The following is a 63,092-nucleotide window of genomic DNA, read 5'->3' as shown; positions in this document are numbered from 1 at the left end:
AGAAGCGCGTCCTCTCTAACGACCACGCAGAAGATATCTTGTTTCAAAATACACAAAAGAATAAAGTCTACCAACTGTTGACGATTTTGATGAGAAGGCGACCGTCAGCTTACCGTGTCTTCATCGAAGCGCTTAGATCGAGCGATTGTTCTTCTCTGGTAGCACTCTTGGAATGAGACTAACGAACGTGGTAGTGCAAGGGGATTTAGGATGTTCCGTAGATCTTCGCCATCTCACGGAAACACTTGCCAACGTCCGTTACGAACCCCGTTCTTTTTCGGCGATGATCTGGCAACACAGGAAGATCAAAGGGAACTGTATGCTATTTTCCACCGGACAGATTAATTGTAACGGAAAGTGTACGTCTTTACTGGAAGGAAGACAGAGACTCCGACGTTACGCCAGAATCGTTCAGAAGCTGGGATACGCAGTGACATTGAGACACGTCAGAGTGATCACGGCGTCTGCCTCTCATCAACTAAGCGGAAGAATAGACCCTCATCTATTACCACATCATTTTAGCTACGAACCCGAACTCTTTCCCGCCGTGATGTTTCGACGTCGGGGACTTCATTACATCTGTCATTTATCCGGCAAGATGATGATAACGGGTATCAAACACCACAGAGATCTAGACGACATATATCCGGTGATTTTAGAACTGGAATGCATAAGAGGAGGAGAGTGGGGATAAAATGTTTAAAATGGACGGAACGTATGTGCGTTTACTCTTTGCAGAAAAGCGATACGAAGTATTTGCCATATTAGCGTCCCTGAGTCGTCGACAGATGGAAAAGTACCTCCACGATGAACACCTGGAGACATGGAAATGTAACATGATCAAATACTTTCTTCAGTGATAAGAGGAAAGAAGTGCCCGCTCGTTTAACGCCGAGATGAGTTATAAAACGTACTTGGAAAAAGTGTACTACGATCCTCAGTTCCCGGGATCGTTCGCCGGAGTGGATAAATTGTATCGAGCCGTGCGCAAAGACGGGAAATTCGTCTTGGGAAGAGCCAAGATCAGAAAATGGTTGGAAACGCAGGAAACGTTCGGCCTACACAAGCAGATCAACAGAAAGTTTCGGAGACGAAAAGTGATAGCTCCGTTCATCGACTACCAATGGGACGCCGATACCGCCGTGATGAAATCGTATGCCAAAGACAACGACGGATACGCTTACTTTCTAGTGATCATAGACGTCTTCTCCCGTTTGGCACGAACGTTTCCCTTAAGATCGACTCGAGGTAAAGAAATGTCGTCAGCGCTGGAGACCATATTCCGTCGAGGTAGAAAGCCTACCAAACTCAGGACCGACAAAGGCGTGGAATTCCGGAACAAGGACGTCCAACGTTTCTTGAAAGCCGAGAAGGTTGACTATTTTTACACCCAGAACGAACAGAAAAGTTCCTACGCCGAACGATGCATCAAGACGCTGAAGGCTAGACTCTTCCGATACCTAACCCGTCATCAAACGCATCGTTGGATCGACGTGCTGGACGACACCACACAGAGCTACAATGCCGCCTACCACCGTTCCATCAAGATGGCTCCCCGTGCGGTGACTAAAAAGGACGAAGCCCGACTGTGGAAACTCCAGTACCCGACGCAACAGTACGTGAAACCAGCGACACGAGGCTACGCGTTCCGAAAAGGAGATACCGTCCGCATCTCGCACGTTAGACAGCCGTTTGATCGAGAGTACGACGAACGATGGACGATGGAGTTTTTCGTGGTGGACGACAGGGGCACGAAAGATGGCATATCGTATTACACGTTGAAGGACACGCTCGGTGACGTCGTGGAAGATACCTTTTACCAATCGGAGCTGAACAGGGTGAGAGTCACCGAGGAGACGGTGTACCGTATCGAAAAAGTCATTCGCCGACGACGTCAAGACGCGTTGGTAAAGTGGATGGGATGGCCGGCGAAATTCAACAGTTGGATCTCCCTGACGTCTTTGAAAGACTATAAGAGACCGGAACCACAACCTTCCGCGTAATCATGGACCAGTCTATCGTATATGAACGCCTTCACTACCTACAACAACTAGGACAGGCGAACAAACCCGCGAGAAAGCTATTGGTGCGATTCATGACGAGACCACAGATGCAGGCCGTGTCCGAAGTCGTCCGTCTCATCGTCCAAGGATTCATCCACGTCCTTCAGCAAGACGCTTCCCACTTTAGAGAGCGTTCTCTCCTCCTCCGTCAACTGATCGATGGTAGAATATCTCTACAAAGAAAAAAGAACGCCCTGATGACTTTCCACGAGACGATCCCGCGTCTGATGAGATCCCAGTACCTCAATCGAGCCATCGTCTTCTCTCTTCGTTCTGGAGAACAGTGACATTCATAAGAGGGGACTAGCGGGGCACCGAGATGACGACACGATGGAGGATGTCTACCTGCACCTGTACAGCGGCGATTCGCTCAAGGACCATTCCGATAACCACGCTGGGGACTTCGTGGTGGATCTTCCCAAGAGATACCTGCTGGAGGGTACGTGGGAATGCGCACTGACGGAACTCGCCCTACCGTCTCAACCGGAATGCCAAACCAATCGACTCTACGTCTGTGCCGACGTGGTAGAGGAATCCTACGTGCGGAATAGTTTCTTGCCGCTCTTGCGATCCACCGAACCGATCGAGGAAGGAACTTTAGAGTATACCAAACCTTATTACGTCAGATTACGTCAAACAGACTTGAATCGGGTGCGAATCTTTATAAGAGACGACCAGTTACGGGCATGTCGATTTAAAACCGACTGCTTGTACTGCACGCTTCACATACGCAGACGAAGATGGGTTCGATAGAAGTGTACGACCACAAGTCACAACGCTGGATACCGTACGTTCCCGATCACAAAAAGTGGGAGCAACATTTCTCGGACCTATCGGCAGGAAGGGTCCGACCCGACCACAAGGGACGATACATCGTGGGCAGCGGCGCTCGTTGGCGCCCAGAGACGACGCCCAAGGTTCAACTGGTGACGCCGCTTGCGCAAACCCTCGAGATGGTCAAATCGGAACTGGCCTCTCCGAAAGTTATAAGAGGGCGAAAGCGCAGGCGAACGTTCAACCAACTGGATGAATCATGAACCACTTGGAAGAAAATCACGAAGACGAGCTGTCCTTGTTTTCCCCTCCACCGGCCAACACGGGGATACAGAGAAGAGAATGGATAGAATTTAGACCGACGAATCAAATCAGTGCGGACGCTCCCTTGGACTTCTCGATTCCGGCGCAATCGGCCGCCTACATGGATCTGAAGCGAAGTTCACTGAAAGTCAAACTGCGTCTCCTGAAGGCCGACGGTACCTCGGTCGCCAAAGACACCAACGTGGCATTAGTCAACCTGTCGCTTCAAGCCCTCTTTTCTGAGGTGGAATGCAGTCTTCAACAGACGCCCGTCGCGCAAATGGGATCCAATTATCCGTTCAAGGCCTACATCGACACCTTACTGGAGACCGGAGCCAGCGATAAAGTACTATTAGATTCGCAGCTCTTTATGAGAGACACGGCCGGACATCTCGACGACGCCAACGTCCAAGGAGGAGCGAACCAGGGATTGTACCGTCGCTCTTTATACACCCGAGAAGGCAGGATCCTGGAGATGGAAGGACCTTTACATTTGGACGTGTTTCGTCAACATCGCCTGTTGTTGAACGGCATCCCGTTGACCCTGAAGCTGTGGCCCAGTAAGAACGCCTTTCGCCTGATGTCCAGCGACGACGACGCGGCTTACCGAGTGCAGATCCTGGATGCCGCCTTCAAAGTGTGTCTACAGACACCAAACGCCGGAGTGTTGATGGCCCACAGCAAATTGTTGGGAGACGCCACGGCCATGTATCCGTTCGTAACCAGTCACTTCAAGACGGCTTCCGTATCCAAGGGAGAGTACGGATTCATCGAGAACAATTTGTTCCAGGGAGACGTTCCCAGCCAATTAATCGTGGCCCTCGTCAGCAGCGAAGCCTTCAGTGGAAGTTATAAGAGATCGCCGTTCAATTTCCAGGGGTTCGACTGCAACTTTTTGGGATTGTACGTCGACGGACAATCGTACCCCAGTCAACCGCTACAACCCAATTTCGCCGGTAGAAACTACGTGGACGCCTACAGGACACTCGCTACCTTCAGGGACGACGTAGACGTCTCCCTCTTGGATTACGCCGGTGGGTTTGCCCTCTTCGTCCTCAACGTCGACGATCGAGTCGATTTCAACGCCAAGCGGAGAGGAGACTGTCGACTGGTAATCAAATTCGGGACGCCCCTGCCGGAGAGCGTGACCGTCCTGATGTACGGCAAGTTTCCCAAAGTGATGCACGTGGATCAATCTCGACGCGTCTTGCTACAATGAACAACCGAGAGGTGGAAAGAGCGCTGAGAGACCAACACGTCCGAGCCATCTGTGCCGACGAATTAGTGCGACCACAGAGACCACAGACGTACGTCGTCAACACCGATCCGTGTTCCAGACCTGGGACTCACTGGACCGTGTTTCGTTTTCCTCTTCAAGGACCTCCCGAATTTTTCGACTCGCTGGGAAACCGTCCGGGTGACTACCATCGTCGATTCGAAGAAGTCCTGGGACCGACCTATCTGTATACGCCGGATGCCGTCCAACCGGAAGACAGCAATACCTGTGGAGCCTACTGCATTCATTTCGTCCGGGAGAGACACGGCTCGCGATCTTTTCAAGAGATCCTCAACGACTTTAGCACCGTAGATCTGCGAGACAACGATCGCAAAGTGAAGAAGTTTATAAGAGGAAGAATTGGTACAACCCGTCGAGGATGGAGCGCGAGAGCAGCACGCATAGTGAACGATGGCAAGTGATGGGCAGCCAACTACCCAAATCGGAAATCGTCTACTTTTGTCAGATGATAGTCGTCTACGTCATCATCATCACCTCGATCGCCAACCTGTCGATGCAAAACGGTAAAAGCGAATTGTGGATCACGCTGCTAAGTAGCGCCATCGGATACGCTCTACCCAGTCCCACGCTCAAATCGTCAAAGTCATAAGAGAGGACGGATGCAGAAAGACGATTAACCATGTCGTTTCCGTTTTTACCTTGCACGAGCATGTGCATCACGGGGATGACCAACAGCGGGAAGACGCGATTCGTGTACAGACTATTGACACATTTAAAAGAGATGTACGCCGAAGAGCCACCGGAAGCCATCTTGTATTGTTTCGGCATCCACCAGCCGCTATTCGAAGAGATGGAAAAGACGATTCCCAACATCGTTTTTCACGAGGGCTTACCTACGATGGACACGGTCCGGGAATTCACCGGCGATAGACGTCACCGCCTGATCGTGTTGGACGATCTGATGCATCAAGTAGTGCGCAACGTCGACATGGAACTGCTATTCACACAGGGATGCCACCACCGACGATTGAGCGTCTTGTTTCTGACCCAAAACCTATATGTACAAGGATCCAGGTCGCGAACCATCGCCCTCAACACCACGTACTTGGTTCTGATGAAAAACGTCAGAGACGTCTCCCAGATCGTGACCTTGGGGCGACAACTCTATCCAGGACGTTGGAAGATACTGATGAAAAGCTTTTCCGACGCCACTTCGCGAGACTACGGCTACTTAATCGTCGATTTGGCACCAAATTCCGACGATACCTATCGATTGAGGACCCACGTGTTCCCGGGAGAAGATACGGTGATCTACATTCCACAGAAATTATAAGAGGAACGACCACACCACACTCATCAGGCATGAGTCGACTGCTGGACACCCATCACCATTTTCTACACCTGTTGCGGACCGCCAAGAAAGATCAACGAAAGGCGTTGTTAAAGACCATCGACAAATCTCAACTAAAAGTCTTGAGCGAGATTGCTCACAACGTCATCAAAGGAACGATCGTCCTGACACCCTCGGAGAAAGTCAAATTAAAGAGATTCAAAAAGATCATCAGCATCTTGGGTAGAAAAACGTCGTCGAGAAAAGACAGACTTCGTGTTCTGCAAAAGGGAACAGCGGCCATCGTTCATCTTCTGGATATCATAGAGTCATGGAGAAAATGATACTGGTACCTTACGACCGCTACCACACACTCTTAGCCGATCGTGAAAAATCGCAGACGGGTCAAGGATTCAAGAAAAAGAAGAAGACGCCTAAACTAGGACCTCCCGGAATTCCGGTCAAAGACCAAGTGACTAAAGACAATAAACAATGGATTTCGCTTTAAATATGTCTTTGTAAAATGTGGATGAATAAAAATGTAGATTAGACTATCGAGTTTATTATTTATTGTAGACTGGAAAGTCAAAAACTATTTTTCGTTATGACAAGGAGGGGGGGTGGGGGTTGATAACGACGAAAAGTAGTTTTCGACATTCCATCAGGCCAGATGAACGACAATATGAAACATACACAATATACATTTTATTATACACAAATTATTATTTACAAGTCAATTATGTGTTTTTATTCACAAATTTCGAGTGATAGGAAATGTATGGTTACTCGTATTTAAAAAAAAAACAAACATGGTCACACATTCTTTTTACACACGACAAAATGAGTACAGTTGGAAAAATTGTCTATCAAATTTAAAAGTTCACAGAAAAATAGTCCCAGTCTAGTGTAATTTCCATTAAGTTTTAGAACGTTTTCATTTTACCCCACTGGTCATTTCCGATTGTTTACATTTAACAAGAATGTGTTTTTACTCGCTCAAAAAATGAACTGAACTGTTCTTTCGAGTCTTCTTTTTTACTATAGAAAATGTATGGGAACTTGCATGAAAAATTAAAAAAAAACACAAAACATGACTACCCAATGTCATGCCTCTTCGATTTTCACAGGACAAAATGAGTTCAATTGGATCTATCAAATTTAAAAGGTCCCAGAATGTGTGTCACACACACACAATATACGATCTCATTCGCTGTCAAAGTTAGTTTCCAATAGATAAATCAGATATCGATCCTCGTCGTCCATGACCGTCTCCTACTCGTTTATTTCCATCAACCAAAACATCCGTTAAAATTGTATTATATGATTCGAACATTGGCCTAGACAGATTGTGCAAAGATTTAATTATTAATGGATTATTTTACACCGGATCGTGTAACATGTTTTTACTGTAACCTTACAATGGGAAAAAAGACGACTATATACAAACGGAACATTTAAAATGGGAACCCAATTGTCTATTCGCTATCACATCAAATTCCAGATTTCGACATCTGTCAGTGTTGTTAAGCTTATCAAACGACACGCCATCACGTGATCAAATATCCTTTATAAACAGCGTTGGCATCCAACGTTCACAGAGTCTTTCTAAACCATCGAGATGGAATCAACACAAACCATTACTGAGGGTAAAGAGATTCGAATGACGATTGATATATACTTGTTCCTATATGCTAGAAAAGTGGTAGAAGAAGTCAGACTTTTAACCAGAAAACATTGTTTTGGATGTAGAAACAATCATCCCAGTCAGAGAAATCATTCCTGTCTCATGATGTCCGAGTTAGAACAACTGAATATCTACTTCGACGATGCTTTGGAAAATGTTGATTGCGAAGAAATCTTAGAATTGTGGAAAAAGGACACTAAACTTACAGACATATCATTGGAATTGAAAAATACATTTATAAAACTTTTACAAAACTGTGAATGGCGAGAAAATAATTTACCAGACAAAGATGGATTCTATGAAATGACAAAGAAAATAATCCAACTTGATGACCGCTTTACAAATTAACATTGCTAATTATTTATGGATTAATATATATAGATGTTGTTTCTGGGTATTTTGTTCAATTTGTAACTGATGTAAATAAATATTTAGTGTCTAATTTGTTTTCATTCATTTCCTATTATTTATTGTAGACTAGAAAGTCAAGAACTATTTTTCGTTATGACAAGGAGGGGGGGATAAGGACGAAAAATAGTTTTCGACATTCCATCAGGCCAGATGAACGACAATATGAAACATACACAATATACATTTTATTATACACAATATACATTTATTGTTGACAAAAATATTTACATGGTGTTTTTCAATTCTGATCGTTTACGAGTTATGTGGTTTTAATCGAACTTCAGTACCCATTCTCGTCATAGTGGAAATGTATAGTTACTTGTATAAAAAAAAAAAACAACAAAAAAAAAACAACAAAAAAACATGGCTACCCAATGTCATACGTCTTCGATTATCACACGATAAAATGAATACAATTGGAAAATTGAATGTATCAAATTTTAAAGTTCACAGAATGTGTATACATGTCATTCACCATCACTATCAAAGTTAGTTTCCAGTAGTTGTATTAAATATCGATCGTCGTCGTCCAGAACCGTCTCGGGTTCGTCTATTTCCATGGGGGTTTCGCTTTCGTCGATTTCCATAGGCACGGGGCACAGTTCTAGATCGAGAGGAACACTACTCACGCCGTCGCTTAAAAGTTTCCTCTTACAGTAAAAATATGAGAAGCCATTTCTCGTCTGTTCATAGGTGGCTATGCCGTTGTTTCTGGCTCGGAATCCTTTAAGCGATCCGTTCCCCACGCGTTGTGTATTGAGGACGTGGCGAAAGGTGGTCATGGGTGCCTTGACCCGTCTCTTGGTGACGCCTTTGGAACTGAATTTGACATCCCGGACGAGACGCGGACGATGGACGAGGCGCTTCGGTGCAAGTTTCTTGGCACGTCTGAGAAGTCGGAAGGCTGCCATCTTTGTGTTCGAAGTGTAGACGAGTTTGGACTTTTGTACGATATAGGTCTTGGAACATAGTCCGATCATGACGTCACCCTCGTATTCGACTTTAAATAGTCCGGGCGTCCTCTTATCGTACTTGGCATGTTTGGTGCAACACGTGCGCGGGAGCCAATCGGGTTCAAAATCGTCCCGACAACAGCCGATGAGAGCTCGTTGATAAGTATCTAGCAGGTGTGGTTTGATGACGCTAACCAAATCGGGTCCGGAGAGGGCCATGTATGCGGAATCGGTGTCCATTTCGCAATACTGGAAATCGGAGCGGTCTACAAACCGGTCCAGAAAATCGAAATAAAATTGTAACATTCTTAGTTTACCGTACTGTAGGATGAAATAGCCGATCTGTATGGGAAGGTTGATGTCCAATTTCTCTTTCGACTTTTCCACTTCGAAGTATTCGTCTTCGTCTAACAGAGTGGTCATCTTTTTAAATTGTGGCTTGTTGGCCTCGATCATGACCCTGCCCTCGCCTTCGACGTACGTCACCGATTGAAATTTTTCCTGGTCCATGATGGTTCCGCCGTAAGCACTATTGCCGTGGAGTTTGGAGGTTTCGGCGATGATGGTCTTGTCGGGATCGGCGTCTCCCAGTCGTCGGTTGTCGCTGACGACGTTAACGAAATCCCTGAAACATCGCTGCGGTTTAAATTCCACGACTTGGTATATCTTGGTGACGAGCATACCGTGTTCCAGGTACCATTTCAGGAGCGGAGTGGCGATTAGCATCTGGCGTCCTCGCATACCTCCCACCAGTAGTCGACGAGGTTTTTCTGACAATTCGAAACGGCGAACGTGCTCTTGCATGTGTTCGCCGATGACTTCGAAAGGGACGTCGGTGGTACAGAACAAAGGTGACATTTCCTCAAAGTATTGGTACGGCGTCATGGTCGGATGTTGAAAGTGTGAGGGCCATTCGTCTGGGACCCGGATGTCGCATTCTACCATACCAAAGAGTCGACCGCTAGCTACCCCCTCTAGAATCTCGATTTCTGTGACGGATCGTTGCGGGGTCGCCGGTTTCCGGGAGTGGCAGAAGGATTTCAATTGTCCATTTCTTCTGATCTCGTGACGAAAATGACATTCCCATTTCTCGACGACTTTATAGCCTTGCGCCCGGATGAACTCTGTGGTCTTGGCGGTCTTGTCGAATTTGGCTTGCCGGGTCTCCTGCCATTTCTGGTCTTTGACGTTTTTCGTCATCCAGCATTGATGTCCGTGCCAGTAACATCCGTTGAATTGGTAGACTGTATTTGTAGTAGGATCGTAGCCGTCGACGGGATACGAGCCGATCTTCTTTTCTTTGCCGGTGTTTAGTTTGTGTCGGATGTCGAGACCCTGGGAGTGATTCAGGTAGTCCATCCAGTCATACATCATGGTATACCTATCCCGCTTTTGAGGTTTGAAGCCGTCCTCTAATCGCCGGCGAACGAACGGACCCGTCGGCATGTCTTGGTCGATGCAATAGAGGTAGAGGGCATTGGCGTCGAAACCGAGGATCTTCTGGCAGGGCTTGTTGAAATTGTTCCGGATGAACGTTTGCCCGACTTCGTGATGGCGATTGAAGATGATGGACGGTCCACCGATCAGATTCTGTTTAATGCTGAAGTAGAGGTCACTGTTGGCGTCGTCGAACAAAGCAAACGAAGCACCGACTTGTCGACCGGTATCGAAGAGCATCCGGCGTGCTAATCCGGGGACGGAAATGCTGGTCTTGAAGAGGTCGATGTCCCGCTCGAAATAAAATTTCTGTAAATTTGCCACGGCCTGGACGAAAGGTCCGACATCGAGATTGTTATACCACACCAGAAAATCTCGGAACGTCGACATACCCTTCTCCGTCCACACTTTTTGACAATAAGCATAGTCTTCTGGCGAGATGTTACATTCCTTTAATGAGCTGTAAAACTGTTCGTGGGCAGGTAGTGTCGGATGATGTAATTTGTCAGCGCTGTCGAACCATTCGTAGGGGAAACATCCTTTATTTTCACTTACTTCGTAAGCTTTCAGAAATTTGGCATAGCTAAATCCGGGTGCCAGATACGAGGTAATGTCTAAAAATTTGAAGGTCTCGTTGGCCAGGCAGGCATAGCTGTTATTGCGTTTCACTGTAAATTTTTCCCCCGGATTGTGCATGTGTAATGATTTGGCAATATAAGTCTTGATGAGGTTCATGTCGTATTTTGCCGAATTGAACCCTAATACGATGATCTGTTGACAGTAAGCCTCTAGCTCTTCTTTTAATTTTTGGAACACCTTTTTCTGTTTTTCATTTTCCTCCTGTAATTCCTCATCGTATAAAAAGGCGTCCAGTTTATACCCCTCTTCGTCGTCGTCTTCTAGGAGGGCACGGTACGGGTTCTCGATGTCAGCCTCCAGTTGGTCAAAAGCATCGGCAAATTTCTCTTTGGCTAGTTTATATGAGATCAATGCAATTTTTGTCATGTAGTCCACCATGTGTTGAACGAGCGACTGAGCGGTGGGGTCAACGATACAATGTGGCTCTGTAAATCCCTCGACATTGCTGCAGACGGAGACGGAGATGGGTTCGTGTCGCTGTGTCCAGGTGAGTTTGTCGGAATTGGATTCTTGTATGGACACCAGCATGGCCTCGAAATCGTAGACGACGAACCACGGATATAACCGATCTTGGACGCGGATGCCGTGTTCTTCCAGTTTATCGAAGATGGTTTTGGGATTGGAATAAAATCCGCCTTTGAAGCGGTAGACGGTCTGCCCGGTACATTTCAGTTGGTGTCGTTTCATGCTGTCTACCCGTTTAAAATGGCGATCGCACGTGCCGCACTGGTATTTCTGAGTGTACGCCGACAAGTTCGAGATGTACGATAAATGATGATCATATTGGTTGACGTGCATAGAGTCTGGATAATGACAACGGGATTTGTAGACGGTGAGTGCCACGTCGTCGTCACGTAGATGGTACACATTGACGTTGATGCTAAAACAATGTTCGAAATACGCCATCTGGTGAAGCGGGAGTCCTTGAAAATTTGTTGAATCGAGTTGCTTGTCTTCTGCATATTGAATCCAACGCTGGAATAACGCTCTAGTGTGGGTTTCCAACTGGTCTGTCCGATGTCCGTGGTGCACGGCCAGGCAACGAAAGGCGCACAGATGGTCTTTGTATACGTGTTTTCCATTTCGGGTCTTATCTAATCCCACGATTGATTTCGATTGCAGAATGTAGTCCGGTAGCTTCACGGCGTTGCCCAGGGGATAGTTTAGGTAATAGAAGACGAATCGGACGTTGGTGACTAAATACGGTTTCCATTTCGTGTCGGGTCTCTGACGTAAGATGTAGTCGGTGACGTTAAAGCGTTGAAGACGTAATTTCAGTCGGTTGAGGTCTTTACGGCGTGAAATATAGATGGGTCTTTGAAAGAGTGATTCGTTCTGAAATGGCCGGAAGTAACGGTAGTCTCCAGTTTCCGTGTGGCGTAGAATCAACCCAAATTCCAAGTTCAGTCGAAAGGCGTGGCCCTGGCGATCGTAGAGACGTTCGGCTTGCTCCATCAATTGGGGAACGGTGAAGTCGTTGGTCAGTGGAACGTTATATGTTGATGTTACGGAACTCTCGCTGTGATTCTCTAAAATGAGGGGCGCATTGGCCTCGTAAACGGTCCTCAAAGCCTTGTCTTCCTCCACTTCCCAAGGGGCTTCATCGTGGGTCCAAGGTCGAGATTGTAAACCACCGGCACCTGTCTGATAGTGATGTTGCATGCCGTGTAGGTACAACTCGCGGCGATTGGAAAATCTAGCCGTGCATCGACGACACCTAAATCCTTCCGAGGGTCCCGGCTCGGGGACTGTTGAAGGTTCTTTGGTAGTAGTAGATTTCTCCTGAAAAAAAAGATGATGATATTATTGATCCATTGATTCTTTTTCCCTCAGTTTATGTCAGTGCTCTAAGTACTTTGATTTTTACGCACATGGGAGACAAGTAGTGTTTTCCTATATTTTATTGTGGAGTTAAGACAGAGTTAGCTCTCTTTCCACAATCTGTTCAATACATTGATAATTTGATTTCACCTCTTGCTTCATTACTTGGACATGTGTTTTTAATAATGTTTAAAGAGAATATAATTAATACAATCAAATAAATATATCTTATTGAGATAAACATCTAAGTACCAGTGATTACATGTGACTATTTTTATATACCATATTATTAGCTTCAATCTTGATGAAATCAATTTCAATCTTTTAAAAAATTTAAAGATCTATTTCCACATACAAGGCATTATAAAAAAAATCCGAAATACAAAAAAAAAAAAAAAAAAAAAAAAAAAAAAAAATTATTACCACATTATTATCTTTTTTTCATATATTCTTTCATTTACTTTCCGTGAATATAAGTACGTATACTAATATATCCATATTGATGGTTACATATGAAATAACGAATCACTATGTTTCAATCATTATATAGTAATTCGGGTGTGTCAGTTTCATTTTCGATCCCCGTGTTTATCTCGAGGTTAAACAATAATCTTAATCTATATATATATCGATAATTTAAGTACAACTCTTGTCTGGATGTTTGGACAAAGAATGAAGCTTGATGTCGCCAGACATGAGTACGTCTGCTAGAAGGACATACATTGGAACATAGATATTTATACGATAAACGAAGGAAAGGTTTGTACCAAATACACCAGTTCTGTACATCAAATGAAGGTATGACTGTCGCAATTAAAGAAATTAGCTTTGAGAATAAACAAGAGTTGAAAGTCGATAGAAAGAAAGTTCCTTTGTCCTCTTCATTCGCATCCTAGCCATTGAAGAGAAATGTCGTTTAACCCTACATCAAGTACTCCGAATGAGGAATGGGTGAGTTTCAATTTTATCTTTACACCTGAATGATGAATGAATGCAATATACTACGGTTACGGTTACTCTCTATTTCAATTTTACATCATGTGATATAATCTCATATTCATTTACACAATAACTTTTCGTTTATTATTATTATTATTTAATTTATTTCAGACTAATACTGATCTGAGGAGAAGGCTGTGGACGAGAGAAACCCCATCGTCCATAGGGGAGAGTGTAAATGATGAAGCAGTGAGTAGCTATTATTTTTTTTATTTCATTTTTTTTTTAACTCCAAAAAAAAAAAAAAAACAAACAAAAAAAAAAACCTAGAGAGTTATTGTTCTACATGTTAAATAAGGTTAATAACAAAATTACCGAACACCAATCAAATCCATAATCGAGCAGAATAAGTCCAAACAAAACTGACAAAATAGGTATACAATTATTGGTCATTGATTTAGAAGAAACTGAATATTTTTCAACCAATGACTGATATCTAAAAACGTAAAAGACCCTTTGAGACGTATTTCCTCATACCCCTGTTTTAGGAGTCATATTTATAGATTTTTTATTTTTTTTTCAGACAATTCACTGGAGACATCCGGAAGTGGATGAGTTGTGGAGTGCACATCTTGCGCTCCAGGACAGGGCCAATTCCCTGATAAGGGAATTGAAAAGAGAGACAAGAAAAAACAAAAAATATGTAAGACCTGAGGTGGTATACCTCAGGCCTAAAAAAAATAAATAAATATTGTGAAAATGTGATGATTTAATTCTTTACACTGGATTTATTATCTATGGAATATACATTATATAACTGTCAAGGTTTGTTAGATTTCATAACAGATTCGTACAAAAGTAAATCACTCAGTTCATTTTAAACAGAAAAGAGAAAAGCGAAATTATTTTCAGATATCTTTAATCTGAAATAATAATGATTCACGTCTGATTTTATTTTTGTATTGCAATTTCGATTTATCCTCCACTATTCTTAAATTAAATTAATCAATGTTCAAAATATTTCGAAACGTATTCACAATTCTTGAAAAAATGGTAGAAATTATTTTCTCTTTATATCAACAAATAAATTAACTGATTCGATTATTTCGAGATACAACAGGGAAAACAAGTGTAGTACATCGAGACTAAAATGATTAATTTCAATAAAACTGATAATTTATTAATTGCGTTGCACATATTGTTCAATATCATTCTGTTTTCTGTATTTTCTGTTCGCTCGATTTTGATTTGAGAATGTTACTTTGAAATTGATATCATTTATAATTATCTATAATAATTTTTGTTAGTTTTAATTAGTGTTTACGCAAATGAAAAGATTACTTTTGTATGAATCTGTCATGATATATGTATTGTGACACGGAAAAAGAAAGATATACTTACAGATTGTAAACATTTGTCTCGGTGATTCTTTAATTCTCTTTTATTCGAATATTTCTTCTCACATTTGTTGCACATATATTTTTTGTCCGTATGGAGTAAATGATCATGTTCGTTAAAATCTCGTTGGTGTTCAAAATTACTGTCACAATATTTACAAATTATGGTACATTTTCTATTATGTTCTAGAAATTTGTCTTTTCTAGTGAACTTCTTCTCACATTTGTCACACGAAAATGAATGAGTTCCATGTACAGAATTTTGGTGCCTTTTTAGATCGGATGGTCTTAAAAATGTTTTGGAACATACATCGCACTTCAAATCCATTGTGAAAATGAAATTGATATTCACGTATTGTTCATATATACCCCCCGATGTCACATTGAAATTGGTCGAAATTGTATAATTCGTCGTTTTCGATGGGTTGCCTTATATATGTACGGCGGAAGGTATCTGACCATATAAGGAGAGATTGAGTCACACGATGAACATGTAAAATCAATGAGTCAGCCACGGATCTATATTAAGAAATGAGTCAGAAGTAGGCGAAATGAATCTGGTCATATAATGAGAGATGAATCGATATCGAATGAGTCACGCGATGACCATGACAAAACAATGAGTCTTCCACGGGTCTATATTAAGAAATGAGTCAGAAATGGGTGAATTGTATCTGGTCATATAAGGAGAGATGAATCGATATCGATTAAGTCATGCGATGACCATGAAAAAACAATGAGCACCATCCATACGTCTATATATGTAATGAGTCATAATTGCCTTTGTTGGGAATGACAACGTGTTGGTCAAAATAGGAATATGTTCTAACAAGTTCTTCGTAACGAAGAAATCTTGAAATTATTTGGTCAAATTATGTAATGGGAGGTTGGTTTGGCTATATAGCTTATTGCCAGAATATTCGTTTGTTAAAAAGGCAACAGAAAACGTTTACATTGACAGTAAACTTATCAACAAATAATTCACTAGATTTGGAGTAAACAAAACCAGCACCATTCATAAAATCAAAATAGATAATTGATCAGCTGTTTATCTGAATCTAAAATCAACACAGTCTGGCATTTCTTTGATAAGTGTGTGGAAAGTTGTTGTTCTTAATCAATTATCTTAGTATAGCTGTGATTTTCATCGTGTGTATCAAGTCATCTAGGGTCAAACAGACATGATTGAAAATTCGAGAAGAACTTTTTCTGATTATTTTGAATTAAAATATATATACACGTATTATGGTTAAAAGTGAGCACTCAGAAAAAATACTTCTTGAATTTCCATTCTTGCAAACGGGAAAATATACTTCTGGAAAATCTAAGTTCATGTGCATCGAGTCTTCATTGATAAAATCAGATGAGCATATGTTTGATAGGTCTGAGAGAAAAATGTTACAGTTTTTCGTGTGTTTCAGGTCATCTTGGGTGAAACACATGATTGAAAATTCGAAAAGTACTTTTTCTGACTTTTTAAATTAAAAATATATTATTAATAGCCGAATGAGATCAGAAGAAATACTTCTTGAATTTCCATTCATATTTTCCCTTTTTCAATGCACAAACGGTAAAAATTCTTCTTGAGAATTTGTGAAAGAAACAGGGTAAATCAAAAGTTTACATATTTAATAAAACCAATAAATATATATAACATAAATATCCAGTTCTGTCTTTGCATTTAAATTTGAAAAAAAAAAAGCATGTCATTATCACTGTCACAATCACCATTCCGTGTAGTGGTTTGGATTGCACTCCGAACATGTTAAAAATCCCAGCTGGTTTTGATGGTCTGAACTATATGGACACGGGACGATGGAACACAGTTCTGGCACAAAGTCTCCAATTACACTAGCCACGTTTTTTAATTTGGCGTATTCGGATGGTCTTAGGGTTATCCCTTTTCGTGTGGGTACCACGTCGGTTTGTTGTGATGGCAAAAAGTGCTGTCTCAGATCGACACATATTCCGGAAGCTTTTACGCTACAGTACATATTTCTCCCGAGATGTGTCAAATACTCTTTGTTTTCTTCAAGAGCTTGGTCCACCATATCAAAACTGTCGACGAGAAGCTTCCATCTGGACAGGGGAAGGCTGAGTCCTTTTTTCGTGGGTTTCAACTTTCCGTCTTTCATCTCCCATTCTCGCACGTCGATTCTTATTTCTCCTTTCCATTCGGTGGCCTGGACAAATCTATTATTGCCCAACTCTAAGTTACAACGTGCGCTCTCCATCTCTACTGACTTGTGAATGAACCTAGGATGAGGGGGGGCGGGGTCGTTTTATACTTTCGTTCCGTCCTTGCCATTGGTCGATTCGATACATGTCCGTATATGGATATCACCCTTCCGTTTTTGAATCATCCCCGATCAACATGAGTCACGTCTGACGACGAGTCATATTGTAACGTTCTTACCTTATTTGTGGATATGAGTCATTTCAACTGAGCGTAATTACGAACGATGGACTTATGAGTCATGTTGTGTCGTCCTAGTCAGCTGACCATATTTGGTCAACCGGAGGGGACGTTTCGATAAAGGGGCGGGGCTTGGCCATATTTGGCTGCGCCCTCGCGCCCTGCGTTTTTGGGGTGCCTAAAACTCCACACACCCTACTACTGTAGTCCTTTGTTAATTTATTATCATTGTCATTTTGATTAGTTTCGTTTGTTTCCTATTCTGACATAGGACTTGAATTCCTTTTCAAGTGCGTTCTACTGTTCGTATTACTGTGTGTTTTTCATTCTTTATTGGCTAGAGGTATAGAGGAGGGTTTTGATCTCACGAAACATGTTTAACCCCGTCGCATTTGTGCGCCTGTCCCAATTCAGGAGCCTCTGTCCTTTTAAGTCTTGTGTGATTTTAATTTTAGTTCATTGTTATATTTCGAAGTTTAGTATGACGTCTATAATCACTGTGTCAAACCAGTACACTTTTTTGTCTAGGGGCCAGCTGATCGAAGCGCGCCTAGCTCAACGTTCATTGCGACGCCATACATTAAGTATTCCTTCCGTGTTATTTCTTGGAACTGAAATAAATCATAAAAGGCAATATATTATCGTCATGCAATCGATAAACAAAACCCAAAAAAAAACGTTTAAAATTGCATGCATGCGACCAAAGCGCTTTTTCTGGCTCTTCCTTCATCATGAACGTCAAAAAGGCGAATAATACTATTTGGTTTACTGCGAGTTGGTCAGTTTTCACTGTTACTTCTAAATGTTTGGGCACTTGGAACACCAAATAGCTCTGAATTATTATCTCAACGCTAACCTTATATAAAAGATTTAAATCAACTTATTTAATTCCGGTTTAAATAGGTTTAACAAATTATTTTTGATAGATGCACAACCTTAAAATTTCAGAATACTGTTATCCCATGCGATGTCTAATATGTTTTATATATATCATGTCATCATAAAAAACAGGCTTCTTCTTTCCATTATTTATTTTGTAATTAAAAATGATTTGATATATGTCGTGCTATTTACTTATAACTATGAATGATTGTTATCAGAGCCGTGTTAACATCAGTGTTTACAGATACCCCTCTTTTCGCCCCTTTTCTATTTTTGATATTTTAATCAAAAATTTAAAAAATCAAACTTTCAAAAAGTGAAATAATCAAAATTGCACGTTGGGTTTAGTATTTTAAAAGTTTGACCAAATTCCTAAACTATCAAATTTATAAACGATATTTAGAATTTTAATATTTTAATAATTTGGGTAAAATTTCAAAATTTCAAAACCTATACACAATTTGAAATTTTGATATTTTAAAACTTTGATCAAAATTCCAAAAATCTAAAGTTTCAAAACTTTTTAAAACTTTAAATTGATAAGTGTTACACGGACCATACAGACCCTCAAATATTCTAATAAAAACTATCCGTCAATTCTTACAGAATTGCTTCCGGTATTGGTCTATGATTACCCACGCCCTTAATCCGGAAATCAACAAGTGTTCTGTTTTGTGACGAATTTCTTTTCAAGTTTTGGGTAAATCGTGTTGCAAATGGTGTTGAAAGTTATTTTTGTAGCGATTTGAATGAATTTCTCTCTTAGAATCTGAGTTTTTCTCCATCTCATTAGGTTGTCAAGTTTGTCATTCGTTTATTCTGTATACATACATGTACACATGGAAAATGTTGATGTTTATCATGTTTATACGTACATGTATATATACAGGAAGTCCACCCTATTTGCAGGGTCACCGCATTTAAAAATTTGTCTATTTTTAAAAATGTGTTATTAAAAAATGTATGCACTGGTTAGAATTTAAAAGAATAAATAGTATCAGAGTTAGAATAGGGAAAAATTAGCAATCAGCTGTTTTTATTGGAATGGCACGGTCTGAACAGCTGAACCTGATTATTATTATGGTTTAAACTCACACTATTCTCAGATGCTCAGGTTTAAAGGTATATAAAAATGGAACATAAACTCTGTAGACCTTTTAGCCGACATTTATGTATGTATATCTAGGTATAAAAAATGAATAATAGCCGGCGATAAGATAAATCTTGTGGGGCCAATAGATAATATACATGATATAATTGGAAATTGAATATGATTTATAGCACAAATTATTGTAAATTTTGTTTTAATGGTGTTAAAAGCATTTTGATTAAATGAAGTCCTATCTTAAAATATTAGTTTTATCACAACCTTCTAACATGTCTAAGGGTGCCAAGTTTGTCCTTCGTTTATTCTGTATGTACACATCGACATGTAGTCCGAGATAACTCTGACGTCCAACGGCTGTTTTGCCAGACAAGCTGGGGCCGTGGGTCACCAGAGCTTGTCCCATATCAAAAAGTGGATATTTGCCCACCCAAAATAGATGCGCTGCTTCGTCGCTTCTGAGGCCGACTGACGGCCTTGGAATTATATAAATCGGGCATCAATCTATTCATTTTTCATTTATCTCTTCATTTATGTAAGTTTCACCTACCTGCGAACCTTTATTTTTCCATATTTTAACAGTTTTCACAGTGACCCATCAATTTGGCATTTTGACTTTCACTTTCAAATGGACGTCAAGTTACGAGAGAGTTCGTGGTCTCGAGACTCAAAATATGAAAATATTTATATTTTTTCACCTCCTTTATAGGAGATCAATGTTTTTAACATTTAGTTCCGACCACGTTACAATCGGAAGCTCTCGGACATTTAGATAACTTGCATCGTAAATGAAGGAGGTGTTACATTATGGTCATTTGCATAAATCATCACTGTTTTCTCATGGTCACGTGATTATCTTTGAAAGTGAAAGTCAAAATGTCGAAATCGATGGGTCACTGTGAACACTGTTAAAATATGGAAAAATAAAGGTTCGCAGGTAGGTGAAACTTACATAAATGAAGAGATAAATGAAAAATGAATAGATTGATGCACGATTTATATAATTCCAAGGCCGTCAGTCGGCCTCAGAAGCGACGAAGCAGCGCATCTATTTTGGGTGGGCAAATATCCACTTTTTGATATGGGACGAGCTCTGACGTCCCACGGCTCTAGCTTGTCTGGCAAAACAGCCGTTGGACGTCAGAGTAATCTCGGACTAACATGACTAATCGACATGAAGATGAGCTTAACCTGTTATCATGGTTAGTATAAAGAGGGTGCAGGACATTTTTTGGGACATGGGGAATGGGTGTTTTTAAGCTAGGGATTTCAAAGATCAGGGAATTCTTAATTCGAATTTGACATTGGGATTTCAAATAATAAAACAGAAAAACAAATGATACATCTATAGTATACAAACAAGGACTCTAATGAACTTTTAACCAACATTTTATGCTTAAATGTAAAATGATGTTATTTCAGAAATCTTTGCCAAAATTGTTTCATTATTGCAGATTTTTTATCTGGGAAGCCTTTCACAAAATAAATCCCTTATTCAAATTGTAAAATCATTATTTTAATGCATCATTATCTTTTTTCACCATTAATAATTTTCTTGTTTTTCCATAGTTTGCTTTCACTGTTCACAATGAACATGATGAATATAAATTTTATACAGGTGTACTGAATATTGAAAAATATTTGTACCGTATTTATTCTATCATGTCTATTTAAAGCCCCCCTTCTAATTACCCCCCCTACCGAAAATCGTGCGTTCAGAACTTTTGACTTCTAATAAATGCCCCCATTTTGTAGTTAAAAAAAAATAATTGAAACTTAACTATTACAGAATTTACAATATTGCAAAGACATCGACCCGGTCACTCAGAAACATGAAACGAAAAATCAATAATGCCCATGTTTTAATCCACTCCGATATTCCAACACAGTGTGTACAAGTTCCAAAAATAGATCTTTCAGTTACACAGTACGCTGTTGAAATTATGTTCCATTGATGTGCACGCTTGTTCATTCGAAAATTTTAACAAATTATTTGATGAGGTCACATTACCGATAAACGCTATTTATAGATTATGGAGACAATAAGAAACACGTGTATGTTACTATAGTCCATTTCAACAAAATTCAGGTAAACATGGTAAAGGTCAATGAAGTAAGGTACAAAATTCGTTTCTCTAATTGACGCCCCCCTTTCGGAAATTGTCTTCGCCCCCGGGGCGTTAATTAGAATAAATGCATGTACGGTATGTGTTTTTAGTACATGTACATAGGTATTTAACAAGTGATTGTCTGTTATTACAGGAATATTGTCATGATTGCATACATTTTTTCATTACAGATTGAGAAATTAAAAGACATGAAAAGACATAAATTGAGGTCTCAGAATGGCATCTTATAACAGTACTGATGCAGATATAGGTTTGTGATATTTATTATTAAAAAAATGAACATAAACTTGGTAATACACATCATCCAGAACATGCAGAACATGCTTAGAATATTTATTCATGGACATAAATCCGCTTGCTGATGGAGGTACACATGGTCCATATTTTAATTTATATAGGCTTCTCATCATTGGTTTCATTAGAATTAGTTGTGAAAAAATCGGCTAAAAACCTCAGGTTCAACATGAAGTCTTTCTAAAAGGGCCTTAAGGGCTCCCTAAATACAATTAGTCTATGACCTGATGTTTTGTTGTCTCTCATCTTTGTGAAATTCCAGACAGTACAAACTTATTGGAATGCATATGTTTAGTATACAGTAAATCCATGCAAAATACTCTGTAATCATGGTAATCTGAGATACTGACATTTCGATGGTATTTTAAGACTGGATTTTAGCACATATTTATTTAAAGAACTATGAATAAAGTTAGATATATATACATGTAGGATAAAGCATTAAGCTTAATTTTAGATTCAAAAGTATCAAGAATAAGGCCTAAATTAAAATATTGTTTGTTTGCCCTTTTCCGACCCTATGTTTTGAAACAGGGTAGGTAGGTAGGTAAAATATTTTATTTTTTTCCCAAAAAAATAACTTGGCTCGGTATATTATTTGTCATGGGTAGGCAGGTAGGTAAAATATTTTATTTTATAGATACAAAATCTGCATAATGTCATTTTTTTGTCCGTTTTGTTTTTGCAAATAAGTTTTCCGCTGGGACTATTAGTTTTGAAAAAAAATATATAAGAGATAACTTTGTACTGGTAAGATAATGTCCGGGCAGACATATATTACTAGTAGAAAAAGTCCCTAGAGTGTTACAAATTTCGTGTGTGCCTTTGTTTCCAATAAAAATGCTATAAGACCTAAAACTCAATTGTCACGTATTTTGCATCACATTTTTAAATGATCTGTATGGAAAACTTGGCGATTTTACTGCCAGATATTCTCCACATTACAGGGTTTTGTCACTTTTGGTTCATGTCAGATATAAATAAATTATAGCGGCATCGTCAACTATAGGTGTCATACCACCAATTAAAAGTCCCTATCTGTTCAACCAAATTTTGCAATTTTCACAGCTTTCTAAATATTTTACCTTAAGTTTAACTTCATAGAAACTAGGTATATCCTGAATTGTACAGGTGTCACCTTTCTGCATGCCAATTTTCAACATACATTCAAAATCATATAAGAAAGCAGAGAGCTTCCGAAAGGAGGTACCACTAAAAATAATCCCTGGTTTTCTGGAAATCTTAAATTAGTATACTATGGAGCGCATTAATCCTCAATTTTTAATGCAAACTCATAGACAGGTAAATTTTGGCTCAAAATGGTCTTAATATATTTCTCTTTCAACAAAACTTTCATTCCTGCAAATTTGTTAGTTAGTTTAGGTGAACAATGACATCAAATGCACTTTTTTTTTGTCCGAGTAGGCCTACTTTCACATACGTTCTAAATTTGAGGGAGTAATTGGTGGTATGACACCTATAATCATTCTGATATGCGGTTCACAAAAGGCCATCCCTACATAGAATACAACGTCCGTTAGTTTGTACACACGTTAATACTTTTGTATCAAACGAACTTTTTTATAAATGAACCCTGCTCTTTAAGTTTAAAGGTACAGAGTAACGTACTTCATATCATGATTTCAGAAAGCGTTCAACATCGATTTCAAACATATGCTTTGAAACTTCAAATGCAAGTGTTTTAATGTCAAACGCTCTTAGGTGATACCAAATGGACTGGACCTTATACGTAAAGATAAAACCCGAGGATTCCGATAAAAAAGTTTTGAGCGGGAAATACAAATATAAGATTTTTGGTAGGAACGAAAAATAAAATAAAATAAAATCTTGCTGGTAAATACAAATAAAAGATTTTCAGGCGGAACGAATTGATAGGGTCGGTCGGTAAAGGGCAAACAAACAATATTTTAATTTGAGCCTAACAATAAGTGCTTTATTTTGACAAAGAAAAGTTTTTGTATAAAATTATTCAAAGTTGAAGAGTTTTTAGCCTGGAATTCTGATACAGTATCATCGTGATCATTACGCTTACTAACCGATTAAGAAAAAAAATTCCATGTGCAGTTCTTGACTTGTCAAAAAGATTGAAAGGTGTTTTTTATTTTTCATATTTTACAAAAAAGTTAAATTATGTAATGAATAAAACATATTTTAAAATGTATGCCCTGTCTTAGTTGAGGGAGCATTAAGTTTTACTCTTGTCTGTCTGTTCATCTGATTATCCCAAAAATGTTTTGTTCTCCAACTTTAGTTGGCCTCAACAAAATTTATACACAATACTATATATTACTACAACACAGTTCAAGTGTGAATATAGGAAGTTTTACTTTTACCTTTCTTGAAGTTATGCCCCTTTACTAATAGAAAATTTGCTTAATTTTTTCTTTTCAGTCAGTCTTTTACCAGCCTTGAGTTCAGTTCTTTCACCACTTTAAATGCAGGCAGGGGCATCATCTGTGCAAAATGGACACAGATCCCCATTATTTATTTGGTTAAGCTATGTTAAAGTTCAGGCAACATGTTTCCAAAAACATTGCAATTACTTTTCATGTTTTTATATGTTTTTCAGAGTCACTGAACTCGGAAGAAGGTAGTAACAGTTTCAAAAGGTATTCATTTTCATCAGATAAGCCAGAATATCGATTCTTAATCTTCGATTGTGATTCCACCAGTAGTTACATTGTGGATGGCAAAATTTCTAAGATACCAATAAATCCTTTTGTAAACCTTGAGCTGGTCCAGCGAGACATTATTTTAAAATATGGAAGACCATTTTCAAATGTTCTTAACAACGACCGATATGCTGAAATTTTTGGTACAAACCATAAATCCTTCCTGTCATCTTTTCAATCAATATTTGTGTTTCTTCCACATGAAAGAACAAAACAATTAACATTTTTCATATCTAAAAAGTTTGCAAATACACCAACTCCTGTAAGCAACAATGTAATGCTTTTAGAGAATCCAGTACCTTTTATCTGTGTATCGCTTCCAAAACCAATCACTCTCTACAACATACAGTTCATTAAACAACAGTTATCTGAGGAATTACTTCAACTGTGCCTAGACAATGAAAACGGAGAAACTACATTGAAAGTAGAAATTTTGAATCAAATACCAAGAAATGCTTTTTATTTTGATGTAGTGAAAATCAAAACAAACATAGTAAAATTTTGTTACCACCAATCTTATCAGACTTCATTAGTTTTACATATAGAACAGTTATCAACAGATACTATAGAGCAGTTTTTAAGAGCTTACTTAAAGAGAGCAGCTAAAGAAGTGAAGGAATTTCGTGGTAAAGACATTGCAGATTTTTCTGTCACAGATGACATGGGGAAAAGAGTTGATTACAATATGAAAGCCATCATTTGTTTACTCTTCAATGAAAAACAGTTAATGAGAGACACCAATATTGATCATTCTTATCCAACATTCATTGTTCATTTTACTCCTAAGCCATGTTCTGATATTCAGTTAAGGGTCCGAATTATTGGCGAAGATAGAGGACACATGCATCCATTCACTGTGTTTGTTAGATCTGATTGCTCAACAGTCGAACTTAGGCATGAGATCTCAAAACATTGTCATTGGAACCCAAAATCTTTTGAAGTTTTCCTTCCTAGTAGTTCAAATGTCATTGACGAAGTTGAAAATATACAGAACCTGCCCATAAAAATTAGCTCAAATTCTGTGCTCACTGTTCGTAGAACTAAGAAAATAGTCTTGACAATTAAATCGGGGTTACCTGATATGGACAGTTTTACCTTGCAAGAATATCCTATGTGTTCAGTTGAAGAGTTAAAGAACAAGATCTGTAAAAGATGTGATATAGTGCCAAAGCAGTTTGACTTGCTCTACAAGAACAAAGCTTTAGAAGAATCTATTCTTTTAGAAGATATTATCGAAAAGAAAGCAAATTTAGAGATGCTTTTTAATGAAAGTAGAATCATATTCCGTCTTTACCTCCACAAAACATTACCACATAGGACAGATACTGAACTAAACGAAACTTTTATTCATGTCAAAGTTGATAACCCAGATGATCAAATAGGAGAAATCACTTCTTCTTTTGCTGAAAAACTGAGGTTGGAAGAAAGTGAACTTCATCTAGTACATAAAGGATTTTATGTAGAAAAACACAGGTCTTACAAAGATGTTAATGTCATAGATGGGTCGATCCTCTGCTTATGTCATTGTGAAAATCCTACCAAAGGTCCTGGCTCACAGACTGGTACCATAGAAACTGTTTTCCAGGCATCATCTACAGGATCAGTTGAAAAAGGTAAGTATTTTACATCTCTGGAATATTTGGTTTGTCAATTGCAGGGCATTGTCAATGGCATTATCATGTTTACACCAAACAATGGAAGAACACGCTAGATTTTTTTTTAGCTAATTCTTATTCTTTATTTACCATTAAACATTAAAAGTCTTAATTGAATAATTAAGCTCCTCTTTGTTTTTAAATTTTTGCCAGATTTTCGTAATCTTATGGTTTTAACTATGTACATGATGTATTGTCATTAAAAGAAGTTTGTCTGCTAACCCCGACTTTTATTTTCATTATTTCATGACAATAATGGAAAAACATGAGGATATGGGGTCCATGACACAAAATTAGTACATGATCAACAACAAAACACACAAAATCAAAGGAACAGCACTTTTATAGCTGTTCTTCATCTCAAAATCAAAGTGAGGTTTTCAACAAGGAGCCAAACAAACTGTCACCTCACTGCAAGGTTATGACAACTCCTAGCACTGGCTTGAGTGGAATTCTTTTCTAAAATAATTTGGATAGACTAGTTTTAAAAAAAAGCCATGGATGAAAATCTTTTAAATTTTTGTTATTTTTTCATAGTATGATAGTTTTGCAACAAAAAAGTAGCCTATGATTAAAGTCTGAAAAAATCTAGAGAGAATGATTTCCTAACAAATTTTCGATTGCTTATATCTCGTAAACAAGCACACAGACCCTTTACTTTTCTACTTTTTTCATTCTTTTATAATTATACTATGATTTTAAAATGGTCGTAAAAATCTTCTTATTTTGAAACAGAATAGAAATATATTAAAATATGGAAATTAAATAACCAACTCATTACTCATGATCAACAGTGTTACTCATTTATAAAATAGAAAATTAATGTCACTTGTTGAATATTATTCCAATTTAAATTCTTATATTGTCTATAACCATAATCATGATATTAAATGTCATTATTTAATGATTTTTCTAGTAACGGAACTTTCAATGGCAGCATTACAAATGAAATTGAAAAAACTAGAACTCCAACAAAGTAAAAAGGATCCAAAGTTTAAGATCATCTCCAGAGGTGCACATAACAGGAAAATATTCAACAGAATGGTATGTTAGCTTTAGATGCACTTAGACATGCTTGTATTAATACCAGTTTCAGTGAATTGATGGAAAAAAGAATATTTGCGTGGATACTTGACGTAGTGGTTTTGAAAATTCGCCACAAGGATATTTTTACATTTAAATTTTTGATAAAAAAATATAACATGGACTAAAAGAGCAAGGTTCCATGACAGCTAATTTATAGTCATTTGGCATATATTTGTCAATGAGAAAATCCATAGATATCAGGATATTGTTTTTTGACTTCAATATTTAATACATTATATCAGTAATTCAGTCAAATGATTTTTTTACAAAAAAAAAATGTCTTGTCAATGATGATATATATATATATATAGCATGTATAGTAGATATATACTTTATTCACACATGTTAATGTGTTTAAAATACCAAATATATAAATATAATCATATTACAACAATAATAACAATCTATGAATATACTTGGTATACAGATCTATCTTATCCCTCCCCGATTTATCTATTTCCTGACCTGTTGATTATTTTTATTTAATAAACATGTGGTTCGTGTGATCTCAATTGGTCATTGGTCAAAATTCCATTATGGCTTCAAATTTTCTTGCTTTCCTCTGAAATTCCCCTTTCTTGCTTTCCTCTGAAAAAAAGGCACCATGCCTGAAGATGTCACATAGAAAGAACAGATATTTTTGCAGATCTTTCTAAAAAAAAGTATTAAATTTGTCTACATATCATGTAAAAATCATTAGAGAAAATGATTCCACCACCAAATCTCGTGCATACCATAAAATTGAGAATGGAAATGGGGAATGTGTCAAAGAGACAACAACCCGACCAAATAAAAAACAACAGCAGAGGGTCACCAACAGGTCTTCAATGTAGCGAGAAATTCCCGCACCCGGAGGCGTCCTTCAGCTGGCCCCTAAACAAATATATACTAGTCCAGTGATAATGAACGTCATACTAATTTCCAAATTGTACACAAGAAACTAAAATTAAAATAATACAAGACTAACAAAGGCCAGAGGCTCCTGACTTGGGACAGGCGCAAAAATGCGGCGGGGTTAAACATGTTTGTGAGATCTCAACCCTCCCCCTATACCTCTAACCAATGTAGAAAAGTAAATGCATAACAATATGCACATTGAAATTCAGTTCAAGAGAAGTGCGAGTCTGATGTCAGAAGATGTAACCAAAGAAAATAAACAAAATGACAATAATCATGATAATACATAAATAACAACAGACTACTAGCAGTTAACTGACATGCCAGCTCTAGACTTCAATTAAACTGACTGAAAGATTATGATTTCATCATATGAACATCAGGCACAATCCTTCCCATTAGGGGTTTAGTATCATACCATCATAACATATATGAGAAGAACATAACCCGTGTCATGCCAACAACTGTTTTTAGAATAAATGTGTTTAAATCCAATGCAAAGACCTTATCAGTGACTCAATATTAACGCCAAAATATGCAATCTTTAATGACTTGACAACAGTATCGTAGTTATATCCCTTCTTAAGAAGTCTATTCAAAGGTTTTGTAAGTTTCTGAGGTGAATACTGACACCTTTGTGCTTTATAAAGAATATTTCCATAAAGAATTGGATGTGAAATACCTGAACGTATTAGAAGTCTGCATGTTGAGCTATATTTACGAATGATGTCTTTATACCGATGATAAAATTTAGTAAATGTTTTGACTAGTCTGTGATATCGAAAATAAATATGTCATGTACATGACTTATTCACTCTTGATAGTTAAATCTTAAACATTTAAAACACTTCTTGAGCTTGCGTTTTAAATTTGGAAATTTAACTGTCTTAAATGGATAAATATTGTATCACACTGACTAATTATGTTTTTATAACATTTTACAGATATCAGTGCCCATAAAATCCTCAAGATCTTCACATACAGTTGATGTGTTGGATGGATACAAATCTGATACGGATTTACTCAGACAGAAGCAGGCAGCAAAAACATCATCATCAGAAAGTCAACTGGACACTCATTATAACTTTACACACCATGAACATCACCAGATTAGGTCTACACCTGGACCAAGTGGCTCACATGTAAAAACAAGCACACCATTATTTAACCAGGGACCTAACAACAGACCACCTACACCAAAGTTGAAATTAGATATAAGGAGTAATTCCCCTTCGCCAGAACAGGAGAAATTTTATCTATGTGTAACTCCACCAATATCCTCAAATAACCTTTCTGGTTTATCTGACAAAAGAGGGAACAATTTTCCTGGTCAAGTAGGATATAGCTTAACTGTGTTTGGTTCAGAAGGCAACCTGCCAAATATTCCTAGTATAATTGGATCGTCTGCATCATTTACAAAAATGAGAGATGCCTTGGAACAGCCCAATGGTAAATTAACTATTTATTTTCCTACAGCAGCTGCTGGCTGCACTTTTAAATCAAAAAAGAGTTTTTGATCTCACAACAAACTCTCAGAACACTTAATATAAATATAAAACGATATGATTTGATTGCTAATGAGATAACCCTCTACAAAGAGACCAAAAGACACAGAAATTGACAACTTTAGGTCACAGTACACCATTCAACAATGAGCAAACCCTATCCTGCATAGTCAGCTTAAAATGGCCCTGAAATGACAGATATAAAATAATTCAAACTAGAAAACTAATGGTGTAATTTATGTTTGAAAAAATGAACGAAAAACAAATGTGTTTCCCAGCCAAAAAACATAACCATTGAATTACAGGTTCCTTAATTTGAACAGGCACATTAATACAGAGTGTGGTGGTGGTAAACTAGTTTATAATTGAAGCCACAACACAAGAACAAACTATACAAAACAATAACCAATAAACACATATGAGAAACAACAATAAACAGCTGCAACCACATGAATTACAGGCTCTGAAATAAAACAACAAAGAAATAATAAAAAATCTGTATAATTGGTCTTTGATAAGTCTTAAAAGTTTGAATTTTTGTAGGAAATAGTCCATGGAATAAGCTGTTCCTTCAGGTTTCCCATGAAATAATCAGTGACTGGAAAAATGTTGGGCGACATCTAGAAATAAGAGAAGGCACTATCAGTATTATTGACCAGAATCATCACGATGTCAAAGAAAAAGCCTACTCTATGTTAACTAAGTGGCAAGAGTCCAACGGTCATGATGCTACAAAAGAGAAGCTGATTAAAGCCTTGGAAGATTGTGAACTGAAGAGGGTTGCAGAGATTGTAGAGGAGTTTGATATAACACCATATGTGCAAGATGTAACCGACCTGGAAACTGATGGGGTCGATGACAGTTCAAGGGAGGAGTTAGAAATGTTTGACATAACACCAAATATACAAGATGTTAATGACCTAGAAACTGATGGGGTCGATGATAGTTCAAGGGAGGAGTTAGAAATGTATGATTAAGTCTGTATGAAGAGGTCAGGAGAAAGGTAGAATTATTTGATCATGTCGTATAAGTTAGATAGCATAATGATGCCTACATGTATTGTGGATTCATTTATTTTTGTGGTTACCAATTTTCGTGGATTGAGGAAAATTTGCATGTTACAGGATATTTGATTTCATGGTTTTGCCACAAAGTTGGCATATATCATGTATATTCATATAACAAACTGTAATGCATTGAACTGCTGTACCCTATACCCATGAGATCCTCGAAAATTGGTATCCAATAAATAAGAATGGACCAACAGCATGAACAGTATTTGCACTTCTATAGTTTAAAACAAGGGTGGTAAATTTTTAAAATATGGTGTCAGGTGTTTTTACTTTATGTTGGAAAGATCTATTTTTTTTTTTATGAAACAGTGAAAAAAAAATTTCTTGATATTTTGAATTTTTGTACATGAAATTAGAAAAGCACATTTAGAGTTTCAGAAATGTATTGTTTGCTATAATTTTAAGTGACAGTACTTTTACAATAAGATCATTGAGAGCTATGCATTTTGTTAAGACATTTGTCTATTGCTAAAGATTGAATGTTGAACTTAAGAATCTTTTTTTTTTTTTGTTATTTAGTTGCTGTCTCATTTATTTATACATGTTACCTATATCTGCTTTTATGCATTTATATTAATGGCAGATGAATATTTGTATTTTCAAATAGGGGATTTTACCAATTTAAAAAAATCTACCATTTTTATTTTGACATGGCAGTTAGAGACATAGCCACAATATAATCTGTTATAGAACAAGTCTTGTGGAAAAATAGGTTTATTAAGTCCTCATGTTAAATATGTTTGATTATAAATCTACTCTGCCATATACATGTATCTATTTATGTATTATTTATATATTGAAAAAAATGCAAAAATGTGGACTTCAAAACATGAATGTTTTCAAAGATTGTAAATACTTATCATTGTATGATCATGAATAGTACAAATATTTTAAAGCACTACTATCTGTCTGTCTGTGCATCCAAATGCCTTGAAAGTACTCCACTTCATAAGCAGTTTGACAAATTTTAATAAAACTTTACACAGTTGTAGAACACTGCCTGGTGATGAGAAACAAGTACTATATTCTCTGTCTAACATGTTCAAGGGGAGATAACTCAATATATTTATTTCAATATACTAAATACTATTATTGGAATAAGTGGTGATTCTTTTGTGTTACAAATCACAGTTCTAGCCTACAAAGTCAACTGCAAGCTCATAATATAAATTGAAACTTGCTCACTGTAATGAATCATTTATATGTTAATGTATTACAAATTATGTGGTAATCAGAACTTTGAGTTTATAATATTACATCCAGTTTTCACAATTTTTTCAATTTATCAAGGTCAGTAAATTTTAGATGTTGCATTGAGAGAAATATATTTTTATGTTGTTGTCTTCTTATTTTCCAATTATTGGATTGAATTGTATATTTTGCATATAAATATTGTTTATACTTATTCCAAATATACCATAATATTGAATCTTAGTGCCAGTATATATATATTTATGGTGAAAAATGATTTTTTTTATATTTCATATATGTAATACATTTTGTTTGTTATTTTTTGTCTTCAAATATCTGTTAGCAGTGATGTTTGTTTAAATTGTTTATTTATCTTTGACAACAGAAAAATTGTTAGATATTTGTTTTTTCTCTGTCATGTCTGTGCCATAGGCAAATTAGTGCTATTTTGTTTTAAGTATATTACCCTGATATTTATCATCATGCATTAGAGACTAATATACCTGATCAGAATATTTCAAATAAAATTCTCATATTTTTTATGACAAGGTATTGATGCATGTATCAACTGTAGATTTCAATTTGATAGATGTCTCATTTCTATACTTAAGACATAACTAAACGTATAAACCATCAACATGACTGTTTATACAATAACAGATTTGTATAAAGCCTATGCGATTGCCTCAAATATTCTAGTTAAATTTAAGTCATTACATTTATAAATTATTAAGAGTTGTAAATCAAAATTTATGCAATAATTTTATTTCTATAAAATGTACCATGCAATTTATATAATGCTAAACATAGTTTTAAATCAAATTTTAAAAGGCTAGCTTCTATATTCTACAACATGTGAAGAGTCTTTTTTAATTAAAAGTTTCTTCTTCATCAAAAGTGAAGAGAATCTGAGTTGGGTTATCCAAAATAAAAAGGGGAAAAAATATAATGGTGAAAAATGGTTAGAACAATAGAAAAGAGAATGATAAGTTGCTGATATATAACTTATAAAACATAATGGGCCAAAAATATACAGAATTGAGAAAATTAGCCTTAAAAATAATAAATATCAAATGAAAAGTTTTACCCTTACATTCAATTTTTATTCAGACACTATTTTTATGCCCCACCTACGATAGTAGAGGGGCATTATGTTTTCTGGTCTGTGCGTCCGTTCGTCCGTCCGTTCGTCCGTTCGTTCGTCTGTCTGTCCCGCTTCAGGTTAAAGTTTTTGGTCGAGGTAGTTTTTGATGAAGTTGAAGTCCAATCGACTTCAAACTTGGTACACATGTTCCCTATGATATGATCTTTCTAATTTTAATGCCAAATTAGAGATTTTACCCCAATTTCACGGTCCACTGAACATAAAAAATGATAGTGCGAGTGGGGCATCCGTGTACTGTGGACACATTCTTGTTTATGTCAGTTTTAACAACAATGATAAAATATTTATAATCTTTAAGATTACATAGTTTACGTGATTCTTTTATTTACATGTTATTAGCCAAATAACAGATTTTGAATGACATGATTTGAGTTTGGGTTAATTCCCTTGTCTGTCATTTTGGATGGAGAAATTCTCATTCGTAAATATAACGGAATTTGATGAGACTGTCATCAAAGTGAGGGTTAGCGCTATAAAACCAGGTTTAATCCACCATTTTCTACATTTAAAAATGCCTGTACCAAGTCAGGAATATGACAGTTCTTGTCCATTTGTTTTTGATGCGTTTTGTTATTTGATTTTGCCATGTGATGATGGACTTTCCGAATTGATTTTCCTCTAAGTTCAGTATTTTTGTGATTTTTCATTTTGTTTAACGTAATTGAAACTGTGACATTCATAAGTGATCCTTAATAGATACATGCAGCAGTAATGAATTATGCAAGGGTATATTTTGTATAGAAACACTTCTTTTTTAAGTCTAGATAGTGATCTGTGAATTGAGCTGATTTATGAAGGACTTTGTGTACTTATACCTCCATCATGGCAACCATATTCTAGATCTTGCTCAAATAAGGTCAATCAAAACCTATCTATAATGATAAAGTATTCATGTGCAAAACATATTGTCTATTATGCTGTTTATTTTGCACAGTCAGTTTGATTGTTGTTGTTCACAATTACCAAGATATAATATATTTTTGATGAAAATTACCAACATGACAATAATATAGGGTTATTGCATGAATATTGGGGAATATTGTCCCGAGTAGAATTTTATATTGCACGAGCTTGCGAGTGCAATATATGTTCTACGAGGGACAATATTCCCTAATATTCATGCAATAACCCTTTTATTGTATAGCAATATAATATTTGAAAGTAAAAATTGGTTTAAACTAAGATTTAAATGTTGATGACGTCATGAATTTTGAAGATTTATTGCACTAGTGCAATATTAGAATTTATTGCACGCTAACTTTTGGTTACGTTCTGTGGGAAATATGATATTGCTATACAATAATGTATTATATTTTTTTCTTTACACAACAAGGTAATTTAATAAATACATAATTTTTGTAAAGATTGCATTAGTTTGAAATTTTAAACTACAATTGTAAATTAATGAAGAAGTAATTTTAATTCCATTATTTTGTTTATATATTTATAAAACAGCTATGCAATAGAAATATGAAGTCTTTCACAAAGAATTAATGATAGATATTATGTGGTGCTGTGTTTTTTAAATATTATTCTTAATTGTTTTACTTTTTATTTTAAAATGACTTATTTGAATTGTATCAACCACTTTTACTTTGAATCTGAACTTCTCATATGTAAATAGTGTTATATTTTGTATAAAAACTATATATCATAAAATATATATGCTTAGAGCTATTCCATTCAAACAGGAAGAACCTTCAAAAAGAGGTATTCTTCAAGAGTCTTAAGCCAGAATTTCTCTTAAATTTACACTTTTTGTGTCTCCCATGTACCATGTACCTGTATTGGAGATTTCAAAGTGCCTTCCTGGGTTCCATATAAAAATAAGAAGATGTGGTATGGGTGCCTATTACAAAACTCTCCAATAGAAACCAAATGGCAGATAACCATGTGTATGTTTTTATGGAACAACACTAACTTAATATTGAAATTCATATATTACTGTATAGCGAGTTATTTTCTATAAATAATTTAAATAATTGGCAGTTATTATTTTGGCAGATTTAAAACTTTTATCATTTGCACTTTTAAGGTAGATGGGGTGTCTTAAATGTAATCCATAGATTTTTTTAATAATTTGCCAAAATGTAGTTTATATCCTGCTTCTTTAAAAAAATTAATAAAAAGAATGGATCACAGGACTTATTTTCACACTACAGGTTGTGCAAAATTGTCAGATTTTGTATAGATTATGCATGGAAAATCCATAAAACAAAAACTACACCATAGAATTTTGAGATAAAATATAAGAAGATAGCTTCAATATTATGCTTTTAGATAAGAAAATGGAAAAACGGGGTCACCTTACTCGTTTTCTTGCTATATAATAAAATGGGTAAATTCCTAACACATTCTATTGTAAAAGTAACACTATCTGCCCTTGCATTTGAGTTGCCTCCCCTTATTTTGCAATGTTGGAAAAAGTTGAATCAAACAAAAGTATTTGTTTTTTTTGTAAAATACAACCATAAATATGATAAACATGGCATTTTCCATATCATGATAAAAATTCTTACAAATGAATTACCTAATAATCTCTAAATTTGCACATTTTATCAAAGATCTAGACCTTGTTTTCTTATATTTCAAAATCCAAGATGGAGGAAGACACCCTATCTACCTTAAATTGGTGGAATTTATTTTTGTAATTTTGTTCTATCCACCAAAATTTACAACCCGCGAAAATAACCCCTATATATATGGAAGCTACTATTATTTGAAAGATATATTAACCTCTTGACTTAAAGGGAAAATAAAGGTCGGTGGTTCTCTCCAGGCACTCCTGCACCAATATAAACTAACTGCCAGGAAATGGCAGAACATTACCGGAAAGTGACGGTCAATACTGATCAATCAATCTTGACTCAAGACATGACATGTTATACTATGCAGATGATAACCATAACATGTGAACTACACCTTCAATACACAAAGAGGGGCCTGGTTAAAAGTGGTGTTAAACACCAAAAATCAAAAATCAAATCAATTCACAAAGGATCAGTTTAATTAACCATTTTTGTTGAAGATGTTGGTCTATGACCATTTAGTCCTCCATAACATATTATTTGGGACATAGAAATACTAGGCGTCTGTCCATCAGTTCTTGTAAGCTCACCCACGTGTACAAATCCTGATAGATTTTATAAAACTTTAATCATAGGTATATATCAGAAATGTTTCAAACAAGTTAGAAAATCAGTAACAATCAATAATTTTCAAAAAAGAATTATGTCCCTTGGAAATATTATTTATATGAAAAATTGAATTGTTAGCACTGCCACTCTCATGTATACAATTCTTGTTTTCATTTATATCAAAATTGTATTTCAAGAATGTCCCAGACAAGCTTGAAAATCAGAGCCAGTCAAATATTTTTAATAAAATGTTTCTTGGAAATATTAATTATTTTGGAAATTGCACTGAATTTGCCTTCAAAACAGTTTTAAAGAAAAAAAAAGTAAACAGTTTTTAAGTTTTCTCTTAGATAGATAAACATTTGCAACCTGGTAGACATTGGAACTCTGTTCTTTATTTTAACTATATAACACAATGACACCATGTTAAATAAATGTAACTTGTCAGAGAAAATATTTGACAGACAGCTCATACTTAATAGAATTATTTGCCATCATGTGAACCTGACTTTATGTATTATATTATCATTTTGATTTGTTTTTGCATAATATTAAACTCTGCACATGAATATATGTTTGAAAAAAAAATGTATGATTTATATTTTGTGACTGGAACCAGGTTAGACGCCAAACCAAGATCTCTCAGTTATAGCAAAACATATGTATTTTATTTGAAGAAGTACATTTTATATGACAGCTGTTGCATTTTACATGTTTAACATTCATTTTATATTTCTCAATCATTACTTTACAGATTGTGTTCATTTGTTTTTAAAAAATGTAATAAATTATCTTTATTTTACTGTCCAATTTACAAAATTTGCTGAATGTAAAATCATAAAAATTCTAAAGTAAACCAGGGGAGTCCATTTAAGAATCAATGGTTGATAATTAATTATCTGTATTTGTAACTAGATACAAAATGGCTATGTTTGGGGGAAATATGCATATGTGTCTGAATAGAATGTTTAAATTAATGCATTTTGAAAAAAAGTTTTATTCCAAAATTGCATTTATTTGGCTTTTAGCAAAATAGAGAAAACATTAAGTGTACTAAAAACATGTGATTGAATAAACAATATATTTTACTTTGTGGTATAAACTGAAAAACACTAAATTTATACAATATTTGTTTTCACAGAGGTATATATATCATTAAATGAAAGCACAATAAACTAGAATAGTTCACAAAACTTTGATAGGTTTTGGAACATTAAAAAAAAGAAACAATAGATGAATGTTAGTTTTTGTTATAGATTCCTTATATAAACTGAACTTTCAAACAGTTACAAACTTTAGATAGAGATTTTTTATCTTGAAATAAGTTAACAGATGTATTGATATTTATGCGCATATGTTTGATTTCTTTCCAAATCTCATATACATGTATTGTTTATTTGTTTTTGTTCAAGTATTGCTTTTATGTATGTCTATGCAATGATGAGCATTTAGTTTAATACTACTTATTATTAAGCTCAAGACTTTGTAAGTAACATAATTTCCTTTTTATTGATACAATTGCTGACATTTATAGAGTTATCTCCAATGTGAATTCTTTGTAAAACACAACTTTTCTCCCTTATTGAATATTCTGTGAATAATTAAATGTTTTTTAAGACTCATTCATCCACTACATCCTGTGAACACCCAAATTCTGTATGTTGATATTCGAACAAAAACATTTTCTCCTCATACATGTCATAAGATTACCAAAATATACTGTGAGTTCACTATTATTTGTGGATACCAATCTTTGTGGATTTCGTGGGTACAGATTAACCACAAAATAAATTGTCCAACAAATAAGATTTTTTCTATAGGCTTGTATGCAGACATCAGCAAAACCATGAAGTTAAATATCACGGAACCTACATGTAAGTTTTCCTTTATCCACGAAAATTGGTAGTGGGTCTCATTGGGGTCTAAGTGTGACGTGTGATTGTCGATTTTTTTGTAAGCGTGACATGTGAAAGTCAAATTATTGTGTCGTGAAAACGGGAAATGAGGTCTAGCGGGACCCGGGAAATGATAAAAAAATGAGAATTGCTTACGTACATAGCGTAAGCGGGATATGGGAATCTGACAAAACAATAAGCGGAATCCGGGATCAGAACCCCCAATGAGACCTCCTTGGTACCCATGAAAGTGAATGAATCCACAGTAGTTTGAGTTCTAGAACATAATTCACATTCAAATGTCACATTTAAGGAATGACTGTAATAATTTTTCTGTCTATGAAGAAATAACATAAAAAATTTGGTGCACACTGAATAACGCGCGTAGCGGGTTATTTAACAGTGTGCATCACATTTTTTATGTTATTTCGAATAGACAGAAAAAATATTACAGTCATTTCTAATAATTTAATTCTAAATTCCATTTTAAACCTTAGAAAAACATGAAAAAACGTTGATGACGTCACGGTCACATGACTAAATTATGTCTATGGGCTCATAACAAAATTATGTCAGCCAATCAGAAGACGTGTTACATCCAAAATTAAATTATTCCAGAATACATAGAATATAATTCTCATTCAAATGTCACATTCCAGAATACATAGAACATAATTCACATTCACAAATGTCACATTCCAGAATACATATTTTGGGAAAGTTGTTTGTCCAGATAAAAGGAATAATATATATATTGATCTCAAAGTTTTATACAAAAATCAATGAAAATATAAACAAACATCTTTGTAAAATCTCTTTAAATTAAAAAGAATATTTTATTGGCAGGCAGTACAAATAGTATTTTTTTAAGACTATTGTTAAAATGTGTTCATAAATATTTTTATATATTGTCAATTGAAAGCATTACATATTGCACATTTATATTTTTACAATAATTTAGAATAGAATAAAGTATTTTAAGAAGACAACTGTCAACTGTTTTTTTATCAGTCTCAAAAACTAAATCAGCTTTATATATGTTTGATAATTCAATTATGTCTTACATATCAAAAGGGCATTAGTATGGGCTTTGCTCATGTAAAAGGCCATATGTTGTCATTAAGTTGTTAATTACTGTTTCATTTGGTCTCTTGTGAAGTCTAAGTTGTCTCATTGGTAATCATACCACCTTGACCTATAATGGTTTACTTTTATAAATTGTGACTTGGATGGAGAATTGTCGTATTGGCACTCATACCACATCTTCCTATTTCACATCTTCTATTTTTTATATTGAGGTATTCGTTGACCTATATATATATACATATGTTTATATATTAAGATCCCTTCATTATATATGTAACTTTTCCATGAGACTTGTAAAATAAAAAAAAAGATGTTACCAAAAGTAAATTAAAATCCATCAGTAGAAGAATATATAACTGGCAACACTATGGCTAAAAAAAAAAGGAAAAACAAACTGTTATGGAAACACTCTTCTTAACGGTCATCAGTTCCAGGCTGCTCCACTTGCTCCACTTAGCCAAATATAAGTAACATACTTTTAATGCCAAATATTTAAACACGTTGCTATGCATTATGACCACAGAAAAATCACCATGGTTGAAAATATAACATGAATAAAGTGCAAAAAATCTGGCCCAGCAAATATGGTTATATGTCATAAAGATAAAAAATGTAAGATGACTTCTTGCAGCTGTTATTGTCCATAAAAGAGAGACAAAAGATAACCAAAGGGCCTTTCAAACTAAAATCAAAAACAAATTGTACAATATCTTAATTGAAATGAATCAGCAAAGTAATTGTTGATATATTGTCAAATATCCCAATTAATGTCAAAGGTATAATTTCTTAAAGAGAGGCCAATGAAACCAAAAGCTCATAGTAAAAAATAGACTGACAACTCCATGGCGATAAAAGTAAAAAAACCACAAACAAACAACAGTACAGGAAAACCACAATGAGAAACTAAAGACTGAGCATCACAAACCCTACTAAACTTGGGGTGATCTAAGGTGCTCCTTAATGGTAGGCAGATCCGACTGCATACACATGTGGCCACCGTTGTGTTGGCAATGAAAGTACAAAGCTGGTGATAATTCTAATTATGTAGGTCAATTGTGTGAAACAGGGGACGGGTTTTTGTTTTTAAATAATTATTTAACTGTTGATACATCTTATGAATTTGCTAGGCTGTCTGAGTGTCTTCGTTTTTTTGGAATTTAACAGTGTCTTGAAACATTATGCCAGATTATTAGTTCGTTTGATATCAATCTTTTCTTTTCATCTTCTGAAGTCGAGCAAAAAAATACCACCTATGATATAAGTCTCCGATTTCTCCATTCTGGCATTTAGAACTCTTTCTGTCACTTCTGTCAATGATGATGATGATGGAATTTTTTTAACGACCTTGACTGGCTTTACAGCTATTTCACGGTCGGTAGCCGGTCGATACTATCTCCCTTTTCTTTTGGGAGTGAATAGATTGAAGTTCGGAATTTGCAAACGAAAAATCTCTGGGATGTGTTTTAGTTGGTTTTAGTCTCAGTCTGATACATGATTTTTTATTATTAATTTTAATTGTTTTGGTTTTTAACTAGCTGTCAGTAACTGCGAGTACTCTCAAATAGTACTTTCTTGTTAATTTGACATGTTTATACTATTTGTTATGCTTTTTTGTTATTTATTGTTAACATGGATCTTTTCTATATACCTGCCTTGATTATAAGGAATTACTATAAAGGAGTAGGTCCGGTAAGGACCAATTTCGGCCTCAAATTTCAGGTTCATCTGACGAATGATTTTGGATACTTTTTAAACACTTAAGCGTCTATTTCAACTGATTAAATTAGTTTATGTGAAAGATTTTAACTGATTTGCGCATTAAAAATGGTCCAATTCAAGCTTAAATATGAAAAATCTATCAAATATGCCAAAAAATGTCACTTTTCAGATAGTTTTTGTCAAAAATTAAAGTGGCCGCATCCGTGTTCATCCTCAACCTTTATATATGTTATGTATTATCATCTAATACAACTTACATTTCAATATTAAGAATGAACACAATTGCGGCCACTTTCATTTAAGACGGAAACCGTCTAAAATTTAACTAAAATGCTAAAATTGTGAAAATTTCAGTAATTTAGCATGACTTAATGATGCCCGTACCCGATATATGTGCATTGTATTGTCAAAAACAGCCCATATTTATGTAGCAGAAGCATTCTACTTTACATTAAATAACTCAAAGTTTACATTTTAACAATTTTGTAAAACTGCTATATTTTGGGGCCAAAAAGGGGTCTTACTGGACCTACTCCTTTTCACTTCTTTGTACTATGAACATCAAAATTATTTTATTTCTTCTTTAATACTGTTCGAGCAGCAGTACAGGATGTTTCATCTAGCACCAATGTTTTATTGTTGATATTCAACCCATATTACCAAGTGTTTGATCATTTTATTTATGTACAAGACATTTCTTGGTTTTTCTAAACGGAATATTATACACACAGAAGAAGAAATAAGCTAATTGTTGAAGGCCGTACGGTGACCTATAGTTGTTAATTTCTGTCATTTTGGGTTCTTGTGGAGAGTTGTCTGATTGGCATTCCTACCAAATATTCTTTTTTATATTTTCGACAAAATTATTTTCATTTACCTGTGTATAATATGACGCAGGTTTTTTTAAAAGTGATGATTTTCTAAAAATTGTTGAATATTTCACAGCGGTATCATAAATTAAGTTTATACCTGTTTATTTACTTTTTACCTTTATTATTTATCCCTTATAATTTTAATTAACTATGTATTTGCATTTAACTATGTATTTGCATTCAGGTATCACAGATCAAATTTATTCGTTCATTGTGTGTAAATTTGCGTTTTTTGATTGAGTCAAGTCTTCCAATTGATATTTTATAGTGTGTCTTTCTATGTTGTGATGCTATACTATTGTTTCAGAAAAGGGAGAAGGTTTGATACAGTAACCATTTAAACGTTTAATCCCGCTGCAAATGTTTGCACCTGTCCTAAGTTAGGAATCTGATGTACAGTGATTGACCTCTGTTTATGTAGTTTATACGTTTTTTCGTTTCTCGGTTTAATAAAGATTAGACCGTTGGTTTCCCTGTTTAAATGGTTTTACACTAGTAATTTTTTTGGGCCCTTTATAGCTTGTTGTTCGGTGTGAGCCAAGGCTCCGTGTGAAAGGCCGTACCTTGACCTATAATGGTTTACTTTTATAAATTGTAACTTGGATGGAGTGTTGTCTCATTGGCACTCATACCACATCTTTTATATCTATAAAGTATATACATGATATGTATGTACCTCTGTCATTGCTAAAAATGTAATGATTATCGAATTCTAACTTTTCCTTAAGAAATCTATAAGTGATGCATTAAGGATGAACTGTACATCTTCCATCATTTTTGGTCGTTTAGAAAAAAAACCTATCTGATTGTAAATCAAATTTCAGTTTATTTTCCGGTAATTGACACTGATCTATAGCCTTTTCTCTCTATAAAACGGTTTTGCTGAATTGCTTTTTCCATACTATTTTAATAAAGAATTCTTTTTAAATTCACAAAAGTTAACTTAACTACGGTATGGGGTTTGCTCATTGTTTAACGCCGTATGGTGACCTATAGTTGTTAATTTCTGTATCATTTGGTCTCTTGGGGAGAGTTCTCTTATTGACAATCATATCACAACTCCTTTTTATATTTATTGAAAGTGTTGAGATAGGTTCTTTTGACCTTTAGTACTACTCCTGGCAAGAGTTCCATATGACACAAACACCATACTAAAGGAACACACTAACACGTTACAGTTTATTCCGTTGGGATCATATAAAACTCTTACCCTTCTCCTACTCGTTCAATGCAGCACACACGAATTATCCAATTTTAAGCATATTAGTTCTGAATTCGAACGGACCGACTAAGGTATCCTTAACCTATTGAGTTAAATATAGGACCATCTAGGTTAATTGCAAGCAGAGATTGTAATTTTATTAATGGGTTTCTTCAATTTCACTTGTAACTTTCAATGTGGAAAAGATAGAGACATGTAATACAATATGTCTCTGAAAAGATAAGGGGAAAAGAAAATATGTAAATCTTTTCATAAAGCTATCAGTCTCTGATAAAATCGTGCATATATACAATTTGATCTTTTCAACTCTGTATACTAGTGTATGTCATTCCTGATAAGACATACCAATTGAAGGTAATTATTTGCATAATTTTACTAAATTATTTATGACTTATACAGCTATGATGTAAGTAGATTCAGAGATTTATTTTTAAAGTTATGCTTCTATATAATGTATGAATTATACGTAAATAAAAAGGAAACCAAATAACACGGTCACCAAAAGACAACTGAAGGTCAACTCTTAATCTCACCAAAAAATATTGTCTAAACCATATGTGTTTGTCACTTAATCATCCTGAGTCCAAAGAAAGTTAAATATCCTATTGTTATGTTTATTTGTGTATTTCTCTGTCCTGAATGTTCTTTCATTTATTTGTACAGTAGTCCTGTCATGTTATGTTGTCATTTTAGTGTTATATTTGATATTACCATTAAGGCGCGAGGTTCGGCTAGCCGCAAAACCAGGTTCAACCTACCATTTGTTCTTAAAGTGTCCTTTACCAAGTCAGGAAAATGGCAATTGTTATCTTAAAGTTCGTTTATGTGTGCGTTGCATTGTCGTTTTTTTTGTTGCACTTTAGTGTTTCTGTTGTTTCGTTGTTTTCCTTTTATAGTTGCTGTGTACAGTATACATGTACCTCAGATTTAGTTTGTAACCCGGATCTGTTTTCTCTCAATCGATTTATGACTTCCGAACGGCGGTATGCTACTGTTGCCTTTATTTATACTTACTTATCTAAATAGAGTCAATCAAATCACTACAAACCATTAAAGTCTGAAATGGCCTATATCTGTACTCGACTGTACTGATTTTTACTCGACCAGTCTGAATTGGTCTGACTTTTACTTGACATTACTCGATCCCAGTCTGAACCATACTTGACTGTACTGAATCGTACTTGACCCTTATCTTTGCCGTTGAAAATAGTCTGAACTATTACTCGACCAGTCTGAAACAGTCTTAACCCATTGTCGACTTGAACTCGACCTATTTTTTCAGTCTGAACCATACTTAACCAAAGGTCTGAACAGTACTCGACCAGTCTGAACCATACTAGACCAACAAACTCTACTTTTTTAACTTCTTAAAATAAATTTCTATTTAATGACATATATAACAACAGCCAACAAAATTTATAAAAAAATTTAACCTTATATTAGAAATATATATATGATTATATTTAGGATGAAAAAAAATATATTATATAAAACTTATATCAAAAAGGGATAATATTAAATAAATAAATAAAATTATTTTTCTGATTAGTGGTGAAATATATAGAATAACCTCTGCTTGTGGCAAACTCATAAATAAGATCACACCTGGTCAGAGGTATTAAATTCTAAATAACATTGATTCAAAATTGCAACATCCTGTTTAAGTTAAATAACAAGGCCTTTCAAATATACATGTATGTACTAGATAAGTAATACACGAATTTAATAAAATAGGGATTTCTTTTTACCTGTAAAACACACATGTATTGAGGTAATTAGAACATATTAAAGTGCTTTCTGTATGCCATGTTAATTTGACAAAAAAAAATTACTTAAATTAATTGAAATAAATTTTTACTGTTACTTTGGAATAAATTTTTTTTTTTAAAAAGGTTATCAAGGATTGCTATGGAAATTCTATTATCATGATTACATTAAATTCTTGGTTTAATAAATCAAAACAATTAAGCTCTCATTTTTTAAATTTTATTAAGTTGTTTTATATACTATTTTATATATATATATAAATAAAAAAACATTCACTGCATTATTAATTCAACTCAACTAAATCTTTACTAGGTTTAAGTTAATGGTGAAAATAGTCCAGTAATCATAAAATATTTCCGAAGTATTAATAAAATTTTGAATAAATATTGAAAATATTAGTCATTTGTTAGTCACAATTCATTTTTTTAGATTATGTGATCAGCTTGTTTTATTTATATTTTAAAAGTTGATATATATTTTTACGTAAGTGTTGATTAATATTGTGTTGACGTTATATTATGATTGATTATTGTAAAATTTTAATTTCAATACTGTATTGAAAACATTTTTTATTTCAATTTGTTGTTCAAATTTCATTTTTATTTAAAAAAAATCCTAAAATGATAAAATTCAGTTGATAGATACAAAGAATAGGTCTAGGTTGGTTAAGACTTGGTCGAGTATGGTTCAGACTAGGTCGAGTATGGTTAAGACTTGGTCGAGTATGGTTCAGACTAGGTCGAGTATGGTTCAGACTAGGTCGAGTACGGTTCAGACTAGGTCGAGTACGGTTCAGACTAGGTCGAGTACGGTTCAGACTAGTATAACATGGTTAAGTACTGGTCAAGTACACATTCTGACTGTTAAGTATGCTTCAGACTACAGTCGAGTATTATCAAGTAAATCTCAGACGAATTCAGACTGGTCGAGTAAAAATCAGTACAGTCGAGTACAGATATAGGCCATTTCAGACTTTTAATGGTTTGTAGTGAATATATATACCATCAACAGTTATGCAACTGAGGGTGTAGATAAACTCATCACAGATACCAGGACTAAATTTAGTATATACGCCAGACGCGCGTTTCGTCTACAAAAGACTCATCAGTGACGCCCGAATCCAAAAAAGTTAAAAAGGCCGAATAAAGTACGAAGTTGAAGAGCATTGAGAACCAAAATTCCTAAATGTTTTACCAAATACAGCTAAGGTAATATATGCCCGAGGTTTACATGTTTACAGTATAGAGAATAATGGGAAAACATTTCAAGAATAGAGAACCGCCAATTGACCGAAAAACAATATAAACAGAAAAATGAGCAAAATTATAAAGAATATAGAATAATGGAATTTTTTTTTATAAAGAACAGTGAAACATGTCAAAAAGTTAAACAATAGAGAAATAAAGGACCTCCCCTAATCCAGACACTTGTAACAGTTGTACGTTATATTTACTTATTTTTTCAAATTGACACACGAGGGTCCGGACGGAGTTTACAAAAAAACATTATATCTCTTTTTGAACACTGATGAAAAAATAATTGGGATACAATAGTTACATGTACATATATTTTTTGTACATATTTTTTTTTGGTTGCCCAAAATCGTTAGTATTGTGTTTTATGTTCAGCAAATATATCATACGGTTTTACATTTTGTTTTAGGTTTCACAAAATGGTACTATCATATATATGTAAGTATGATAGATCGTATACTGTATAAAGATATTGACCGTTTTTAATATATTGTCATTTGCAATATGTCGTAACTCATAAATTTTGGTTGAAAGGATGCGTAGATAGAAATTGGGAGTTTTTGCCTCAGGCCTCTGACATTTAGAACTATGGTAAAGGATCGTATAGTGATAAACATTTGCAACTTTTAAAATAACCATACATATAAAAGACCTCGGGTCTTTTGATTTGAAGTCCTTTGTTTATAACCTTCAAAATAAGGTCAAGGTCATATGTTAATTTGACGTTCTAGATTTTGACCTATATTTATACATCATAAAGGCATATAGGACTTTGTGCATTAGGTTACAAGCCAGATGACTTTGAAAAAAGGCAAACCGGAAGTGACCTTGTGTTAACCGGAAGTGAGTATATTTGTACTTATTTTATGTAAAAGTTTAGAACAACATATTTTTGAAAACTGTGTCAAATAAACTATCAATGAATACCGGAAGTTACATTTTTCAGACCGGGGGTAACAAAAAAACATACATTTTTTGAATTAGCTTACAATGAACTGTCATTTGACACTGGAAATGACATTTTCAACTGCATTTAAATATATTCATCAATAAAAACTTTTAAGTAGTGGAAAGACCTTCAATTGTTCTCTAATCTATTACTAAGTATTATTTTGTGTAACATAGTATAAGACATGGAAAATAATGTGAACGCATTATCACAGCTTTTTATTCATCATTTCAGTTCTTTTTGTTACTGTAACGTCAATCATATGGAAGAGTTCATTGGGTATGATAATATATGCTTCAATTCATTTTCGTATAATATTCCTACACTAATGGAAATCGGTAAATTGAATACTTTTACTTTTTATCATGAGGGTCTGAATGGGGTTTTACAGAATAAAAAATTATGGACACACAGAGCAGAATAAAAGGGGATAAAAGAGCAGAGAAAAATTTGCCAAAATAAATGAAGAATATAAAACACGGGGTGCTGAAATACAAACAAGAATTGAGATAATGGCCTGAGAAGCTGGAGAATATAGAAATAAAGAACCTCTTTGAGAAATCTATACCCTAGCTGTTGAATCTGGGAACTGTCGATAAAGTATTAATTCTATAGAGGAAGAGGAGGAGGAGGAGGAGGAGGAGGATAAATAATAACGAAATTTAGATATACAACAAGAAATAATACAGTAAAAACACCTTTATGATTGAATTAAAAAAAAAAAAAAATAGATGACATTTGTAATCGGCTTAAATTTTCAAATGGCAAATATAATGCTAAAATTAAAAAAAAATACGTCATTTCTACGTGAAATTATTGTATACCAGAATGATGTCACAATGTGAAAATATAATTCAATTTATATTACAGGTCTAACATGTTTATCATGTCACAGCGAATCTGACAGATCCAGGTGTTTGACACATCAAGTAGAATGTCGGGATGGACTAGAGGTAAACATTTGAATTCAGAGTTCATTTCAAATATCTGAAATAAAATTTATAACAGGCTAGGGATACAATAATTTTTCTTATATCTATTGGAAGTTGATTTCGAATTTAAGTCTTAGTTGACAACAATGAAGCCATTTTTGTTTCACTAGCTGGTATTTAAGCATCAAAATATTTAACTGTACTGTATTTTCCTTATAACCAAAGCAGACAAAAAAAAACGTAGCATAAAAGATAGCCTCCTTATCACAAACTTCTTTTAAAATAATTCATATTAAACTATATATAGAAGTTATATATGAGAAAGGTTTGGTTTTTGGAATGAATGTCAACGATAAACAAGTAAACAAAAACCTATATAAGAGAGGGACAAAAGATACTAGAGGGACAGTCAAACTCATAAATCGAAAATAAACTGACAACGTCATGGCTAAAAATGAAAAAGACATACAGACAAACAAACAAACAATAGAACACATGACACAACATAGAAAACTAAAGAATAAGCAACACGAACCCCACCAAAAGCAAGAACGATAAAGAAAACAATTTACACAAATCCACATACCCGCACATTATCAAACAATCGCACAACACATTGTCAGACCCTCGGGGTGATATCAACGCTAGGGTATCAGGGTCATATGCTTTGCAGATATTATTTTTTGTATTATCAATTGGTGAAACCACGAAGAATATTCTGCAACAAATAGACGTTTCTTCTTATGACTTGTATGGAACCACTGATCTCTGTCATGTCGATTAAAAATATAAAACTTACATTGTAGAAACTTTTCATATAAATAATTTCTGGAAAGTTCAATTATCCATTTATAAAGGCTTGAAAGGGCTTTCTTGTTTTATTTTAGGATTGCTTCTTTGACAAATCCACATTGCAAAACTCTGCTGTAGTTTATTCTGCAGGCTGCCGGGCAAAAGGGGTAAGCAAAATAACACTTTGCCTATAAAATTAAAAGATTACGACATTAATGATGTTCGCTACTCTCGTTTTCGACTATATCGATTTCTATATCCAAGATCCAGATGACGATGATGATTTTGTGTTAAGGGCCCAGTTTCAAAAATAACATGCCTTCACGGACAATAACATGTTGATGTGAAATGTAAACCCTATTTATCGAACCGCAAACTGAAAGACATATTTAAACCTACTCAGACACATAATGGTTCCAATCCAGGCATGCTTGTCTCATTCTCTTATGCATAATGTTTAGTGTTTAGGTATATATAAACATGTTGAAGTTGTTGCTTTGCGCCGGACGGGGTACCAAACGACTTAACACATTCCTAAAGAAAAACACGATACAACCAGTTCCACGGTGCGGTCCTCAGTTTAGCAAATAGTGAAATAATGAAAACAGTAAACACGCTGATGGCTGTCACATTAATGTCAAAAAATATTTCATTGTATTTAAGGTTTGTGATTTGTTAGGAAATGCCGTAGGGAGAAGAGATGACATCAGTCGATCACGGAGGACGTCGGTACTCTGTGCACAGTGCTGTAATACAGCTGCTAAGAATAGAATTCCATGTAATGCACATTTATGTACCGGTCGTAAGTGTTACTTATGTTTCTCCAAACATCTTCTTGGCCTGTTTTATTAAAAAGGAAATCATGTATTAAAAAATCATAGATAGATATAGGAAGATGTGGTGTGAGTGCCAATGAGACAACTCTCCATACAAATAACAATTTAAAAAGTAAACCATTATAGGTTAAAGTATCGAATGCTTACATTAATATAAATGTATTCATAAAAGTAGAATCGTAAGAAAAAAGTTGACAAAGACCACCCGACCAAGGTCGATGAAGGGCAGATCAACACCTAAAAGGAAATACACTCATTATCGATACCAGATTTACAATACGTTAGACGCTCGTTTTGTCCGGAAAAAAGCCATCAGTCACGCTTTAATAAAAAAGTTCAAAAAAATCACAAAATTCAAGAGCATTAAGGACATAGTATTCCTAAGCCATTTCACCAAATACAGTCAAGGTAATACAGTAAAGCCGAATGAATCTGTGTACTCTTGAAGAAAAACTACTACTGCTAGTTCCCATGGACAAAACGTGCCAAAATAACTGCATAGTTATGTCCATGCTGAATCCATTGGAACGTGTTATTTTTGAGAAGATAAGTCACATTATGCAATGAAACAAACAAGAAGATAAGAGCGGAATTATGGCGACGACGAGTATAACATTATTGGTTGTCACCTTGTTGTGAAGACCTAGTTGTGAACCGATCAAATAATCAATTTTAAATTAACAATGATATATTGTTTAACAACTTCCTCAATAACATAAACGGTACCAATGTACAAAGTATAGCCAAACCTGAACAAGCAGTAAGAGCTTTCCATGAAGGAGATACACTCAATTTTGTACCATCAAATTTGGATAACACAAAATCTTCTGGAATGTTGAGATCCTCAGGGACTATCATTCCACCAGCTGAGGTATCGACCTTTGCGATGGTATGTAAACGGTACCAGTTTTCTGCACCAGCTGTGCATTTCGACAATCAATGTCTCTTCAGTGATGCGCGAGGTCAAACTATTTTAAAATCCAAATCTTATTAAAAGGATGACACACCTCTCCACAAATTACTAAAGCCTGGCAAGGAATCAAAGTTTTGCGTGAAGGAGGTACAAATCTTAATTTTGAATTATTTACCTGGTCAATTTCATTGATAATTATAGGCCCTACCTGCTTATTCTGTGACAGTGAACCAGATATTACTAAGTGTTTAAGACAGAAAGTGTGCCAAGGGTCAGGTGAGGTAGGTAAAACAATTTACTTTTTTTTCATAAAAAATTCTTAAGTATGTAAATTATCTATGTATTCATGGCGAAGGAAGAAGCATAGCATAAGACAAGTTAAGCATGGTTTAACGACAGTAACCTGATATTTCATTGAAAGCAACGTTTAAATGTATTGTTATTTATTGTGTATTTAGTAGAATTAATGTATCGTATTTGCATAGACAAAAAAGCATATTGGTAAAGAGAGTAAATAAATATAATGATTTCAGGAATAAGGTAAAAAAATGGGTGATGATATATATTGAACGTTTTTTTTTTAATTTTACCATTATAATATCGGACTCCGATCTGGGTTTTAATGTATTTTATAGTTGTATTTTAAGTAAAGTACTAACACAATTTTATCAGAATTGGTATTAAAACAAGTCTAATTCTGTTTTTTTCCAGAAATGCTATTTAGACAAAGTAATTTTACCAGACCTATCTACTGTTTTCTCAGCAGGATGTCGATCAACGCAGGTAAGGCAATAGGGTAATATGTTTGGGCTTCAAAATTACTCATCAGTGTTAAAATCTTGTACATTGGTCCTTATCAATTTTACTATCATGTCAATCTTAGCTTCAAACGATATCAAAGAAAATTAAAAGTAATTTTATTTTGTTATATGATAAAAAATAATTTTGAAATGTCAGACGATAGATACGAAGGAACATTCAAACGTATAAGTCGAAAATAAATTGACAACGATATGGCTAAAGAAGAAAACGACAAACGAAAAACAATACATAAAACAACGCATACATCTAAAAACTCAACAACACGGACCCCTACCAAAAACTTTATTGTGATTTCAAGTGCCCCGAAAGGAAGTTCAGATCCTGCTCCAAATGTGACACCCATCGCATTGCTACCGGAAGAACATATCCGGTGACATGTGTATGAAACTACGACAATTGGAACATATTCGTCGAATTAGCGAAAGTAAAATTACTAAAGTACTGAACTCAGAGGAAAATTCAAAAAGGAAAGTCCCTAATCAATTGGTATTCAAAAGCCAAAACACATCAAACGAATGGATACAGTGGAATGTATTCATAAAAATATTACTAGTGGTAATATGTTCATATTAAGTCATCGTAAAGAACGCTCAAACTACATGAGAAAACTAATAAATATAGATTACTTCGATACATTTTTCTATGAAAGAGTGACGACTGTAAAAATTGTCAACAAAAGATACTTTGCCGTTACATCAAACCATTGTCAAATTAGTTCATAACAAATATATCAAATATATATAATATTATATACATTTTTGTTTAGGGGTCAGCTGAAACACAACTCCGAGTGCGATTTTTCTCGCTGTGTTGAAGACCCATTGGTGACTTTAGGTTGTTTTCTTCTCTTTTGTCGGGTTGTTATCTTTTGTCTGTCACATGCCCTTTTTCCATTTTCAATTTTAATCTATTCCCGAGATCATGTGTGCTGTGACACGTATACGATGTAAGTGATCAGTATAAGTTCATTCAATAGATACTATAAGGTTATTGTGATTTATTATAATAGTTCTTTTGACACCTCTTTGATCAATATGATCATATAACCACATTAATTTCTTGAGGGATGTGTCAGATTTTTTTTTATTATATCATGACAAATGCATGCAATGCTTATATATGAAAAATAGACAGTTTCTATCAACCAAGCGATTGCCAGTAGATTCCATCGATGTTTTTGATATCAGTCAATCAATATATTAAAAACTTTAAGGATATAGTTTGATTTGCAATAACGGAATTATAAATCCTAAAAGTAAAATGAAGTGTCTAAATGAATTCAATTTGAAAATGATTTGTAAACAGAAATCAATAAATTAGTCAATTTAGGCTTTATGAAATCAAGCACATGAAGAAAAGAGTTGAAAATATAATGGTGCATTCATTTGAGCTACAATCTCAAGAAACGTTGATCTAAAACAAGACATCAGGGCAAATCTACAGGCTGAGGTGACAACAAATGTTTAAGGAAGTTGGGATGGCTAAATGTTCTACAATAGATTTTTCTTCAATGTCTATTAAAGACCTCTAGTTACATGTACTTTCAAATTTCAAAAATTTAATATAATGAGTCTATCGTAATGAACACACTTTTATTACAAAGCCATTCCTTCTCAATGAGATATATAACAAACACAAATCTGTAATTTGACCTGTAATGGTTTCTTTTTACAAATCTGTAATTTGACCTGTAATGGTTTCCTTTTACAAATCTGTAATTTGACCTGTATTGGTTTCCTTTTACAAATCTGTTATTTGACCTGTAATGGTTTCCTTTTACAAATCTGTAATTTGACCTGTAATGGTTTCCCTTTACAAATTGTAATTTGGATGTAGATTTGTCTCATCGGCACTCATACCATATCTTCTTATATCTAACTAGTAGTGTTTTCCTTAATTATCCTTCATCAATTACATGCGATCCTCTGTTATTCCTGAACATACCAGCGTTAACGTTTGTTTATATTTTATGGAATTCCCTGGGTGTTAAGTCATTTGTCATCATCTGGTCAATGTATTTTCGAACTCGGTATTTGAATTATACAATAGTTCGCTATTCTTTATCTTTTTGGCTTTAACAGATATAATCATATGTACTCCACCAGATATATTCTACCAAAATGCTAGTTACTTTCTTTGCGTGGAGAAATATACATTAACAGGATTTTGTGTTGTCAATTTTCATAGCCGTTTTGTTTGTGGCGAACGTTTAAAACGGAATTTTTATGGAACTAAAATACAGACTACATTTTTAAATAATCGATTTAGCTGCATCAGAGGGAACGCTTTAGGACGTTTCAGGATAGAAATATTCAAATAGATCATGCTTAATTTAGAAGATCTCAGTTTGATTGCATTTCTTGTTTGTTTTTAGGTATGCGATCTCATTGCTTCTGTTGGAAAGAGAAATGTTGATTTGCCACTAATAAGACAAAAGAAGGCTACGGTTGTGTGTGCTCAGTGCTGTAACACACAGCCTGATAGCAGTGGAGTCCCATGCAACAAAGTTCTATGTGGCCTACACTGTAAGTAAAGAATTAGCAATCAAAGAAGTAACCACAAACACACTTTCCAGTTAAACAACTTTTTATTCAAAGCATTTCATTGGTCATACTGAAGTTGCAACAACAGATACATGCATTTCACATATCACAGATTCGTAACACTACCGCTTCCTTTCAAACCAATAATTCGAGTCTTTGTCTAAAGATATTCAGAAATAAAACCCAAATATGTTTGCTAAATAAAAAAAAAAAAATACCAACAAATGAAATTTGAACTATTTATTTTGAAATTGTCTGTTTTCTTGCAAAATAATTTTACAAATACATAAATGCCAGCTTGGGACTCTAATTTTACTGATTGAAAGATAATGTCTTTATCATATGAAAATCAAGTACAACCCCTCCCGTTAGGGGTTTAGCACAATATCATCATAAAGTATATGAGAAAAACATAGCCAGTACCATGTCAACAAATGGTTTAAGACTAAATGTTTATTTACGATGCAAAAAACATATGACCGTGTCAATAATAATACCAAAATATGCAACCCTTAATGACTTGACAACAGTAACTACAACAAACTGGATATCCTTTCCGAAAAAACTTCAGATGCATTATGTTTTTGATTCTTTATTATTTTACCAATGTATCAGTATGCAGTTTGTTTTCATTTTGTCTTTACATTTGTTATTTGGTTTTGGTTTGCCTCTTGTTTAAACATTTTTATTATATGACTGACAATTTTCTGTTTTCTCATTTTCTAAAAGCATAGGACGGCCTCCTTGATAAAACGTAATATGTACCGCGCCAAAAATCTACGAGGTTAATATAAAAGGTGAAACAGCGTTCGTGTGTCTAGATATAGATATATAAATCGTCAATGACGTAGGTTCAGGATGTCAAGGAATTCCCGTTTTTTTTTCTTTTCTTCTTGTTTTCGTTTTTTCTGCTCTTTTTGGTGTATTTGTTTTAAGTTTACTTTTTTTTAATATTTTAACTAAGCTAATTGAACTTAGCAACTGAAAAAGCATAAGATATATTTAATATAAAAACAGGGAGCAGTTTTAAAGGTATCTTCTTAAGCAAATACTAGAAAATTGAAGAAGGATAAAAAGTCATATAATAAAACAATTGGTTACTTTTGATTTCAGTTGATACAATGAGTGATCAACGCCATAGATGTGACAATCACACTCGGTCGTTGGTCCGGTGAATATCATATCTCTTGGGTTGATAAATCATTGTATAATCCTCATCAAAATTCTATAATTGTATAGTATAGTATAGTGACCGTGATAATCACTTGTTTATCAAAATGCAAATTTGGTACAGCCAACGCGGTACCGTTTGTTTTAGAATTACTTGAGATCTTTTTTAAACGGCCGATTATACATGAATCAGTATAAAGCATGATCTATTGCTCTTTATTCAAAAGTATAATCTAGTTTCGTTTCTATATATAATTTTTGTACATTTATTTGGAATCTGCTTTAAACATAAAACATACATAATGTGAATTCAATGACATATTGCACAAGCTTACATATATGACTTTAATTCATAAGATATTGTGCATTTTTAGCGTTATATGTTTTGCTAAAAAAATAATCAATATTTGTAACGTTTTCGTCATTCAGATTGTCCATTATTCACAGTCCAATTCGTTTTGAAATTACATTGCTCTAATTGTTATAACATACTTGTTTTTCTTCGTTTTACTATACATAGATTCTTCTGTGTCGTATGACACATGTGGAGTGTGTGACCGTGTGTCTCGTTCTAGTGATTGTACTGTTTTTCAAAGTTGTCAACCTACTGAGGTAATTAATTAGTTTCCGCATTGTAATCATATATCTCACGATCCTTAAAAACAGAGCTTAAAAAGATAAAAGATGTAGGTAATCCATTCATGACAAACATTCAATATATGCATAGCAAAAGTAAAACAAAAACTAGAAAAACAAAACAAAACAAACCCCCAAAAAACATTCAGATTTTTTTTTAAAACAACGCTTTTTGTTGTTTTTTTTCAGGTCAAAAGTGGAATTCTTGGCAAAACACTTTCGTTGAGTGATTATTTGACGTTCTTTTGAAAATATAAAAAATGTTCACAACAAATATTTTAAAAAAGGCCATTGGTTTCATTATGCATTTGCTAAATGATGTTATCATTTTAATTTTAAATTTTACAGAATTATCACTGCATTCTATCATTGTATATTTTTAATATGACAAATATAGGTACTAACATTTTTCTTGGATTTTGGTAACAGCTATAATACAATCAAATCAAATTGTATCAACGGAATGTATTTTATTTTTCTGTGTATTGCTCTGGTGATCGGTGATCTGTTTGTACTGAATTTCATATTTTTCAAATGTAAGGCAAATGAACAAGTTATACACGTTAAGGTGCCTGTTGACAGCAGTATCTTCGGTTTTGACTCCGAACAGTTACATGCTCACGTATAAAAATTGCGGTTTTTATCTTATTTGTCTCGGGCGAAGACTGCTTACATCTATGTCATTTATTTTCTTTGATGTTATATCACATATTGCTAAAATTTCACGGTGGATTTTCGTTCATGATTTTTATAGATGTATAGTCTAATTGAAATGTTCATCAACAACAATTAACATGCAATCTTTATGTATTTTTTCATTAACTATATGCTAAAATAAAATTCAAATTGACATGTCTTTGGTCCCAAAAGTAAAATTCTAGAATCTACTATAAGTCGAATCAAATCGAATATGAATCAACATCTACTACAAAAAACGCTGTTTTATCCAAATCGTAACCATAGAAGTAGCGAAACAGCATCGGTTTGAGCGTTTTTAATTTTTATGACCTCATAGTTTACCTCAATGTTGATGCTTCAAAATCTTTCAAGTAGTTTCGCGGAATATAAATTCATCTTAAATTCATCCTGGTATACAAACTGTAATTAATAGATTCGTTTTGTACTGCAATAGAACATGAATATGAGTTCTGTAGTTTACAAGTTGTCAACATGAATTAGAATTGGATGTATGGAAGGTATAACAGAAACAGGTAATTTGTTTCAGAGTAAAGAAATTGTAACACAGCAAACATTCAAATAAATACAAACACGGTTGCACTTTAATATTATGGCATTGGCCGCATTTGTATGACGAAACCATAGTTCAACTGAGTTCTCTTGATTACTTTAAAACTTATTTTCGATGTATTATTAACATTTGCAGGTGTGTAAACTGAATAAGATATTTTCAGGTGGTAGAATCATACATGAACTGGGATGCGAATTAAAGACAGTAAGTATGGCAAATATAATATCAATTGGCGGACTTTTGTTCAAGTTTATTGTTAACTCTCTGAAATTATTAAATATCTCACAGTGGTATACTGCTATTGCCTTTTTTTATTCATCCCTTATTTTATTGATTTTGTATTTACACTGCATCATAGATAAACTTTATTCGTTTAATGTATGTTCACTTGTGTTAATATGACTTTTGATTAAATTAAGTAATTTCAATTGATATTTTATAGTGGGTCTTTCTATGTTGTGATGTTACACTGTAGTTTCAGATGAGGTGAAGATTAGTACATTCAAATGTTTAAACCCGCTGTAATTGTTTGCACCTGTCTTAAGGCATGAACCTGATGTTCAGTGTTTTTTTTTATGTTGTTCATGCTTGTTTCTCGTTTTTGTATATAAATTAGACCGGTGGTATTCCTGTTTGAATAGTTTTACACTATTCATTATTTGGGCCCTTCATACATGTAGCGTGATGTTCGGTGTGATCCACGGCTCAGTGTTGATATCCCTTATTTAACCTATAACGGTTTACGTTTGGATGGAGTGTTGTCTCGTTGTCATTCATACCACATGTAATTATATCTACTTAAAACAAATAACGTTACGTGAGGATATGATATCAAATAGCATAAGAAATGTTGCGCATTTAAAAAACATTTGTTAAGACAATACACCCATCCCCCATCCCTCTAGCTAAATAGTCAGCACTATACTACATACAACTTCATTCTATCAAACGCCTCTACAAGAGACCCAAAACATTTTAGCACCATTCTCCAAAAGATGGGCACAAAAACTTTACGATTTGCACCCAATACACAGGCACGGATCCAGAGCTTGAAGCGGGGGGATTTTGTGAAAAATGTTTTTGAACACTAGAGAAGTTTTCTTGTATACCAAGCCATATGTTTTTCAATAAATGACACACTTTTTGTTCATCCGGCATATGGTTACTCTAAATAAACTGTATTACACTAAGGTGCATTAGTACAATACGGTGGTATGATACGGGATTTACACGCAGCTGCTGTGTTTATTTCTTACCTAACTACCTACACTGTATAACTATACAAAACATGTTAAAATGGTCATAAACTGTAAACATAACGCATGTTCTTTTTTTTGTTTTAGTTAATTATAATTAGTTAAATATTACATACATATCAAAGCGATTAGACAAACTATTATTATTGTAAAATTTGAAGTATTCAAATAATCGAGTTGTACTACTTTTATTTATGCTTTCCTCCTTCAACCCAAACAAACAACGAGAGGTTTACCTTTCACTTGAATGAATCGGCGAGTATCTCATGTATTTAACATTTATTGGACCATTTGGTCAATGCATAAATGAAAAGAGAAACTGGAAGTTGAATTGCAATATTTTTACTTATTCAGAGTAAAAATGTTTCTCATACAAAAATAAACAATATATAATATATACATATACGTTTTCCAACAAGATAATAACAGAGACATATAATGTATTATATGTCTCTGATAATAATGAATGCAAAACATAAAACGATAATAAAATAATACAGAATACAATAGCTTGGCCTAGGAAGGGGTCAACTAAGCCACCAGGAAAGATGCAATAAAATAAATCTTTCCTACCCCACAAAGGCCAAGCACTTGGCAAAATTCAGAACTGTTCGTCATATTTGATGTTTAACAAGTTATTCATGCCTTCACAAGATGTTCAATTTCTCATATAAGCTATGTTAGTTCAAGCTCAATCTATGTTTGTAACTAACAATGAAAATACTGAATGTGATTAAGAATATTTGAAAAACCTATAAATAAGTTGCAATACATACATATCAAAGCGATTAGACAAACTATTATTATTGTAAAATTTGAAGTATTCAAATAATCGAGTTGTACTACTTTTATTTATGTCAGCGAGATTTCAGTATGATTCAATTTAGATTGTCAGCCGATATAGTATTTATATTTAGAGGTTATACTTTTTGCTTGTTTGCGCATGTTAAATAAACTTATCATAGATAGATAATAGGATTAAATTTGGTATATACGCCAGACGCGCGTTTTGAGCGTCACTGATGAGTCTTGGATGACGTCAGGCGTATATAATAAATTTAGTCCTGGTATCTTTGATGAGTTTATTTGTCTACAAAAGACTCATAAGTGACGCTCGAATCCAACAAAGTTAAAAAGGCCAAATAAAGCACGATGTTGAGGAGCATTGATGACCCCAAAAAAAGTTTTCTAAATACAGCTAAGGTAATCTATTCCTGAGGTAGAATAGCCTTAGTATTTTAAAAAATTCAATTTTTTTGTAAACATTTAATTTATAACCATTTAAAACACACTGAGACCATCTAATGTAATTGTTTATTTGTGTTTTTGTAGGTTTGTGACGTAATGTTGAGAGAATACAAGGCAACTCACCATGGAAAACGAGCAGATCTTGGATCTCTTGTTTTATGTTCAGCATGTTGTACTGGAAAAAATTGTAACACGAAGGGTGATTGTAGAACCCTTATCCAGAGTACGTTTATTTAAGCATTTTATATAATTGTAGCTATAATATAAGACTTAAATCATTGGGAATATCTTTCTCAACGATAGTTTAAAAGCATTGCTATCTACATGTTCAAAACCAGTTCTGTGTGAATGATTTGATAAAAATGTGTATCATAAGTTCAAAGAAACAGAATCCATTCCATAACGGATCATGTGATAACTAGACAAAGACCGGATGTGAATGCAAAAGTTCATGCCAAAGCATGATGTTAAAGCTTGGCAGTTGAATGGCAAAAGATTTAGAGTCGTAATGCCAGGCAAGCAAGCATTTATTTAAAGCATTATATTATTGCATCTGATAAATAATGAAATGCAATGTCATGCTTTCATATGTCCCGAAACCGTAATTTAAGAAAAATGAGTCAGGAAAATAGTTGAAATTGTTACATTTATACAGTCATATATTATACAAAATATGCAGTTCAGTTTGGGTAATGTTTTTTGTTTTTGTGTTTTTCAGATCAGCCTTGTTTCAACAGTACAACTTGTGGATGATGCAATTGAATATTTCTGAATAAAAAATAAACCCACTTCACTTTCATGTATTGGTATATGATATTGGAGAGAGAAAACAATTTTATAATTTCCTGTATCATGATTTTATCAGTAGTTATTATTGTGTTATAATATGTAATGAACACCGCTGATTGATTTCTTGGTATATGAAATAATGTGTATAGTAAACAATTTCAGAAATACTGAACTCCGAGGAAGTTCCATTATCAAAGGGCAAACCCAAATGATCAAACACATCAAAAGAATGGACAACAACTGTCATACTCCTGACTTGGTACAGGCATTTTCAAATGTAGAAAATGGTTGATTGGACCTGGTTTTGTAGCACTAAACATTTCACTTGTATGACAGTCGTTTCAAATTCCATTATATTTACAACGATGCGTGAACAAAACAGACATAATAGGTAAAATTTTCTAAAAAGGGATACAGCAGTCATCACGGTGTAACAAAATTATCAAATATTAAACAAAAAAAAAGAAGCACTAAAACGAATCTATCAACTAAAACAACCACATTCATTGCTTACTTATATAAGTTTAAGTATTTTAATCAACCCATAAAGGATTGAAATATTTGAAGTCCTGTGAATGAATGAAAAGGTTCACATCAACTCTAGTGTAGAGTCGCTTGTTTGTCGTCAGAATGTAAATGTCACACTGGAAGAGATATAAAATAATTTTGTCGTTCAAAGTGTTTTCAAAATTAAAATAGAGCAATATAATATTGGCATTATAGTAGAACAATAACATAATGAATTTATAATAGAATAATAACATAATCGCGGGATGTTCAAAAGTACAGAGCCACGTCATGTGTTCCCAAGAAACACAAACAGTGAAACTTACACAACATCAGAAAAAAATAAAGATAATCCAAACAACACATTGACGGGATGTATAAGTACCGAGCCACGTCAAATGGATATCACTGAAAACAGAATAAACAGTAAAAATAATATTTATAATAGAACAAAGACAAATAAAAGAACAACATAACACGTTATTAGGATGATAAACAACGTCAGTACGCAGAATCTATACCCAAGACCGTCATGTATTATTTGTGAAGTTGATACGAAATATAAATCAACAAGGTTTTGGTACCTTCCGATGATTTTTTGTAGAAAAAGAAGAGACGTTCTTTGACCTACCCCTGGTTCTTCAACTTTATGGTCAAACTTTGGTGATGTTTTATAAAGTCTGAGTAGGAGCTGAACGCTCTTGAATATCGAATAAATTAAATAAAATAAAATGTGTGTACCATAAGCAGGTGAAGTTGGTATATTGCTACTTAGGTGGGGTAAATTAATAATTTCAAAATAAAAATCGTCTCGTTTGTCATTGCTTCTGGTACTGAGACGACTGTGTAAGTTGATTCGAGGTATAAGTCTAAAAATGAGGCAGAGGAATCCATGTCTGTTATTTATTCAATTTCTTATTCTTGGGAATATATTAATGGAACCCAATCAGAAAAGTTAGGATTGTTAATGAAAAGAACATCATCAATATATCTGGATCTTCTTGTTTTTGAAAAGTGTCTTAAGGGGCTCCGATTCATATGAAAATAAGAAGAGGTCGGCAATCAGAGACGCACAGTTTATTCCCGTAGAAATCTACCTCCGACTCCAAATATGTTGTCGAAAAGAAACTCCAGTATACAACACTTGTTCCTCTGTGTAGCATGTTTTACCCTTTTGTGCACTATAAAAAAAAAATTGCATTATGATATCCCAAAGGAATAAATTTATAGCGTACGCTACCATTTTTATGTTGAAAGGCATTATGGATTATTTCTTTCTGGCGATTTTTCAATTTCACACAAGGAATGGTGAGTACAGGGTCGAAAAATCAAAAGTTTTGATAGAACTAATTTCAGATAAAGACCGACATTTAAAATTGTCTTGAAGTTCTTTAGAACTTTTAAGAATCCACATATGGTTTATACCACTACGCGAGTAAACAGTTTCACAGTATATTTGAAGACCCACTTTCACTGCGGACAGAATTTTAGTAAATCTAATAGAAATTCTTTAGCAGAACATGTAGAGGAGCTGGAAATGTACCGTGTTTGTACAGAACTTTGTGAAGCTTATGTATCGCACACAAACAAGGTAAGTCCTCCGATTTTTTGTTCAAAGTAATGTTCATTGAAGCCATGAAGGACTTATGATTTGCCAAAATCTCATCCTTGTCAAATGATATGTCTTTATATATTGGATAACCTGAGTGCACTTTTATTCCTAATTCTTTTACAAGACATTCGTAGTAATACGTATTACATACAAAGACAATATTATTCGAAGCTTTGTCCGCGGGAGCAACAACGTACTGATCATGAAGAGATGTGAGACATTTCACGGGCTCTTTGTCTCTGAAAACGGACTTTGGTCGATCATACACAGTTTTTCAAGTTATGAATGCGATGTTTTATTAGAGACCTGATTGTTTTGACCCATTCTGACAAAGTGTCCAGTGCAACTTTTTCTTGTTTAGCTAAAAGTCCTCAATGGAATCCATATTTTGAAGTTATGGCTCAAATTGATGTGTTGGGGTTCTCTAAACTTAGGACCATGAGTAATCATCTTTCGGAGATTTTCATGTAGAATTATGTTTAGATCCCCAGAAATAAAATAGCCAGAATTATAAGGCGAGTGGGAACAGTCACATGTCTGAGGGTTTTTCAAGTATTGCTCTAAGTCAAGGTCATATAATGCTTGCTTATAGTAAAATACTTTAGGTGCTATGGTTTTGGTGTACTTGTAGGATACAATAGGAACAGACTGATTTTGAAAATAAATAGGATTTTTTTAGATGTTACCTCCTTGTGATGTAGAACGTTGCAGATGTTGATTGCATTAAATCTTCTATTGGAAAAGTAAAAAAGAAGGAATTTCCTGTTTTCTTCATGTACAGGTTGCGGTCTTACTGGTTTGAAAATAC

General features: G+C 34.6%; 4 protein-coding genes across 5 annotated transcripts; 3 read left to right on the top strand and 1 right to left on the bottom strand.

Annotated features, from left to right (window-relative positions):
• The first annotated feature begins 3,096 nt into the window (after positions 1-3,096).
• LOC139526448 (uncharacterized protein F54H12.2-like) lies at positions 3,097-4,359 on the top strand. Its single transcript, XM_071321597.1, has one exon. The coding sequence runs from the start codon at positions 3,097-3,099 to the stop codon at positions 4,357-4,359; it is 1,263 nt and encodes a 420-aa protein (XP_071177698.1).
• Positions 4,360-7,974: 3,615 nt separating this feature from the next.
• On the bottom strand, positions 7,975-15,388 carry LOC139527831 (uncharacterized). The gene is made up of 2 exons (XM_071323509.1): positions 14,993-15,388; positions 7,975-12,613 (listed from the first exon to the last, which is right to left on the bottom strand). Exons 1-2 carry the CDS (start codon positions 15,314-15,316, stop codon positions 8,270-8,272), a joined length of 4,668 nt encoding a protein of 1,555 aa, XP_071179610.1. The 5' UTR covers positions 15,317-15,388; the 3' UTR covers positions 7,975-8,269.
• Positions 15,389-18,915: 3,527 nt separating this feature from the next.
• LOC139527830 (uncharacterized) lies at positions 18,916-32,865 on the top strand. Its single transcript, XM_071323508.1, has 6 exons — positions 18,916-18,986; positions 21,691-21,770; positions 24,405-26,120; positions 27,079-27,206; positions 29,090-29,594; positions 30,194-32,865. The coding sequence occupies exons 2-6, from the start codon at positions 21,737-21,739 to the stop codon at positions 30,625-30,627; spliced, it is 2,817 nt and encodes a 938-aa protein (XP_071179609.1). The 5' UTR covers positions 18,916-18,986; positions 21,691-21,736; the 3' UTR covers positions 30,628-32,865.
• A 10,460-nt stretch (positions 32,866-43,325) lies between these two features.
• On the top strand, positions 43,326-60,217 carry LOC139527826 (uncharacterized). Of its 2 annotated transcripts, XM_071323502.1 has the most exons (14): positions 43,339-43,364; positions 46,440-46,468; positions 46,814-46,873; positions 47,214-47,258; positions 47,850-47,932; positions 48,799-48,870; positions 49,367-49,505; positions 50,654-50,733; positions 51,164-51,235; positions 53,649-53,799; positions 55,508-55,599; positions 57,008-57,076; positions 59,461-59,599; positions 60,095-60,217. In XM_071323502.1, exons 2-14 carry the CDS (start codon positions 46,450-46,452, stop codon positions 60,127-60,129), a joined length of 1,056 nt encoding a protein of 351 aa, XP_071179603.1. In that variant the 5' UTR covers positions 43,339-43,364; positions 46,440-46,449; the 3' UTR covers positions 60,130-60,217. The 2 variants fall into 2 exon arrangements, with proteins under 2 accessions (XP_071179605.1, XP_071179603.1); XM_071323504.1 differs by lacking the exon at positions 46,814-46,873 and having other exon boundaries at positions 43,326-43,364.
• Positions 60,218-63,092: the final 2,875 nt, after the last annotated feature.

The sequence above is a fragment of the Mytilus edulis genome, chromosome 6 (assembly GCF_963676685.1).
Source record: "Mytilus edulis chromosome 6, xbMytEdul2.2, whole genome shotgun sequence".
In the NCBI taxonomy this organism is placed as follows: Eukaryota; Metazoa; Mollusca; class Bivalvia; order Mytilida; family Mytilidae; genus Mytilus; species Mytilus edulis.
This window is presented reverse-complemented; position numbering and strand designations above follow the sequence as displayed.

What these genes read in the sequence shown, in the direction of transcription:
- LOC139526448 (XM_071321597.1), top strand. Translation starts at nt 3,097, where the DNA reads ATGAACCACTTGGAAGAAAATCACGAAGACGAGCTGTCCTTGTTTTCC.
- LOC139527831 (XM_071323509.1), bottom strand. Translation starts at nt 15,316, where the DNA reads ATGGATTTGAAGTGCGATGTATGTTCCAAAACATTTTTAAGACCATCC. An exon ending in GAGACAAATGTTTACAATCT is followed by an intron (nt 12,614 to 14,992) that starts GTAAGTATATCT and finishes CTTTTTTTTCAG; the next exon opens with GAGAAATCTACTACTACCAA.
- LOC139527830 (XM_071323508.1), top strand. Translation starts at nt 21,737, where the DNA reads ATGGCATCTTATAACAGTACTGATGCAGATATAG. An exon ending in CAGTACTGATGCAGATATAG is followed by an intron (nt 21,771 to 24,404) that starts GTTTGTGATATT and finishes TATGTTTTTCAG; the next exon opens with AGTCACTGAACTCGGAAGAA. An exon ending in TGCCTTGGAACAGCCCAATG is followed by an intron (nt 29,595 to 30,193) that starts GTAAATTAACTA and finishes GAATTTTTGTAG; the next exon opens with GAAATAGTCCATGGAATAAG.
- LOC139527826 (XM_071323502.1), top strand. An exon ending in TGACCTTGTGTTAACCGGAA is followed by an intron (nt 46,874 to 47,213) that starts GTGAGTATATTT and finishes TCATCATTTCAG; the next exon opens with TTCTTTTTGTTACTGTAACG. An exon ending in AAAGTTGTCAACCTACTGAG is followed by an intron (nt 55,600 to 57,007) that starts GTAATTAATTAG and finishes TAACATTTGCAG; the next exon opens with GTGTGTAAACTGAATAAGAT.